We start from the raw sequence: 72,089 nt of genomic DNA, 5'->3' as shown, positions 1-72,089 counted from the left end.
GGGCCCTGCAAAGATATCAGAAGTGGCAAAGATGGCCTAACTTGAGTTCCGATTTCAATTCCCTGGAAGCTTTCAAATAGTTTTCATGCTGAAACTGTCATATTTCATGCAATGGCCAAAATTCTCAAAAAAAAAAAAAGTAATAAGATAAAAATCTCACTGTCCATCCTTAGTTGGATCTTAAATTTTTTTTTTTTAGTTAGTGATAGTGAAGTTAATAAAAATATTTTATAATACAGTAGGAAAACATTCTTTATAATTTCTTTATAAATGCTAGTGGGAGTTTTATAAAGAATCTTCACATTCCTCTGCAATTAAGGAGAGACTTGGAAAGGATTGCTTCTCTTTAGTTGTATACGTATTTAAATCATTTAAAGATTTTTGAAACCCCCTCAAAGGGAGTATGTTTTTGACTATGATCATTGGATAAATCTGTAAAGGATTTATTTCTTTTAGGGAGCAAACAAATGTCCCCTCCCAAAAAATGATTGTAAATAAAAGCCTAAAAGGCCCTTCATCCATATCCTAAAATAATAAATTTCCTTTTCTTCATTCTATAAAACCACCCACAAAAATCCTATTAAATATGGGGAAAAAGGTGACAATGACAGAAGCAAAACAATCAGAGACTAACAGACCAATAAAGCTATTGAGTATAATTACTGTGATGTTGTTCCTAGTAATAGAATCAGATAACATATGCGTTACATGGAAACATGGACTCAATAAAAGAATACAATTCCCCAATCAGATAATACTTACACAGATGCAGAAATAATGGAATCTTCCATATATATCTCTCAATGCCAGTCCTTTAAAAATGATTAATCCACTAAACTCACAATGCAATATCAAGCTGAGCCCCTGTAGTAGAGTCCCAACATCTTGGTGTTGCAAAGGACTTCCTATCTGGTGTTATACAGGCAGACCTCCTGCCTTAGCATTGTCGCACCCTAGACTTGGGCCATCCAGGCTCTGTTCGCGTCCTGCAGGGTCTGGCAGTTCACCCCAACAAAGCTGCTCCAGTACTTCAAGTTTTTAGAAATATCTTTCTCACACTGAGTTAAATCTGCCTCCTGGTAACATCTCTTCATTGATCTTACCCCGTATCTTTTGAACAAGAGAGCTATGTCAAATAAAATGCTTTGAACGCATTTGAGCCAGCCATTTTGCTATATACTAGCAATATAGCAGTGAACAAAACAAATGCCAACTTGTTCCTCAGTCTATGCCTCTTTCCCCAAGACTATCATCTAATATTGGAAGACAGTATTCATGTCCCCAAGTTTTCTCTGCTGTGTGACCACCTCAGTTTTCCTAACTCTTTCTTCCATGGTACGACTTTCAGGACTTTCTTTAATCTGACTGCATTCTTTTAAAGACATTTTAGTTTACCAATTATAGTCTTAAAGTAAGCCACTCCAGTTGGACACAATTCCTGAAATTCAGTTTGGTCCGCATGAAGAATTGTGGGATTGTAACTTCTCTGCACTTGAACCAGGAATGCAACTTGAAATTTCACTCACTGTATGGTCTCATAAAGTTGCTGGGGATGATGCTGATATGGTTACTATGTTCAGGAAGCTACAAGGACCCTATTTGGAAACTATGAGTATTTTCTTTTTCTTTCTTTTTTTTTTTTTTTTTTGTAGTGACAAAGTCTCACTTTATAGTCCTCGGTAGAGTGCCATGGCATCACACAGCTCACGGCAACCTCCAACTCCTGGGCTTAGGCAATTCTCCTGCCTCAGCCTCGGGAGTAGCTGGGACTACAGGTGCCCACCACAACATCCAGCTATTTTTTCGTTGCAATTTGGCCAGGGCCAGGTTTGAACCTGCCACCTTTGGTATATGGAGCTGGCGTCCTACCCACTGAGCCACAGGCACTGCCCAAAACTATGAGTATTTTCTTGTCTTCCTCTGTAAGTCTACGAGTCACCTTAACATTCGTATTTTTTTTCCTATTTCCATGTTTTTTTAATTAAATCATAGCTGTGTACATTAATGCAATCATAGGGTACAATGTGCTGGTTTTATACACAATTTGAAATATTTTCATCAAACTGGTTAACATAGCCTTCACAGCATTTTCTTAGTTATTGTGTTAAGACCGTATTTTTTTTATTTTTATCTTTGTTAAATTATAGATTTTTATCTATAATTTAGATTATATATCTAAAAAAACTTATAGATTTTGCAATTTGTCCTAGAGTATTAGCCTGTCAGAATATTTTTGATTCCGTAGACTATAGTCCACTCTGCTGATTATTCTCCCCAACATTCAGCACCTGTCTAAATGAACATGTCTTCTAACTCTTCCAAGTCAACATTTTTTAACACTAAAAATAGTAAGACCAAGGGCAAAGTCCTGTGGGAAACCAGCTATTGACTTAAGTTACTGACTTAAATTAGTTTTCATTAATCAATCAACATCTTTGAAAGGGAATTATTTAAATAGCTGCAAATCTGAGATGGAGACAGTAGCTCTAACATACTGAGTGGTTTTCCTGTGTGGGAGGTCATGATAAGCATGGCCACTTCTATGCAATAGGTATTATGATGTGTATACGTTATGTCAGGAATATACTTCATGTAAGGAAATACATTTAATATAAAGAAATTGAGGCTCAGAGAGGTTAGGCAATTTTCCCAATGTCCAAGAAAGTAAATCAGACATATCTTCCAAATACCAACATGTCACTCAACCCAGACAGGGGAAACAATGTGAAACCTTTGAAATGTCTTCATGAGCTACAGACATGTTGTGTTTCCAATCTTCAGTCTAGTGAGTCTATAACAAAAGGACATGAGAACACAAAAAATGATCTGTTCTTCTGAATCCATGTTGGTTCCCAGAGATCTCTTCTTTCTCTTCCAGAGTTTTTGAGAAACTGCACTTGGACAACCTAAACTATCATTTTTTTTCTGGAGAAACAGTAGCGTTATTCCCCATATGTAGTTTCTCATGTCCTTCTTTCCCTCCCCTTACTGAAATGGAATGCTATCTAGCCTTTGCTCTTGGACACTGCTTCCATTCTGTACACTTTATCAAAGGTTACTAACCATAATTTCAAGATTACAACTGCAAACACTTGGCATATTAAGATGTAATTCCTCTATACTTAGATGCTTGAATCTCTCAAAGTGTCTATTAAGCACTAGCTATTAAAATTATATCGTCTTTCTTCAAACTACATGCCCAGGTGAGTATTTGTGTCCTTCCAAAACTCATATGTTGAAATCTAACTGCCAATGTCTTTGTATTAAGAGGTGGGGCCTTTGGGAAGTGACTAGGTCATGAGGGTAGGTTCCTGGTGAATGGGATTCATTTCTTTATAAAAGAAGCCTGTTCTCCCAGCACCATTCATTGAATAGGAATTCTTTTCCCCAGTGTATGTTCTTGCTTGGTTTATCAAAGATTAGGTGGCTGTAAGACGTTAGTTTCATCTCCTGGTTTTCTATTCGGTTCCAGATGTCTATGTCTCTATTTTTGTACCAGTGCCATGCTGTTTTGATTTCTATGGACTTGTGGTACACCCTAAAATCAGGTAGGCTAATGGCCCCAGATTTATTTTTATTACTAAGAGTTGCCTTAGCTGTACAGTGTTTTTTCTGGTTCTGTACAAAATAAAGAATTGTTTTTTCCAAGTCCTGAAGGTATGATGTTGATATTTTAATGGGAATGGCACTGAATCTGTAGATTGCTTTGGGAAATATAGATATGTAAAAGACTGAAATTGGACCTGCACTTTTTTCCACTCACAAAAATTGATTCAAGATGGATACGAAATCTAAATCTAAGGCACAAAACAATAAAAATCCTCAAGAAAAGTATGGGGAAAACACATGACGATATCGACCTGAAGAAAGACATTATGAAGAAGACTTCCATGGCAATTGCAGCAACAAAAATAAACAAATGGGACTTAATTAAACTGAATAGCTTTTGTACAGCTAAGTAGACAACAACTAAAGCAAATAGACAACCTACACAATGGGAAACAATATTTGCTTATTATGAATTGGACAAAAGCTTGATAATTAGGATCTACAGAGAACTCAAATTAATCAACATAAAAAGACCCAACAATCCCATGTATCACTGAGCAAGAGAAATGAATAGAACATTCTCTAAAGAAGATAGATGAATGCCTAACAAGCATATGAAAAAATGCTCAAAACTCCAGATGCTGGTGTGGATGTGGAGAGAAGAGAACATTTCTACATTGCTGGTGGGACTGCAAACCAATACAACCTTTTTGAAAGGAAGTATGGAGAACCCTCAACAAATTCAAACCAGACCTCCCATTTGATACTGCAATCCCATTACTGGGGAATCTACCCAGAAGAAAAAAAAGTCCTTCTACCATAAGGACACTTGCACTAGACTGTTTATCGCAGCTCAATTTACAAACTCCAAAATGTGGAAATAGCCAAATGACACCTAAAAAGGTCAAAGGATCAACCTAGGAATGGATTAACAAACTGTGGTATATGTATACTATGGAATACTATTCAGCCAGTAAAAAGACGGAGAATTTACATCTTTTGTATTAAACTGGATGGAAGTGGAACACATTATTTGAAGTAAAACATCACAAGAATGGAGAAGCAAGAATCCTATGTACTCAATTGGTATGAGGATAATTGATGACCTAGTACACGGTGGAGGGTAGGGGAAGAGCAGTGCAGGGAGAGGGAAGAAGGCACAGGGGTGGGCTTCACAGGGTGTGACATACCTCTTGAGGACAGGACACAATTATAAGGGAATTTAGCTAACAAATGCAATCAGTTTAACCAGGTTCTTTGTATCCACATGAGTCCCCAACAATAAAAATAAAATAAAATAGGCTTGGCACCTGTGGCTCAAGCAGCTAAGGCACCAGCCACATACACTTGAGCTGGCGGGTTCAAATCCAGCCTGGGCCCACCAGACAATGATGGCTGCAACCAAAAAAATAGCCAGGCATTGTGGCGGGCGCCTGTAGTCCCAGCTGCTTGGGAGGCGGAGGCAGGAGAATTGCTTGAGCCTAGGAGTTGGAGGTTGCTGTGAGCTGTGATGCCACAGCACTCTATCCAGGGCAACAGCTTGAGGCTCTATCTCAAATAAATAAATAAATAAAATAGGCAGAGCCTGTTGCTCAGAGGGTAGGGCACCAGCCATATATACCAAAGCTGGAGGGTTCAGACCCGGCTGGGCCTACTGAAACAATAATGACAACTGCAACAAAAAATAGCTGGGCATTGTGGCAGGAGCCTATAGTCCCAGCTACTTGGGAAGCTGAGGCAAGAGAATCACTTAAGCCCAAGAGTTTGAGGTTCCTATGAGCTGTGACACCATGGCACTCTACCCAGGGCCACAGCTTGAGACTCTATATCAAAAAAATAAATAAATAAATAAAATAAAATATAAAAGAGGCCTGGGGAAACATGTTTGACCCTTTTGCCCTTCCACCATGTGAGGACAACACCTATCAGAAAAATATCCTCACTCGACATTGAATCTACTGGCAGCTTGAACTGGGACTTCTCAGCCTCCAGAACTGTAAGCAACAAAATCCTGCTGTTTATAAATTACTCCGTCTAAGGGACTTTCTTAGCTGTACATACGAGCTTATATTTACTGCAAACAAACAAAATAAGGAGGAATTTAAGTTGTAAACGTTAAAGCAGCTTACATTCTGCCCTACTGGCAGCATAATAGATAGGAACAAATGGCTGTCTTGCTGCCTGCCGTAGCCTAAAGGTGCTTTTGCAGATCTATAAGGCATAGTGTTATAGAAACCCCAACACACTATATTCTTTTTTTATTTTAAAGTATTAAAAGAGTAAATATTTGTGGTACGTGGATACCTTGTATACCACTTAATCCAGGCCTTTTAGGGTGCCCATCACCAGAACAGTGTTCCTTATACCTGACAGGTAGGTTTTCTTCCTTACGCCCTCCCATGCTTCCTGTTTCTTGGTTTCCAATATCCTTTACATGGCCTTGTGCACACGTAGGCCCATTGTTTAGCTCCCAATTGTTAGAGTGTACATGTGTTGTTTTTCCATTCTTGAGATACTTCTCTTAGGATAATGGTCTTCAGTTCCATGCAAGTTGCTGCAAAAGACATTATTTCAGTCCTTTTTATAGTTGAGTAGTACTCCATGGTATATCTATACGACATTTCTTTATCCACTCATGAATTTTATGGGCATTTAGGCTGATTCAAGATCCTTGTGATTATGAACTGTGCGGCAATATAGTTTTGAGTACAGATGACTTTTTGATAAAATGTCTTATTTTCCTTTGAATAAGTAGAAGCAAGATTGCTGGATTGCATGATAAGTACATTTGTCTGAGGAATCTCCTATTTTTCATAAAGGTTGTCCTAATTTGCAGTCCCCCCAACAGTGTATAAGTGTTCCTTTCTGGGCCAGGCACAGTGGCTTATGCCTGTAATCCTAGCACTCTGGGAGACTAAGGAGGGTATATCTCCTGAATTTAGGAATTCAGAACCAGCCTGAAAAATACCGAGACCCTATCTCTACTAAAAACAGAAAAACTAGTTGGGTGTGGTGGTGCATGCCCCCACACCCTGAGTCTCACCTACTCAGGAAGCTGAGGCAAGAGGATCACTCAAGCCCAAGAGTTTGAGGTTACTGCAACCTATGACACCATGGCACTCTACCCAGTATAACAGAGTAAGACACTATCTAAAAAACAAACAAACAAACAAAAAAGAGGTGGTTTTTCTCTGTGCATCTAACCAGCATCTAGCCAGCATCAACCACTTTTTAATAATGCCCATTCTGATAGGGGTATGGTAGTATCGCATTGTGGTTTTAATTACCATTTCCCTGCTGATTAGTGATGGTGAACATTTTTTCAGATGTTTATTTGCCATTCATTTATCTTCTTTTGAAAAACTTCCGTTTATATGTTTTTCCACCTTTTAATGTTCTTTTTTTTCTTGCTGGTTTGTTTGGGTTTTTTGTGAATTCCGGATATTTGTCCTTTGCCATATTTACAAGGGCTGTCCAGAAGGTATCTAGCCATGTACTATGAAAAATAGAGACATTGCTGGATAGATGATTCTCAGATATCCCTGGTGTATTTTGCAAATATTTTCCCCCATTCTGTAGGCTGTCAGTTCACTCTACTTATCCATTTCCCTTGCTGTGCAGAAATTTTTTAATTTAACTAAGTCCTATTTATTTATTTATTTGCCTATATTTGCCTTTGGGACCATAGTCATGAATTCTTTGCCTAGGCTGATGTCTAGAAGAGTTTTTTCCTACATTTTCTTCTGGGTTTTTTTTTTTTTTTTTTTTTTTTTTTTTGCAGTTTTTGGCCAGGGCTGGGTTCGAACCCACCACCTCTAGCATGTGGGGCTGGCACCCTACTCCGCTGAGCCACAGGTGCCGCACTCTTCTAGAATTTTTATAGTTTCATCTCTTACATTTAAGTATTTTATCCATCTTGAATTAATTTTTGTGAGTGGTCAGAGACAGGGCTCCTGTTTCATTCTTCTGCACATGGTTCTCCAGTTTTTCTAGCACCCTTTATTGAATGGGGCTTCCTTTCCCCAGTGTATGTTGTTGTTTGTTTTGTCAAAGATCAGGTAGTTGTAGTAGATGGTTTTATTTCAGTACTCTATTCTATTCCCTTGCTCAATCTCTCTACTTTTATATCAGTCCAAGCTGTGTTGCTCACTAGAGACTTATAGTAAATTTGAAGTCAGATAAAGTGATTGCCTCCAGATTTGTTCCTTTTGCTTTAGATTGGTTAACAAACTATATTCTTACCCTTTTTTTGTTTACTTTCTTCTAAGATTATATTCCTAAGAACCTTTTTGTGATGAGCATGTATCAAAAGATTGGGGCTGATTCCCTTAAACTCTCCCCCAGAGAGTCCAGAGAGCTAAGATTTTGCTGTGACATGTTCAGAAAAAATACTTTCATTTAAATTTTTAATTACTATTTGATGCTTTCATAAATGCCATAAAGTCCATTTCTAAAGAAGAGTCTTGAATACCATCCATTAAATTCTCCTGAGATTATACATGAGAGAATTGACACCTAAAAAGGTCAGAGGACTTGCCCAAGGGTACATTGCTAGTAAGTGGGGGTTGGGGAGGAACCTGTTCTACGTTAAAGAAATAAAAATCCATAAAATGAATATCCTTCTCTATTTTTATCAAAATGCAAAATTGTGAATTTTAGGAGGTAGTTCCAATGTAATGCTAATTTCTCCCAAATGTCCCTTGTCCTTTGTATCAGTGCTGAGATACTTCAGCACTGATGTTAGACATTGTGTGTGTTTATTCATGCTTTAAAGGTTATATTTCTGCTCTACATCTTTCCAAGTCTTTATTTGCAAATTTTTTTTTCATCACAGATATGTATTGGTCTAGGTGGCATTTTGAAACCAAATTGTTTAGTGTTCTCACCCTTCGAGATTGCTCCTTCTTAAAGCAATAATAGGGAAACCGTCCACACTGATGAAAGTACCTGTCCTCCCTCATCAGCCATGGCAGAGGAGACACACATCTCTCACATTCTGTGTGTGAAATACCTGCTGGTATTAAAAACAATTTTTGTATGGCTGTTTGCATCATTTACTTCCGCCTCTCATCTTCCATTCCTTAATCACATTATCTACAACAGATAGAAATTTCAACCCTGCCCCCTTGACCACTTCACACCCCCACAATTCAATAGAAAATCCTTCATACTTGAGAATAAAATTACTATTGCTCCTCAAAAGTATGAGGAGAAAGGAAGAGTTTTCACTGTTACAGTTATTTTTATTCTCACAAATGAGTTCAATTCAACATCACTTTACAAATTCACAGATGTACCATTAACTCCGTGTTATGGTTAAAGTAAGGAATGCTGTCCAGGCACGGTGGCTCACCCTTGTAATCTCAGTATTCTGGGAGGTTGAGGTGGGTAGATTGCCTGAGCTCGTGAGTTCAAGACCAGCCTGATCCAGAGCAAGACCTCATCTCTAAAAATAGCCCAGCATCGTTGTGGGTGCCTGTAGTCCCAGCTACTTGGAAGGCTGAGGCAAGAGAATTGCTTAAGCCCAAGATTTTGAGGTTGCTATGAGCTGTGACGCCACGGCACTCTATCGAGGGCAACAAACTGGGACTCTGTCTCAAATAAAAATTTAAAATTGCTGTTTCCTTTTCAGTGCTTGCCTCAACCTGTATAAATATGAAGAGTCAATTCAGAGATAATTCTACCCACGTTTAATTTTTAAAACACTCTTGTGCAAACATTAGTCCCTCCTATTTTGTTTCCTCATACCAAATCACTGAAACCCATGTGATATCGAAACCCTATAAATCTGAGAGCAGGTGTTTGAATTGTAATTTCACACGTTCAACAGTAATTTTTCTAAACTGATGTTTAAAAGGCATAACAACGTTTCCCAAAAGATATAATCATGGTAACGCTTCAGGACAGAAACATGGTTAAAAAAAAAAAAAAAAAGGAGTCAAATGCCACAATAAAAAGCAAAGCTGTCTTGTCTTATTAACCAACTTGGTGGACAATAATGCTTCTGATACATAAGAGGTGGAGCAGTACCGGAGTAAGTTGAAGATAGCTGTGTTTCCTTCTCTCTCTCTTTCTCTCTTGCTTTTCCTATTTCATATCCCCTAATCCAGGGGGAAATACCCCTGAAAATTTTGATAATCCAAAAGTATCTTCCCCTTAATTTCAGAAGGAAGGAAATAAGACAGCATCATGGAAAACTGCTAAGTAGATAGTCAGAAGACTTAAATTGGTGTTTCTACTACCACTTTCTACTCAGGAGCTTATGCAAGTCCCTAGCTGATAGAAGCCTCCACTTTCTTGCCACTTAGCTCAATGTTTTGAGAGAATAATGAAAAATTAAATTGTTTACAAGCACTAGTGTCACATCTATTCTTCCACAGGTGTCATTTTAGTAAAGTTTCACAATTATTTCCATTTCATAACTCAATACTCTGAGTTTCAGGCCACTAAGTAGCTTGCCCAGCCACCTAGACTGAGAAGAGCCAGGCCTCAAAATTAACACCATAATTCTAAGTGTTGGCTTTTTCCACTTGATTGTTTTTGTGTTTTGAATAGATAGAAAAGGAAATCCAAGGAGATTGTGAAATGAAAAAGGAAAGGGTGGTCCTCAGGCGTCTACAAAGGGAGCTAGCTCATGATGCTTTAACCCACAGGTGCCAAGGTGAGAAACAAGGAAGAAAGTCGAAGAAATTTAGATCTTCATTAGATTTTTAAAAGAAAGGAGAAAGAAGATATGAGAGTGCTAATAGCTGACCTTGACTTAATGTAACGATATTTTTTCGGTAGTATTAAAAAATAAAATAAAAAGTCATAAACTTACTCTGAAAACCGCCAGCAGAGGGCTTCAAGCTGGGTGTATTTGCTTTTGATTGTTGGCTCTTACACTTATTGAACAATATTCCTTCGATCTGAGGCAGAAAAAGAGAAGAGTCCTAATAACTCTCTCCTTTGCTGTGATAAACTAAAATGAATATAAACGTAAAGGGAAAATGCAACTATAATGATCTAGGATGTCTCAAGAGCGGTCCCACCTAGCCAGCGCGTGCGAGTCCTGAATGAGAAATACGGGCATAAGGCGAAACAAAATGATAATGAAAATGCAATTTTCACCATCGAATTCTCTCCAAAATCCAGAGTTTGTTTTATTTTTGCGTTTGCATTTATTGACTTCTTGCGGAAATCTGTCTGTGTCACGTGATTGGGTGTTACCAGGAAATGCAATAGAAAGTAAGAGCGAGAGAGGCCTGCTCAAGTTTATTTGTACATTTGGGGGTGGGGAGCGTTTGGACTTTTTGGATGCTAAAACAAAAGCTTCTAAATTTAGTAGATTAAACTAAGAAATGAACTTTTTTATCCTCTTCATAATAGCAGGTTTAGAAGAACCGAAAGAAATCTGCAAAAAAGAAATCGAGAGACCACGCAGGTTTTGCTTTTACAAAATCCCGACAGAGGGCGCTGTTGTCCGTTCAATGACTCAAGAAACATTCAAGAAAGGTTTACCTTGCAATTTCTAGAATTTTTCGAGTAATATGCTCGTTAAAAAATTAACTAGGGTTTTTAAATTATCCTATGCATTTTGGACTATTATGTATGTATCTGTATGTATATAAGTGTATATATTTTTAGGTTTATGCTTCACTCTTAATAAAACCAGATTTATTCAATTTCATTTAAGAATTTATAATACTATATGTTAACTAAATATTTCAAGACGCTGCTACTTTTAGAAATACATACCATTAGCATAAAATAAAATTGCTTATTAAAAATGAAATTATGCATATATAAGGCTACAAGAGTCATACTAACACAATAGAATTTTAAAAAACAGTCATATACATAGAATTATACCTCTCAGGTTTTTTGTTTTGTTAAAACTTAGAGTTTATTTGTTTTAGATTAATCGATGATTACCAAAAAGAGATTTAAAGTGTTAAAAGTACAGGTATTTAGAGAAAAAAGAATCAGATTTGTCCAAATGCACTTTATTTAGGTTGACATGATCTTTAGGTAATAAAGATAATAGAGTTATTGATCTGAAGGGCAGGAGATAATTATTCCCATTAATAAATTTGTGTCTGGAGAATCTGGATTTCCGAGTCTGTAATATTTATCTTTCAAAGTATTGATCTTGGACTGATTTTAGTTCTAGAAGGGTGGGGGGTATGAAACCCGTTTTAAGTCCCACACACGATAAGGTCAGGAAGAATGCCTCCCACCTCCTAACCTTCTCTGGGGGGCAAACAGGAAAATCTTTGCTCATGCTTCTGGTGAAAATCTATACAGATTCTGTATGACCTGGAGTTAATATTTAAAGGAGAGGAAAGAAAAAAAATGAAGGGAGGAAAGGGAAGGGAGGAAGAGAGGAAAGGGAAGAAGGAAGGAAGGAAGGAAGGGTGGGAGGTTGGGTGGGTGGGTGGTAGGGAGGAAAAAAAGGGAGTAGAAGGGAGAGACTGAAGGAGGATGGGGAAGGAGGAAGGGAAAGGCAAAACAAAAAAAAAAGGACTAGAAAAGATGAAAGGGTTTATTTCTGAAATTCCTTCTAAAGCACCTTCTTTGTGTTCATTTGATTTATCATTAAAAAGAAATAAGTTGAAAATCTGCAGAATTGTGCATTCCGCACTTCTTGAACTGTCTCCTTGGTTTTTGTAGAATTTGGTATCCGCCGCGGTTGTCCGGAGCCCTCTGCCCGAAAAGCGTCGGACCCTGTTCTCACACAGCCCCTCAAAGCCGTTATGGATTTAAAGACAATCGCCTTTTACAGACGCACTCTTATCTGGTTTCGTAACTTTCACCCCCGAATTGTCCAGGTACCTCCTCATTCCCTCCTGCCATTTATTTTCAGCCCCAGGGGCAAAGATTCTCTTCTGGGCTTCTCTTCTGGCTGTGAGGAGCCCTGTGCATCCTGAAAGGAGTAGAAAAACAGAGGATGGGGAAAGGGGAACAAGTGAGCAACCAGTGATGAAACTCAGAAACCCTGTGCCTTAAAGGGCACCCATTTTCAAGGTTTCGTTAACTTTGTTTTGGTTATGTTTTCCTTTTAAAGAAAACTATAAAAATCACCTTATTAGGGGAAATATACTTTAGAAAAACACGCACACCCTAAAATATTTTTCACTGTCTCTTTAAAGAACATGCTGCTTAAAGTCCTTCTCTAAGATTCAGGTGACCATCTCTAGACTCTTTACGATTATAAAAGACAACAGATGCGGATATAAAACACCCTGTGCCTCTGCAACGAAAGCTCAAAATTAACATTGTGTGAATCTGTATGTTGCTTGCAACGTCTGAAAAAAACTTGCTAAAATGGACACTCAAGCCAAGAAGAATGGTGCATGGAATCCATTGAAAATGCACATAAACAACCTCTAAAACAACAACTAGCACAGACTGGGGTGTGTTTAAGTTTCCAAATGTGTTGGGCAAAACGACTGGAAAATATTAGAAATGGTCACCTTGGTGGCTAGCTTTATTGTTCTACAGCGACAGAAGTAAAGTTAAAAAAAAAAAAAAAGTTGTGTAGCCACCGACACAGAGAGATCACCCTTAAAATCCCCACATCCAGTTTTCAAAATACCCTCCTCCTGAACACACATGAATAGGAAGCTTTTGCGTTTAAAAATGTCTTAGTAATGCCCCCCCCCTTAAAATCTACATAGAAAATAGAAGACTGTTGCTGCCTGGTTTCTCATTACGAATGGTAAAGACTTTAGTTTGTGGCTATAATGATTTATCATTTCCAACATAGAGGTTTTTTAAATGTATGTATTTATATTAATCACTGAACAACTCTCTTCTAAATGCACATTGAGAGTCTGTAGACTCTCTGTGATCCAGGGGTGCTTATATAAGTATATGTGGGTGTCTGGGTGTAAATACGTGTTTATGATTTTTATAATATATATGTCTGTGGGTTACATCTAACTCATGCATGTGCAGTAATGTTTTTTCTCTCTGCTGAAGCTTGCTTGTCCAGCCTATTGTTTGAGACAACAGATATAAGTTGCGATGGGAGAGGAGCGTCGGATTTGGTGTGTATCCCCCATTTCCAATTATAGATGGATCATTACAGACAGCGGAGTCCTGAGAAGCCAGACATCTGCTCCTCACATGAATGCACTCACCTCCTAGAGACCAGGCTGCCATCATGCTCTGGAAGCTCGTGGAGAATGTCAAGTACGAAGATATCTATGAGGTGAGCAGACACCCCCAGATGCATCTTAGAGCTTTGCAGATAGAGAATTTGAGCTTCTTGACACCCCAACTGATATATATTTTTAAGCTATTTACTCATACATTTCCTGTCGGTTTTCACAGCTTTCTTTAACTTTTAGAAAAGCTGGCTTAGGGAAACTTCGCTATTTCTGAAAAGGGACTTTAAGGTTCAAATCTGGCGACCTTTAGGAAATTTTTTTCTTTTATTTTTCTCTCTTGCTCGCCCCCCCCCCACCCCCCAGATCTGATGGGGATGTGGTGCTCTTGAATGTAGGGCAGACTGTCAGAGAAAACATTCTGACAAAGGCAGAGGCTCGCCTCGTTTTCCGTGTGGAAGAGAATTGGGTTTTCAAATCTCATTCGTAAAAGAACTCGAGTTTTGAATTTTTATTTTCAATGAAATTTCCGAAATCGATAACAAAGGGATCCAAGTAGAGGACAGAAAATTAGAGGGAGAGGGGTAGATGGACAGATAACGTGGATGAACAGGGCAGAATCCAGAAGTCAGAGCAAATTTTTTATTTTGTCTTCTTATGTTTTGCTTCTTTGAGGGTGAGTGCGTGCAGAGAGAGATGGAAGCCCCTCATCTTCGGGCTCTGTTAACGAACGTTCTGCCCGTGTTCGGCACGCGCGGCTCCCTAGCGCTGAGGCTGGTAGCTCCGCTCCTCAGGGCGCGAGAAGTTGCGCCCGGTCGGCGGCCGCCTGCCGCCTCGGAGGAGCCGGGACCGCGCTCGCCAGAGCCCCTTCGGTCTCGGGCTAGGGCCGACAGCGGCCGCGCGGCTCCAGGGCTCCCGGGCTTGGCGGGCGGCCGGCCGGGGGGCGCGGGCGCAGAGGCTGGACAGGGTGGAAACAGCCGGCTGGACGCCGAGGAACCGCGCTCTGCAGCGGAATGGCCTGAGCGAGCCTCAGTTTAGTGCAAGGGGACGGGAGAAAGCGCGGGCTCTGAGAAGACGTCGAGGGAGGGGAGAAAGGCAAAAAAGCTTCAAAATAGGAGAAAAGGAGTTGAGAAAAGGGGGGAGTCGGAGCGGGGCGAAGGAGAAAGCAAAGATTTGAAAAGTTGGAGCGAAGAGAGGGAACGAGAAGCGCGCTCCCCAGGCGGGGCTGGAGCTGCGCTGGTGGCGGAAACACCGAGGCTCCTCGTAGAGCCGAGACCGCCGCGCGACCTCGCCGCTCCCGGGTGACTCCCGAAAGCCCTGCCGGGAAGCGCCTACCGCGTAGTAAGAAGGAGCGATTCACCAAAGCCGCCTGCAAGCTCCTCTAAGACGCTCGCCCAGTCCTGCAACAGGGGCTCCGACCAGCGTCCCGCAGACAGAGCTCGGTGCCCAGCTCTGGGCAGCCTAGAACCCTAATTTTGGGGGGTACGTGTATGGCTGTGGGAAAAGGGAGGAAGAGAGACAGACAGAGCAAGGGAGGAAGAGAATAAAAAGAGGAAGAGAGGGAGATTCGGGTTTTTTGGCTGAAGGATGCTTGGGGCTTTCCTTTGCTCTCCGGGGTTCTGTAAAGACTGTAACGAGGAGCCGCGCCCTCACGCCTGGTGGGGCGGTTTGCTTCGTTCTGCCTCCTTTTCTTTCCTTAAAAGGCGGGATAATGGTAAAGTCAAACGCACTAGGACTGTCCTAAACAATATGAGTCCCCAAAGTGGGCACGACATTTCCGGGAACGGGGCTATGGTGGAATAGCTCGAGGTAGAGGGATTTGAGTGGGTTCTAGAAAACAATCAGGGTAATACTTGTCTTACAGTAAACTGGTTAAATAAATGAGAAAGGAGGGAGAGAGGAAGAGGGAGAGGTGAAGTGGAAGGGGAAAGAGAAAAGAGGACAATGGAGAGAAAAAGATGAGATTGGAGAGAGAGAATATTAAAGGCATTCCCATCTGCCTAAAATTCCTGCTAAAAAAGAAAGGAACAACAACAGGATAACCCGTATTACAGTGGAAGGAGCCTATTTAAGTCTGGACTAAGGTTGAACTTTAACAGAAATGGCAGTCAGGCCAGTTGAACGGGTTCCTGAAACATCCAAAAAGGTTTTCTGTTGCCCCTGGCTTTGCCTGGAAAGGATACGTTTAGTGTACTTGAAGATTGATTGCATACGTTTTAAACAGAGGTAAAAATCACAGACTATGTCAGCACTAAAGGCTGCACAAGAGATGAAAAGCCCCCGTCTTGCCTCTGTCCTTTAATAAATGACCATAATCTTCCACATTCAGTAAAAGTTTGCAAATGTTATTGTAAACAACTGGGCCCACAGGTTTACTTTTCTCTCCCCTCCAAATGATGAAGCAACACCTTTTTATTTTGTTTTTTAATCTGCACACAAAGCACCTAAGGCAATCAGTTCTTCCCATTAGGAAAGTCTCTCTTCAGGTACCAGAACACCTACATTCTATACGAGGCCCCAGAGCTGCTCTCCCTCACTGCCTTGTCCAAAGGAGTAGTGGCTGCTTTACGCGTGTCCCCGGCTCAGTTAATTGAAGTTCTGCCTCTTTCCTGCTAAAGTTTTTCCCCAGTCTGCCTTTGCCAGCCCCCTCGTCTGATTACATCTAGTAATTCTCCACTGAATGAACGTCATTTACAATAGTAGGGGAGCTCTGCGCTGGCTGCTGCTTCACGCTCCATTTGTCCTCCATTCTCCCTTTAAAGTACTCGTGTAATATTAATAGTCATGAATATCAATTATTATGAGGCGGTGTAGGCAAGCGGAGGGAGGAAGGGGCGCCCGAGCAGTCTGAGCCCAGCTTCGGGTGGAAGAGGACTGCATCTGGAGCCCCGAAGAACGGCAGAAGAAAAGAGGCCAAAAAGACAGCAAGAGACAGATGAACAGTTCTGTCTGTGTGTGACAGGCATCACCAATCTTGTTGGGGAGGGTATTTTTTTTTTTTTGATGGCTTGTCCTGGAAGCACCTCAAGCTCAGCTCCTGTGTCCAGCTCCCTTCTCTGCTGGACTCCTTGATTTTTTAAAAAAACATTGTCTGATTTTGAGCAGTAACCAGGCTTTTTTTTCCAGATGTTAGTCCACACCTATTCATCCATGGTGAGTTTGGATTCACGTGTTACCAGAATTGCATGCTCCCTCCTCTCACTGTCTCTCTGTCTCTGCGTCTCTGTGTGTATATGTGTGTGTGCGCGCGTGTCTCACACTCCGTCTCTCTCTGTCTTCCTTTGAGCGCCTTTGGCTTGGTAATTTAGCACCATAATTGGACGAGGCTGCAGCTGCTTCTCTCTGCATTGTGTGTTCTCCGTCTGAGCTCCACGAGTCAGCTGGGAGGAGGGAGGCCAAAGAGAAAAACTTTTTATTTGCCATTGCAGTTTGGAAATTTAGGTGACTATTATTCTGTAAAAAGAACCGTAGGGACTTTACCATGGCATTTCCACAAAGGAGAGGGAGAAACTTAACACACATACCCTCCCCCTTCTTTCATTTAGTTTACAATTGAGATAGGACCAAGAATAAGTTGCCTGGGCTTTTCCCCCATCCCAACTTGAGGTCCTTCATTTTTACACTCTGGAGGATAGTAGCATTAGGTAGAGAAAAACATTGGAAATAACTCCTGTGAACCACAATTGGATTTAACATGGACGTAGGATATGATTTCAAATGAAATCCATTTCAATCCAATGCTATTTAAGTTATTTAATTTCTCCTGGGGAGGGAGGGGTGACTGGGAACTCAGATCTGGCAGATTCTTGGGAACTCCCTGAATTATCAGGTTGTGTGGGAAGCTCCGGATCAGCCAGCTGCACGGTGAAGGCAAAAGTTGGTTTTTACTTGGAGAAGCAGTACAGCAAATACCATGAAGTTTTATTTGTTGTTCTTTGAACCTCTAGAAGAGTTAGAAAAAATAGTTAAAAACACCCAGAGGAGCAAACACCATATGTAAGGCTCTTACATTTTTAATTAAGTCATTTAGAATCTCCCTCCACTCACAGTTCCTTCTCCCTGCCCTTTGCGTCTGCTTTCCACTCCCAAAAGGCGGCTCAAATGTTAGTTAAGTGGGTAATCCCTTCACCCCTTTTCTCGACAAAGCCTCGAGTATGAAATTGCTGAAATCATGTGGCCCTCTGAGTCAACTTAGGGGTCTAAGTTTCAGTCCCCTAATTCCCCTGTCCTGGGAAGAGCATACTGAAGCCCGGCTTCTCCATTTGTCGCTTGTATTTTTTTTCTTCTTCTCTGTCACTCTCTCTTTCTCTCTCTCTCTGGCTCCATCTCTCCCTCCCTCTCTCTCTTTTCGTCTCTCCGCTCCCAGGACCGGCATGATGGCGTCCCGAGCCACAGCTCCCGGCTCTCGCAGCTGGGCTCGGTGTCCCAAGGACCCTACTCGAGCGCTCCGCCGCTGTCCCACACTCCGTCGTCGGACTTCCAGCCGCCCTACTTCCCGCCCCCCTACCAACCGCTCCCCTACCACCAGAGCCAGGACCCCTACTCCCACGTCAACGACCCTTACTCCCTGAACCCACTGCACCAGCCCCAGCAGCACCCCTGGGGACAACGACAGCGGCAAGAAGTGGGTTCGGAAGCCGGCTCTCTCCTGCCCCAGCCTCGGGCCGCCTTGCCCCAGCTCTCGGGCCTTGACCCCCGGAGGGACTATCACTCGGTCCGCCGGCCGGACGTGCTGCTGCACTCGGCGCACCACGGCCTGGACGCCGGCATGGGTGACAGCCTCTCGCTGCACGGCCTCGGCCATCCCGGCATGGAAGACGTCCAGGTAACCACAAACGAAATAACAAGACGGACCATAACGAATGCGGGGCTGGGGGGAGGGGCAGCTCTGTGTCTTTGGCGGGAGGTAGTTCTAATTTTTAGAACAGGATTAGTTGGACAGAACATATTTATAACTGTTGATGTGTATGTGTCTGTGTAGCTCTAAGTGGCGATTTATAGAGGTCTAATTGTGAAAAGTCAGGGCCACTATAAATTAAATGTTGAAGGAGGAACAAGTGCATGTGTTTTGATAGTTTGAGATAATTTGAAATGAGGCTAATACTTTTGTCTTGCCCCAGCTACCAACTCCCGCATATTCTCTGGTGCTTCGTGGAACAGGCTTAGTACCATCCCTTCACCAAGGTGCGCACCCCAAGGTGGGCCTGTCCCACTGTCTTGGCTGGGGAAGACTGTCTGCCTAGAAACTAGGCGGGGGTCTCTGTATATACTTCAGAAATGTCTGCTGGATTTGTAAAGATTTTGTTAAGCATGACAACGCACATTGGAAGACAGCCCTGCCCTGCCTTCCACTAGCCAGGTCTTGCTTTGAATGTCCCATGAGCTGCAGAGACCTTTTGCAAGATAGAGTTCTAGGCCTCATCCAAAAGATAGAGTATCTGTTGGGAAGAAACCCCAAAGCCACAATTTGATTTGGTAGTTCATGGACATTCTTTTCATTTTTGGGTCCATTAAATGACTGAAACAATGTTCTGAACCTCTCTCTCCAGCCCTCCCTCTCTATTAACACCCTTCTTTCCTGGCTGCTACCATCCCAGTAGAAGAGGTGTCACGTGTTTATTTTTAAAACAAAAGGCTCAAAACACTCCCCCTATCCACCCACTATCCCATCTGCAGCCTACACAATAGAGCCTGATTTGGTTGAGAATAGTTGGTTAAACTAAACAAAGAAACATCAAAGAAATGATTCCTAAAAACTGTCGGAGTGATCCTGAGCAGGTTTCCTTTTTCACCCTAATTTAAGTAGTCTCTAGAAAAAATAAATATGGTTGAAAGCCATTTAATTGACACTTTGGCCTCATTGGTGTAGTTGTATATATTATGCATCTTTTTAGACATACCTCTGAAGCAAAGGAAAAAAATAAAATGATAAAGAGAAAAGGATACATGAGTCATTTTTTTTTACTTTGCTGAAGAAAAATATATTTTAAAACAGTTAAAATGTGGTGACCGTATCAGATGCTGCCTGTGTGAGGTCTATGATGGTTTATTGTTTTAAAAGAAATTCAGTTATTTATTATTTCCAAAAAAAAGATGAAATCACCTGCTTTGTGGTTGAAATTACCCATAGTGATAAGAGTGATGATTTTGTTGATTTAACGGAGCTTAACTGTTCCTGTCTGGAGGACACTGCTCATTTTGGAATATCAGAAAGGAAATATTTAATAGTTTTTTAATGCATTGGGGGTAATATGTGTCTTGGGGGAGAAAAAGTTTTTAAATTAACCTTTCTGAGTATGGTTCAAAGTGCTGGATAATGAAAGTGGGATCAAATCATCACCATTGCTGTTGGTGATGCTAATGCCTTGTCACTACCATCCTTCAGGCCAAGTGGCTCAGGTGACAGAACTCGGAAATCCTTCCCCCCCTCCAAAAAAAAGGGAGAGCAGATTTCTTTGGTTTTAGATGTTTTCTTAAAGACTGAATTGTGAGGGGTGTTGAGTGGAGAAATTCACAAAGGATGAGAAAAATACAGCTGGGTCAGTGTACATCTGGGGGAATACTCTAGTCAAAGCATCAACCCTGGCCGAGGTGTTGCTGATGATAATATAGACTGCAGAGATAGCCAAAAAGAGAAGGAACTGGCCGGAGCCCTCACACCCTCCCTGCTCCCGGACACTCCTCTCTCTTCTTGCTCTAGCTTTATCCCAGCTTGTCACCTGAGGAGGTGGGAGGCCCATGGGGGACCTCCTCTGGGTGATCCTCAGTGAAGGGGTCTCAAGGAATATACCCTGCATCTGTCCTGGAGAGAAACTGGGGCAGAAACAGCCTCCCACCATCTCTAAGACATTGATAGACCTCCTGAGGACAGGGTGAAGTTGAAGTTACTCAGGGCAGGTAACAAAGACAGAGGGAGATGTCCCCAAGACCAGAGCCCAAAATCCAGCAGCTGCTCCATTTGGAAGAATTTACTTCCGAGTTAGGCATCTGGAGCTGGGGGTTAAAGTTACACAAGCCAGTTGGGGTTCAATGTTCCCAGACCGTATGGAATGGGTTGACCAGACCTTGAAGTCTCTTGCTCAATCTCAAGGGCCGGATGTGTGTTCCAAATGTCCCCCCAACCATGGACCAGACAGACCCTGAGGGCACTGCCTGGCCTTTGGATCTAGGAGGTTGCTGAGATGTTGTGTGACTCAGACGCACTTGCAAAGCCACCGCCCAGACCCCGAGAGGAGAGAAGGAGGAGAGCTAATTAACCAAATGCTTCTAATATTTTTTTAAATGAAACGATAAAACCCTGTCAATCTCTATTTCAATTTACTCACAGGGGCTATTAAACTAGCAAATCGCTGTTTGGGTTCTGGGTATGCTACATTTCACCCATTTTGTGTTGGGGGGGGACTACAAGTGTTAAAAACTAAGAAAAACAGTGACAGAGAGGGAGATGACAACCTAGTTTGGGATTTGTTTAGTGTCAGGTGCAGAGGTACAGCTCTTTTCTTTTTCCTTCCTTGCTCTCTAACCTTCGTCACCTCTACCACCCGTGAGTATACATATATAAGGATGTTAAATCAAGCCCCCCCAAACACACACCCACATTCAAACACACCCGAGTGTCTTAAAGCAACCCCTGGTATCACTTTTAACTAAAGAAGTCTAGTAATTACGAGTCTGAGTTGTTTTTCTGCGCTTCCGCATGCAGTCCTAATTAAATCTTTACGATCCTCCCTGTGACGATTAAGCGCCAGCATGCTGCGTGAATATCCTGTACAAAAACCCAGCAGGCGGCCGTAATTAGATAGAAAATCAGACAAGATTCTTCTCATTAACTACCACAACTACCCCACGTCGCTGATGAGGCGTTTATACATACTCACGTACCAACATGAGGGTGCGGTGTGGGGGCTTATGCGTCCAGGCCAGTGTGAGGGTCTGCCTGCCCACAGACATAGGTGAATATTTCTGTCCTGCGTAGACACACTGCTACTGTAGACATACGAGTGTAGACAGACGCGGATCCTGTGGATGCGCAAGAGCCAGTGCATTTGGGCGTGGGGGGTCCCCTGAGAAGTTATGAACAAGTTACATGAAGTATTTTTTACTATTTCTTAAGAAGAGCAAGGCCTGCTGCAACAAGGAAAACAATTCCTATGGAGAGTAACAATTTTCTTCACCTTTCAAATGAAGACAGAAAAGTGACTTTTAAAAATGAAACAAAATAACATGCCCCCGTCTGATGAGATCATTTCATTTCTAAAGTGCTGCTAGTTTAGGGTAGACAGCTCATGTGATGAACTCACACCCTGTCTGGAGATGCACCAAGCGTGAGTGGGAGGTGCTATGAAAATACCCCCTCACTCTTGAGTTCTTTCCTTTTTACTTCTCTATAGAGTGGGTGACAAATTGATCCAAATTTGTGTTTCTAAGGGTCAAGAAAAATCACTGTACTTTTCAGAAGGACCTGACATTTCTTTTCAGGGAGGATAGGGAGGGAGGAATCCACTCTTTTGGACACCCCGGAATGCACAGCCAGAACTCTGTTCATGTGCATCCGGACAGTAAAGAAACTCGCTTCAACAGCTATTTCCCCTTAGAAGTGCTGCCAACGCTCAAGGTTGAAACTTTCTCTGGGATGAAACTTTGGCATAGAAAATGAACATTACATGCAGACAGATTACCTAGGTGCTGGCTGGGAGGATCCAAGCCTCATTCGTGTGTGTGTGTGTGTGTGTGTGTGTGTCTGTAGTTACCATCTTCTTAACAGGTGTGTCCCTCGCTGAGAGGCAGCATCACCCGAATTGGGAGGAAGGGTGAATAGGGCAGGTTCCTCGGTGGGATTGCCATTGTGCAGCAAGAAGCTCAGAGCTCACAGGACATGTATGGACTGCAGTGGGTGTGCGATCCTGCTTGCAAACATGTTCCTATGTGTTGCTGTTTGCATTCCATTCCAAATTGCTCAGACTTTAATTAAAAGCCCGTAATGTAAACTATTATGTATTTGTAAAATGGCTCTGGGGTTAAGATGCACTGGGATAGAAAGGAAAACAGAAATTGCTCTAATATTGGTGAAAATCTTTTGCCTGTTGCCAAATTTTTACAATTCATAGAGAAAACAATATAAAGATTTATCTGACTGTGTAATACCTATGTTTTGCACAGTAACTAAGCCAGTATCACATCCCAAATGTCTCTCGCAGTTTCCTTTTTCCTCTTCTTCCCTTGGAAGAATTTATAATTGGGGTGAATTTCATTTCTATGTCTATTTGGAGGTAATAATGATAACAATAAAACCTCCCTTTGTGAATTAATATAAATGGAAATAACAGAAACTCCAGTTTGGAATGACATGATTTATGTGTGCAATTCTTTAATATCCAGTCAATTTGAATAGTGATATTTTTATATTCACAGTCAGTTGAAGATGCCAATAACAGCGGCATGAATCTATTGGACCAGTCTGTCATTAAAAAAGGTATGGCTTATTCCCCCCAAAAGTAAGCAAAGTTTTCTTGTGCATTAATGTCTTTATAATGAGTTTTTACTGTGGGGGATTCGTTATTTTATAAGACAGGAATGTTTGTTCACAGTCATAGGACAATGGTTGTCAGACTATGGTAAAAGGGCATGTCGGGGAAGAAGGTAATGGGACAAGCCAGAGAGAAAACTGCAGACAGAAATTTGGATGAGAGAGAGTCAGGGACAGAGACTATTCAGCTGTGTTTCTCAGGAGATATTTGGTAGCCATATCTAGACACATCTTAAATAATTGAGCTATCATCATGTTGGAACCGGCTGGGAAACACTGTCTTCAAAAATGTGCTATAATTATTTCATTGATAACTGGAGTTTGCTGATCTAAACCCTATGTCACTGCGACTCTTGTTTTTGTACTTGATTTTTTGGTGGTAATTTTATTCCCAGTTCCCTGTGTTTTATGAGTTGTTTCTTTTATTATTTTTTTTAATTGTGCCAAATGTGTTGCTAAATATGCGTATCCTGAGAACTGAGACAGCCTATGCACATTTCTAAATCTCCCTACATATGCATTCATGATTTAGTGTGACTGTGGAATCACCCCATACTGTTAAAGGGCATGTGATATTAACAAATGTTTGCAGTCTCTTGTACAGCTGTAAGCAAAATAATTAACTAATTAAACTAATTAAATGTAATTACAATAACTCATTTCGGGCGTATTGCAGCTGCTTAATTTTTTTCTCCTCTTCTCTGACAGTCACTGAGAGAATGCCTAGAGATTAGTGTGGCTGCTGAAAGGCCTGAATGTCACTCACATGCCACAAATTTAGGAGCTTAAATGTGTAAACAGTGCAATCTTTAATTATCACAGGGCCTGGTATTTGCAGATACAATTTTAGCTACTGTAACCCTTTCTTATTGATGCTGAAGAAAGCTTGTCCTTATGTTTGGTGTCAATAATCCCCAGCTTCAGTCATTTATGATTCACTTGAGCCACTTGACATTCACAGAAACAATTAAAAGAAAAGATGCTTCGGAAATAATCCATCCAGAGTCAAATTGGAATAGTAGGAGGCATGTGAAGCAAGCATTCTAAACTGGGCGAGGGATTCTAAATTTTCTTCTTTTACAAAGGTATGAAGAGTAGCTTTGAGAGGTGGATGGGGTAAGCGGCACTTGAAATGATGCCATTTGGCTTTGAAATGAATATCCTGAAGAATAGTAAGGTTTGGGGCAAAACTATTTATTTTAAGTGTTGCTGCAAACATCTCTCCCTTACTTCTTCAGATAATTATCATTTTGGTTTTGCAATGCCAGCTTTGGGGTTTGCTAGGATACCGGGGCTGGGCGGTTAGACTTGCCACTGTGCTGACTGACAGCACACTTTCACCATTTTCTCTTGGGTCTTCTCTTTTGGTTAATTGCAGGTTGATTGGAGTGAGAGGAGGAGGAGCTTCTCCATTGTTTTTTTTTTTTTTTTTTTTTTTTTTTTAGTTTCCACTCTCTTCTCATGGAAAGCTAGAACCACTTAGCTCAGGGTTCTGTATCCTAGCAACATCATGTGGGCTGGCAGTGGGACATGCCCAACAGATGACCAATCAGAAATGTTATTAATAGTTAGACCAATAAAAATATTTGGAACTTAGCTTGCATAGCAAAATGGAGCTGAAAATATTCTTAGATGTGAGATGCTTTGGTTTCAGACCTTGTGTATGTTTTTCAGTGAAATGTGAAGGAAAAAAATATATATCTAGGAATAAGAAAAGGAGAATATTGACTAAAGTAGCTACTTCTGTTTTAGGAAACATTGGAGTAACTTTATGTCCCCAAATGCTTTTGTAAAAATCATACAGCTTAAAACATCTAAGTAGCACCCTACTTATTCACTTTAATTGATTCAGGGGGTGTGGTATGAATATGAAGTGTTAGGTCAATTCCATTATTTAATATTTGAGCTATTTCTTTATTACATGAATAAAAGATCATAATATGATATTTTTATCTTTAGAGAGCCATAGGCAAAATAGAAATAAGTGGCTGATTTATTTTTCTAACTCACTATGAACCACTTAAAGTTATTGGCTCATTAGCCCTTTCCCTGCACTCTAGTCTGCCATCTTGCCCACCTGGTCCCTTATAAGGGATGTTTACAAGAAATTAATTTTGTCAAAGAGGTGAGAAAGTTTTCTAAACTAAATATCCTAAATTTCAACAACTGGCAGGAGACTCAGTCATTTAAAATATTTCCTAATGAGCTTTTAGACAGATTTTTTTAAAATTCTAATTTTTAGTAAAAGATTGGGAACTGGTTAGCATTTGGTGGTCTCTGCCCCTGTGTTTGTGGAGCTAGATGACTTGGACATAAGGAATATATGTCTGTATCTCCATGCCATATCTCCAATTATGGCAAAGCCCCCTCCTAAAACTTAACCCATCTAATTTTTCACCCATGTTGCTATCACCCCATAGATTATGGGCTCCCTTTCTTGTTATGTTTGCTATCTGGGCTTAGCTGACATTTCTGAAGTAATTTAGTTAAGAGGAAATGAGTTGTTCCCAGTAGAGAGAGCAAACGAGTGGAGTGAAGGTAGCCAGCGTGATAAATGGCTCTTTCATTTGAAGATCTCCAGAGCTCGTTTACGGCTAATTTTCTGTATTGGCCCCCTTTGAGCTATTAATGCAATCGGCAGGGACCGTGGCCCCTCTCCTCTTAGCTGCCCCATTAGAGCTCCCATTAAGCTGCCTAGTCTCAACTCCATGGCAGGAGTGTGTGTGTGTGGTGGGGGGGGGGGAGTGTAATGAAAGGTGCTTTTTAAACTCTCCTGATCTAAACCAGCAGAGGGTGGTTAATACGATTTGAAAGGGGCTGGTCAATGAGCAATCAATAAAGTAATAATGAGAAGGATTCGGTACATTAACAGTCTAAAAATCCAATGAGACATTAAAAAATCATTCTTAACTCTCGGTTCTATTAAGATTAGGAATTTGGGTGAGGTGTGAGGTGGCGGGCGGAGAGGGTATGCTCAGATAATGTAAATGATCACTGCCACCTTCAATTACCTTACTAAAATAAGGCTCACCTAGGCTTTAAGAAAAAGTTTTTGGTGCATTCAGAGGACAATATGCAAACTGTTTAACACCTTAGAGTTATGGTGTTATAGAGTATATACTAGGATTTCTTGGAAGGGCTAGTGTGGCTGGAGTCCAAGGTTCAAACGTTATGACTGCGGGGCGTTTTCACTGGTCTTAGGGATATCCTCTTTGGTTAGTTACAGTTCAACCTCCGTTCTCTCTCACGTTTTTTTCCCGTTAGTTCTGGCCCCTTCCCCATATAAACACTTTTATTAGTGTGGATTTTCTTTCAGGGGAAATAAAGAAATTGCCAAATTTCAATTACAATCAGCTCTGTCCGGATCATTCCTTCTGACCTAGGAGGTAAAAAGCACTGAGTCTAGTCTGTCAGAGCTTCTGAAAGGTATGAGTTTCCCTCTCAAAGGAAAGGGTTAGCATTTCCAGAGCTGACCTGAATTCCAATAGCTGAGATACATTTCAGCCACCCAATGAGTTATCAAAGTTCACAGAATTTAAAGGTAGAAAGGCTAGACACCTTTCTTCAGTCTCCCAAGTGCAGAAACTGAGACAGAGAAGGGATAAATGACTTTCTCAAGATCTCACACACCAGGTAAGTGATAAGGCCCAACTCACTTACCAGCTTCTGAGACTCTGTCCCTAAAGGATGCTAATTGTAGTATTTTATAGTCCAGCTTTCTTTGTGGGGATTCTTTTATATTTTCCCAATGATTTCAGTGCTTACATGTATATAGGTGCTACATATGTGGAATACAAATGTGAGTAAAGGGTACTCTGCTTGTGAGCCATAGTATTTCACTTTCAGGGACTCTCTATATCAATACACAACCCCATGGTGTTTCTCTGTGTAGTTTACATATCAGGAATGCCTTTCAGAGGGACTTATCCCTTGAATCTACAAGTTCTTTTCTTCCTGTCTCTTTACCAGCAGATCCAGTGAAACACAAAGATCTCAAAACTATTATTTCACACTTAAGTTTAAAAAGCAGAGATTAAGGGCTAGCCTATTAACCCTTTAGCTCTATGTTTAGTCCACTAATGAATAATATTTTTTCTAATCATTTTCCTTCCTCTCTCTTAAGTAAAACTCCAGTCACTGTGATGAAATATTGATCTATTCTTAAACTTTTTTTTTTCCTTCTCCCAAATGTAATGCAGGGAAAAAGGGAAGGGAATGACTTTCATAGGTGTTTACATCCATAAATTGGTTATGCCACACAACTGAAAACTGAAGAAGAAAAAATCCTACTTATAATGTATGTACAGAAAATTGTAAACGTATAAAGAACTGAAAGCTTCATGCTGAGTTTTGCTATGCCCCATTTCCTTACCATTTCCTGCTGCTGCTTTAAACCTATCTCAGTCATCTCTGGGTTCCATGAGCAGGAACAGTGTGCTCATAATTACTAACAAATCAACTGGGCCCTGTTGCTTTCTGGGCTTATCAGTAAACTAGAGGAAGGCAGAAGGGAAAAGACAAAGGAAATAAAATATGAGGTTTATCAGCTGAGCTAAGCAGGTATGAGAGTGGAAGGGGAAGGCAAATGGTATCAGAGCTATGGACCTAAAGGAAAGCTGAGACAAGAAATGTCCAGGATCTAGTCTAGGGGACCAATACTAAGCTGGGATAGGAGAGAAATTTAGAACCTGAGAATAAGATAATAGAAGGTAGGAACACAATTGTGATACATAAATTTTGGGAAAAATAAAACAGAACAACTTGCATCCACAGCAGTATGCTGAGAAAAGCTGACTAGAAGGTGGTATTTAGGTGATAATGTCTATGCAGGAAGGTACAGCTCATGGGAGGGAGCATTATAAACTTCCCATGGGAAACAGCTCTTGTCTGATTAATCAGGCAATTATCAATAGTGAAATTAGAAGGCAGGTTATAATATGTCTCTAAAGGCCTGGCTTTTCAAGAGATTTGGTGTCTGTGACTGGGAGAAGCAGGTAAAATTCCAATCTTCAGGAGATATTCAGTTATCTATTGTAGTAAGCAGGAACTGAACTTACTACTCTCAGCTTACTAGGGTTTTGTGGTGGTGATTGTTAAAATATTCTTTCCAAACAGTATTAAAGGACAACAATTTTGCTGAGTATCAAAGATGAGATTTCTATCTAATTTATTTCTATAGAACATATCATGTTAAAACTACAAAGGGCCACCTATATTTTGGGAAAAAGTTTTTCCAAGTTTTTCTAATACATGTCTGGTTCATAAATTATTCATTTACAGTGCCTTCAATGTGAGTCTAAAATAGGAAATCAGGACTGTTGTGAAGAATAAGATAGGTTAAAGTAGATGTGAATATTGCATAAGAGAATTAAACGAGTGTGTGTTCCCACCCCAATCATGAATACACAAACTTTTCATTGGCTTACTTTCAAATGGGAAGCAAATTCACTGATAAGAATATGAGGGGAACCAGAAAGAAGACTCCTCCCTGTAACACCCCAACCCAATGACAGTGCAGAAAATCCACCCTGTTGCCTAGCATCATTCAACCACATCCCCATGGATGGAACAAAGTCTTGGGCTCTGTGGACACACGTAGAGATCCTAAAATGCCTACCAAGAAGTGGCAAAAGGAAGTGCTTTAGTCCTCCATCCAGTCCTCAGAAAAGCTCTTCTCCACAAGATGTTTGTAAAAAGCCAAATGCAATTCATCATAAATAAAACATTTGGGACCTACCAAATTTTGGGACCTCCTGGCTTTTAGGAGTCTCTTAGGAATTTTGCAGACTGGAATCTGTGGTAGAGAATAAACTGTTACAGAAATACTAAGTGTGTTTAGTCTGTCCCATACAGGGGAGGTTATGCATTTTATTTGAGGTTCTAGGGCCCAGATAGTGGAAAGGGCATATACGTAGTATTTCCCTTATCAACATTATAACGTGAGATAGTCTATGAAATAGGTAGGGGTAGAAAACTTTTTTCAGATCAGATGTATATTTTAATAAATTCCCTGGACTGGGGTGCTATGAATATTTGGGGGCTTCATATCTCAATGGAAGAAGCAAATTTATAAGACAAGTCAGGAGTCAAGTCACCTATCCAGGGGTCTCTAGAGCCTGAGGAAGAAGAGAGACTTAAGCAGTGTACAAGTCTAAAGGGCAAGATTGTGAGGGAATTGGAAGGTTACATATTCCTCCTTCTCAGCCTTCTGGTTCCATTGAGCCCAGCCTCTTTCTGATGTGCAGATGACTCTGAAACACAATTAAATAGAAATACAGGCTGGAGAGACTGAATGCGCCAGGGTAGCAGTGGCAACCAGCTGTCAGCTCTTATTAACTTCTGCATAAAACATACCTTGAGTGCGCTTTGTTATCAATTACTTGGCGAAATGAAACAATTGGGGCAAGGCAAGACCGATGCTCATATGAATTAGAGTGATTGGTTGATTGATCAGGGCACCTGTTGTAAATCATAACTGCTCCAAACGATCACCAGCAGGTGCTTTAATTTGTAAACAAAATTCATGTCACTGCAGAATTGTTTTCACTGGAGATGAGCATTTGGGTTCATGTCTAAATGAATCTGTTGTTGTTATGTCGGAAAGAATGGGGCTCACTTTTATGAAATGAGCAGCAGCTCTTTTAGAACAGCTATTTTGGGCCCAACTCCTCATCTCACTAGTAGTATGTGTCAGTTCTTAGGCAGAGCATCTGTCTGATGGAGCTTCTCCACCTGATCCTCTCTGGTGATAACCATACATATATTTGGGTCTAACTGCAGAGGAGGCAGAGTTTCCAACTGGTGTTCCTATTTTATCTGAGGAGTCAGATTCAATGAGGTTTAGTGATGTGTCTAAGGTCACAGAGCTCCCATGTGATGGAATAGGATTTGCCTAGGTCCGCCGCACAATCCAAGCTCTGGTCTGCACGTCTTCTTTATTTTTGTAGTGAGCAGGGCTCTGGCAAGCGACACTTCTATGTAGACATACATGGAATAAGTTTCCACAGTGATGATGATTCTGTTCACAGCGCTCTGAACGCACAGAAGCCCGAATGGAACAAACACTTCCTCTCTCAGCTTTCCACTGGCGTCTGTCCTGTGGTCTCACGCAGTGACTCATTCTATCAGCTGATCAACAGGATCGAAACCTGGTCACCTTCATGGCAGTTTTTTCTCTCTTTCTAGTTCCGGTTCCTCCTAAATCTGTGACTTCTTTAATGATGAATAAAGATGGCTTCCTGGGAGGCATGTCCGTCAACACCGGCGAGGTGTTCTGCTCGGTCCCCGGCCGTCTGTCTCTGCTCAGTTCAACTTCAAAGTACAAAGTAACTGTGGGAGAAGTTCAGAGACGGCTCTCGCCCCCTGAATGCCTCAATGCGTCTCTCCTCGGCGGCGTCCTTAGAAGGTAACCGGTCTCCCACCCACCCACCCCTCACACAATAGTTTTTATTGGGCCAGAAAGGGAGCGGGTAGAAGGCCGGCGCTGAACTCCACTGCAAGTCCGACGCGGTTGCCTAGCAACCGGGCGGCCTGAGCATAGCTCCCGCGCCGCCGTGTGTGCGGAAATCCAAGGCTGCCACGTGCTCGGGGTCGCGCGCGCAACCGCCCTCGGACCTGTGCCTCGTGGGCGCGCCGCGCACGCGCAACCGCGCTCTCCCGCAGGTCTGTGGCCCTGGGAACCTTTCTCTTTCTTGGATCAGCTTCTGGCGCCTTTTTCCTTCCTACTCCCAGAACACCTCGAGGGCAGTTTTTAGGCTAAGAGTATGACTCAGACCGACACAGACAGGCAGACACACACACACCCCTAATACAGAAGTTTCAGGAAGCAGTTCCCTTCATACCTTCAATTTCCTCCGAAATTTTTTTCTCTATTTTATTGTATATTTTACAATGCAGTTGGCAACCAGCAAAGTTGGTCTTTCATCCATTAATGCACTGTGCCCCACTACTGGAAAAACTCTTCTAGATTTGTGATGTCCTTACTTAAATAACACCACCAGCTATAATGACAGTAATACCAATTTACAAATATTAATAGTTATTCCTTGGGCCATGCATGTGCTTCCCAATATTCCAACCATAGACTGACTCCTTCTCATGGAAATGTGGGAAGAAAGTGACTTTTATCTGAAGTCGTAACTTTCCCCCCAAAGCACCTAAACCCTTTTAGCGGTGTTGTGAGATGAAGGTAACTTTGCATGACATGACATGTTTCAAGTGAACCCATTTTGGAGGTTGACAGTGTAAAAGTGGTACAGCAGGAGAAGTTACAGTAGCTGGGATTTTTGTTGTCTTTTTGCCCAGACCTTAGCACATACAGGAAGAGCCTTGGGAGAAATTAAGGGTATGACCAGGGAACTTTCTCATTTTGAATCCTCTTGCTCTGTCCTGCTTTAATTCAATTTTCAAGTGAGTCCTTTGGTCCTCAGAGTGTGAAAGTCTTCAGTTTACCCCTTAAGCATTGAGCAAACTTGTAGAAAACTTGCATGAGATGAATTGAGATAATCAATGTAAAGAACTTATCACATAACTAAATTTCCTAAAGTGTGAGTTTTACTCACACTTACCGTCATTAGTTTCATATTTCAGTCTTCTCCACTTTTAACATAGTTTTGTTGCACAGCAGTTCTTGACCTCTTTCCTTGGCATTATTTCCACAAGTAGCTTTGACACTCTGAGCCACCTGGCACTTTTCTTTTTTTTTGACAAGGTTGTGTTTGCCCAGTTTCTGCTCACCTCACTGGCTCCAAGACAAGGAAGGAATATGTGTGTGAGCACTTGTGCAACTTCTACCTTTTCTGGACCCACAACCTACATTCAAACTATTCCCATCTGGTATCACTGCTATTTGTCCACGAGATTAAAAAAAGAAAACTACCCAATGTAAAAAAAAAAATTCTATGTGTTGCAGAAATTAAGCAAACCTCAGCATACTATCAGCAAATGACCAAAAGGAAGGGGGGAAATGTGCTAACCTCAAGTTAAAACCTCTTCAAGCTCCACTGGGCTTTAGATTGCTAAGTCTAAACTTTGTTTCAGGAACACTTTGAGGTTAATCAGAATGTTAATTCTTGCAATTTCAGAGCCAAATCGAAAAATGGGGGGAGATCTTTGCGAGAAAGGCTAGAAAAAATCGGTTTGAATTTACCCGCGGGCAGGCGCAAAGCAGCAAATGTCACGTTACTCACCTCCCTGGTGGAAGGTAAGCAAGACGTGTGGCCATTGCACGAAGTGGCTGAGCTTAACTGTCGGCTGGAGGCTGACATTTTACATGTTTCATGATTAACTGGAAATCATTGCGATTGTTGTGCCCTTATGTTTGGATGTCAAGCGGCTGCTTGAGAGAGGTTCAAAGGTCTTTTTACTTAGAGCCAGCAGTTGTGGAGAGGCCAAGCGAAGTATATGAGAGTCCCTATACTCTGTCCAGCCTCCTAATCCAAGCAGAGGTCGCCTCTGCTATCAGTTGGGGGACACTCTCTGTATGAACTCTTGCAAGAGTAATTCTGTAAGCCATAATCCATTCTATGCCCTCTCCTTCCCAGATTTTTACCTCTGAATTGTCAGTATTAGAAAAATGACAATTAGATCACATTCATGATCCCTATAGTTATTTTTATCACTCCCGTGGCCCAACCTCCTGAGGATTACAAAAGACTTACTCTTATTCAAATATTGATAGCTTAATGAGGCCAATGATGCTTAAGAGAAAACTGGGGAGGAGAGGTGATAATCTTGGTTGTAGATTCACCTCTTGTGATACTCTTGGTTGTGAATTAAAGGGCTATAACTGTGATAAGTACCTTCTATTTGTTCATCAGTTTGGCTTTGGGGGAAGATATTTATGATGTGTAATAAGCAAGATTGCACAGTCTAGAACAAGAGGGTCTGTAGTTGAATTTGTGGCAAAGGATAGGATATACAGCCAAATGGTCTTAATGGAGGAGGAAGATGTAGAATTTTCTCTATAGTCTGGTTTATAGGTCTTGTTTCTTCTTCCATTTTTGTGGATGTGATATTGGATCTTTAGAGGAGGGAATCTTAGGATATTTTGGCTGCAACCATAAGTCATCACAGTTATAGGCCTTGTAATTTTCCAGTTTTAAAGCAGAGTTGCTTGGTCCAAACACCCTCTAGAGGCAACAGGTACTGAATTTTCAGACCATACTTCTTATAGGTTGACTGTCAGCCTGGGGGTTTCACATTTCGCCCTTCAGGGAATTACTAATATCACAATCCTCATTTTGAAAAGCGGTCAAGGTACTCTTGACCCAAGACAAGAATTTTAGTGGAGAAGGAAAGAAGGTGGAAAACCCAGTGAAATTCCAATATTTGGTTGGCACTTTTCAGTTTTATGAAAACTTATAAGCATATGCCTAAAGCCTTTTGTTATAATGATAATCACGATTAAAAGAAAGTTATAATCCTTAAAACAATGTAACTAAAGGATAATTCAACATACATCTTTTTCATGTGGGGAATTCCCTTGAACTGTAGGGCTGTGCTGTTAAGGGCAATAATGTTTTATTTGAAAGGGGCTTAAACATAAGCTATGGAATACCTTAGACACTCCAGTTTTCAATAGTTTCCCTGTCATCTTTGTGCAGTGAAAAGACCTTAAGTAGAAGGAGGATGACAGAAACCTCTGAAAGTGAGAAACCCCAAATCTGACTATCAGGAAAAATTACAAGGAAAACAATTATTTCATTGCTGGATAGAAATACTCTTCACATGTATATTTTACATATATTGTTTAATATATGTGGACATATGCACACATGAATTTGTTTGTATATGAGTTAATAGTAAGACTTTCCCCTAGTACAACTATAGGAAGATGGTGATGACTGTTAAATTTTATTTGAAGCAGGTGTAACAGATGCTTTAAAAAAAAAAAAGGTGGCAATCTGGCTTGAATATCTAGGTTCAACTGCAAGGTGGCTCTTGAATATATGGGCCCACATGTTCTTTAAGACAAACTAAGTGGGACATGGGAGATCCTGTAACTATTCAGGGGATGGTCTAGCTAGGACTTGCCTCAGGGAGAGGCTAGAAAGAGAGGTAGGCAAAAAGTTGATCCCATCCACTTTATAGCTTGACAGTCATTTTTACTTTGGGCATCCATCTCACCTTTTCTTTTGACTCCAACAGCTGGCCTCCTCTGGGAATACTAGTGGAATTGCCCCGGAGCAGGTCCTGCTCTGGGATGTTTGGGAACTGGATGCTGATCATTACCTCCACTGCTGTCTTTTCAGGAGAAGCTGTTCACTTAGCTCGGGACTTTGGGTACATTTGTGAAACAGAGTTTCCCGCCAAAGCTGTTTCTGAGTATTTGAACCGGCAGCACACGGACCCAAGTGACCTGCACTCCCGAAAGAATATGCTGCTGGCCACCAAGTGAGTGTCCTGAACTCTTTGCCTTGTGCCTGGACTGACTTACTCCTTTCTGGGCCAGCCCCAGCTTTTGAGGCGATGGAGCAGAGGGGTGGAAAAGGAACTTAATAGGTTGTCTGCAAGTAGCATCTGTAGCCTACAGCAAGTGGGCTAGGTAACACCCCAACTCTCCAGGGGTGAGCAGAGTTAATGGTCTATAGACTTAACTCAGCTTTCCTCTGTCTTTCCAAGTCTGGGAAGTGGCTCTGTTAATCTGAATCCAAAAGTCTTACCACTCCCTTCCACAACCTTGAGGATGGCAGGCAGACCTTTTCCTGGTTCTGGCTCTTCTCTGAATCCCTAGGAGCATATTTCTACTGGATTACACATCTAGCTCCCTGTCATAGCTACACAGTCATGTGTGCTCGCTCAGGGTGTCTATATGTCACCCACGTGTACCCATCTCTACCCACAGCTCTAATTACTCCGTTTCCAATGTTGCTGTTTGTCATCTTCCACAGACTTGTAAAATTTACTACAACTCCAGAGGGGAAAATAATAAATCTCTGGCTAAATTTAGGTCTAGAGCTCATTTGAACTTTTACAGTGGGTTTTCTATTTATTTGATTTACTCCTGTCTTTGGCTTCGGTGTCATATTGTTGGTGTTTTATGGCCAACTCAGGCCTGCAGTGGGCGGCACTGCGTGCACCCGCACGTTTCTCTTGAAGACGTGGCCCAAACAGCGACGCTCATTTATTTAGTGCTCCAGGACGCGGTTTGTCCCGTTGACAGCGTAATTTAAAGAAATATATGGAAGGCTGAAAAATCATTTGCTCAAATTTGTCCAGATGTTTTTGAGACGTGATTGGAATTTGATTGCCCCTTTCCGCAGGGTCAAAAAATATTAATGTCCCAGAACTTTAATTGCTTACAGACCCTGGTTTGGGCTTTGAAGATTTAACATGTTTGACTCTAAGCATTTGTTCTCCCCAGTTCAGAATTTCCTTTTTGGCACTTTGGTAATGAGTACAAACTTAAGGAAAGACTTTAACCATCTCTCCCAATGATCAAAACCTGGCACCTACTCTCTTGTTAGAGGGTTTTCATCTGTTGTACCAACTAGCAATATAATAGATCTTTGTGCCCTGGTGTCTGGTGAATGGGGATGTGTTGTGCTTTTTAAAAGAGGAAGGGTACTTTAGGGGGAAAATAAAACCAAGCTGTATAAATCAGATAACAGGATTCCACAAACAACTCATATAAGGGATGCTTATAACTGTCCCCTTCCCCAGTATTGTGGCTTCTCTTGGTCCAGCACTTCTTAATCTGGGGTATCAGAATCAGTAATAGACCTATCTAGAAATCTTCTGAATTGGGACCAGTGGAGGTGGGGGCCTAGGAGAATGTATCTGAACCCCACGGGGGAGTCCAAGGTAACTCTTAAGCAGCTTAAGAACTGCTGTATTTTGGTTCTGACCAAAACCAAATTTCTTTTGAGCTATTTGTGAGGAAATTTGTGAGGATGTAAGCATATATTTCAATGGATAAATGTGAGGATAGAAAAAGGGAGCCTACTAGTGCTCTCTATCCACCTAGCCTTAAAAATAACAATCCTTCAGCTACTGTGAGCGGGTTGTATTTCCTATCTGGTTTAGCCACTACCCCCAAAGTGGCAACACCCCAGGGTCCTTTGAATCCAGTCACCTGCCCTGCTTACCTGTTGGCAAGTGTTGCCAAGCATCTTTCAGCTACCCCATCCTATTGGGGGTCTGGGACTAGAGAGCTGTAGGTTTTCCTTTCTCAAAACCCTACACACCCACAGGCTGAGTGGAGGCAGGCAGACTGGAGAAAATCTGCCAATTTGTGAAAAGCTGTGGCCTTCGGGACATTGTGCCTCGGCCCACCAACTGGGCCAAGCCTTTTGACCTTCAGGGCTAAAACGTTCTCCTGCAGTTCCTATATTAAAAAATTCTCAAATAAGCTCAATCCATAGTTAGGCAGGCAGGATTTCTGGGGCTGGGAGATTCCTCTAAATTGTAGGTGCCTTGAGGAAATAAAAAGCCTTCAACAAATAAAAATCTATCCTCTCTAGTGTTTTAATAGTCTACCTTTAGGTTTTATTTAAACTATGTGGGAATCCTTTTATATTGAGAACAATCCTGTTATAAAAAGGATTGTAGCTTAGGCTTGCAAGAGAGAGAGGGGAGGGAAAAAAAGGAGGAAAATTATCTCCCTCCCCAAATACTGAAGGTAAAAAGGCTTTTGCTTTGAACGAAATCAGCATTCTCTCCTAGAATAAACAGTTTCTTGCCCTGGGCCATGGAAGGATCTTGCAATCTGCTTTGTGCCAGGGACAGGTTTGTGGCCTAGGGGCCTAAATCTTTCAGGGCTTTTTGTGCCTGATCAACAAGAGGTTGGAGAGGCAGAAGAGAGGGAGAGGGGAAATAGCTCAAAAGAAATGCGAGGTAAGAGATCAAAATTTTTGGATATTCAAAATCAAACGCTAAAGCCTAGAGAATTTCCAAAAAAAAAAAAAAAGAGTCTGCGCAGTCATGGAATGAAGGGCAAAAGCCTGAAAGGGGTAAAAAGGTAAGGCTTTGGGCTGGAAGGGGGTTATTATCTCCCCACCCCCGCTTTCTTTCAGTCCCAGCTGCTCGAGAAGGGAGAGCGCTGGGAAAGGAAACAGAGCGGAATCGCCCACATTAGCCTCGCTCTTCGCTGACCAGGCGCCTCTGGGCTTGTGTGTGAACGTCTCCTTTCTAATGCCAATGACAACGAAACTGAGAGACTTTCTGTTCCTCCCCCATTCTTTTAGGCAACTTTGTAAAGAATTTACAGATCTGCTGGCGCAGGACCGGACGCCTATCGGGAACAGCCGGCCCAGCCCCATTCTGGAGCCGGGGATCCAGAGCTGCCTCACGCACTTCAGCCTCATCACACACGGCTTCGGCGCCCCGGCCATTTGCGCCGCGCTCACAGCCCTCCAGAACTATCTCACCGAGGCGCTCAAAGGCATGGACAAGATGTTCTTGAACAACACCACCACTAACAGGCACACGTCTGGGGAAGGCCCAGGTAGTAAAACTGGAGACAAGGAGGAGAAACACAGGAAATGAAAAAAAAAAAAAATTAAAAAAAGGAAAAATGTTTTAAATACAAAAGAAAAACAGACAAAAATTTAATTTTAGCTTTAAAATACGGATTGGCTTTGGAAGAATTATATTAGTTAGAATACACATACAATCAAAATTTTAAAAAAGAGCTAAATAACTTAAAAAAAAAAACCTGAGGCGTACAACGGAGCAACAATATCGGTTTTCGGTGTCTATTTCAAGATACACTTGGAGACAACCGTCCGGATTTTCCACTTCGGTTCTTTCAAGCTTAGTAATACTGATAATAAAAGAAAACCATGATTTCCCCTTCCCCTTTGGAAAATAAACGTAAGACTAAACGTGAGAAAACGCTAACTTATTGGAAGAGAATCGGAGAAACGTTGGTGTCAGTGCTTTGAGAGCTGGTTGACTGAGACTCACAAACTTTTTAATTTTTAAATATTTTTGTTTAGGAAACTCTCTCGCAGTCCCATCCCTCCACTTCACCTCACCCCTGTCCCAGCCATCCTTTTCTACGGCGCCCTCCCTCACACTGACAAGGGAATCTTCTGGGATGAAAATGAGTGTGGTCAGCTCTTTTGCGTTCTTTCAGTCCCCCTGGTACCCCCGCCCAGCCCTGCGTCTTAACTCTCTCGGATCCAGCTCCTCTGCCCCTGCATAATTAGGGAGGGCGGGGCGGGAGGCCTGCCGGGATGCAGGTGGAGGCTGCAGCTTTTGGTGTGGGCCCGTCAAGCACCCTCTCCCGGCTGAGCAAATCCGGACCAATAGGTTGACTCAGACTCATCAGTTCCTTTCAAAAATGATACCAGTTCCCAGCCTTGACAGCATCTGCATACCGAGAATCTTGCATTTATTATAATATTTGTGTCATCTACCAATTTTAAGAACTATAGTAAAAAAAAAACAATATGAATACGTTGATTAGTATGTAATTCCTTCGGAGGGGTATGTACCATTTCATTCTCTTCTGTTTTCCAAAGCTTTGCCCACATGGTTTATGAGCTTCTTCAAAGAGGACTTGGGCTTCCTACACAATCTATAAGGTACAGAGAAAAAAAAAATCCTATCCCTTTTTAATCAAAGCCTGTGTGTCAGAATTTTGCAGGTGCACTTCTTTAAAGAAGCTCAAAGGGAATAATTTAGAAAGTGGCCAATGTGATAACAGCGTCTGTGAATCTACAGGCTAACATACCTCAATACCGGAGTTCCGGTGCGGGTGGGGGTCTGCAAATGAATTTTAACGGAAAATTGTAAGGGTTGTTGGATCCCTATTTTCTAATAGTATTGCCCTGCATTTAAAATGGGTTGGATGTTCCTGACCTCTTTGGCAGTTGATGTTTTAACCGGGAAAGAAGGGAAAAAAAGCAACTTTGCGAGTGGACGTTGGGAGGAGGGTGGCGCAAGCTCCCGTGTTTCTGCAATTGCTTTCTTACAAGATGCTTTATGAATGAGGCATTTTTTCCTCCCAGACGTGCACTTGTTTCCGCATATAATGGTAAAATAATGCAAAGTGAAAGGAGATGTATTTCAGCTGTGAGTTTAACCGTCTGGATACACTAGGACTATTCTCAGTGGATAAAGTTTCATGCATTTAGTTTTTCTCACTTAGGGCAGCCTAGCTTCTTTCTCGGGCTCTGTGTGTATGCTAGCATTACCATGAAATAAGACCTGGATCCCAATGTCCACATCTTCCCCTAAACAGTGAGAAATAGCTCTATTTGGGTGAGATAGGTCTCTAAATTTAGTGTAGATACACGCACCTATTAAAACAAAGTAGGGAGGGCCTTTTCAACATCCCTTGAAGATAAAAATCCAGATGTTGTTCTGCAGGGTTTAGTTATAGGACCTACTCAGATTTCTCCGACTCTCAATTTTGCTCCCTTCCTTCTTGGCCTTGGGACAAGGGGTATAGGGCTGGAGTCTTAGGAACCTGCTGCTGAGCGTTTTGCCTATTTTTATGCGGGCTTGGGGAGTTAGGGAACTGGTTCCAGTGAGAACCAGCTAGGGCCTAGGCGACAGTTAAGGTCACATAGCAGCCCATCTGCTACTCCTAGACTTTGTGGGGTCTCTGGATCTTTCTGGCTCAACTTCTACCCCACCCCACCCTTTGAGAGGAGTGGAAAGGCCCCCAGGAACTAGACATTACGAAGAGTGTAGACCCTATTTCTCCTCGGTTCAAAAGCCCTTGCCTGTGTCCGAGGGCCTGGCCGCATGTATTAGATATATTCTAATTGACAAGGCCGAGAGAGACCACACTGAAAACCATCGTCTCCTTTCCTTGCAGGGCAACGCGCCCCACGCGTGTGACGTGCGAGAGACGCGATGGATGCGCCTTGCTCTTACTGTGCAGGTCCTGAGAGCGTGTGAGCCACACGCGCCCAGTCGTTTTGAGGACATAGAATCAGCCGCTGCAGGGGCTGCCGGCCTTGGGCCCTTCCCGCTCTCGGTCTCACCCTAAGGGCTAAGGCGACAGAGAAAGCCCCTTTCTCCAGTAGGTAATGGGACGGTGCCCCGCGGGCTGCAGTCGGGGAGGGGTCACAGCTCTGCCAGAGGCCACCCAGGATTCTGCTCCGTGAGGGAGAGGAGCTTAGAAATGGCCGAGGAATCCGAACTTCCGGCCTCCTCCACCCTTCCCAGGACAGGAACTCGCCCCATCTTCGCGCTCATAAAGGGGGAAAAGGGGACGGGAATCGTTTTACGGAGGCTCCCTTCACTGTCCTTTGCCCTCATTCGTTCGCTCCCTGTGTCCCAGCCAGATAGAACCCTTTCCTCGCCTCCCTGCTTCCCTTGCTGCGAGGAGTGAGCCCACTGCCCCGTTCCCCACTTCTCACTTCATGTCGGACCCCCACCCCTTGCTTTCGTTAGTCAGGCCCACTATGTTTATCTGATAATTGAGTTATTAAAAGATTTGGTTTCCTTGGGCCTATAAATCAATAAACAGTAGGATTAACGCAATAGTTTGCCTTTTAAGTCAAGGGAAACGTTTGAGGCAAGTCCCTTTGAGCTTTGTTTTCAAACCAAACAGGTGAGTTACAGATCTCCCCCTACCCATGCACTCTTTATGGAAATGTTATCCAGGCCTTATGCCCACTCCTAAGTGCTCAGTTCCAAACCAAAATAGCTAAAGATAGAAAGTGGTAATCAGGATGTGGCAGTGCTGCCTTCACATTCTCCACTTTGCCAGTTCCTTTAAAGGTTTTAAAGATCTTCAGACCATTCTCTGTCCAACCCTTTCTCCTCCTACATGCATTGTGGGTCTCAGGGGAGCAAGAAATGTGCTGTTCTTGGTGAGGATTCCATCATCGAAAGGACCTTTAACTTCTCCCCCAAACTGGAAAGGTAACTTTCCCTTCTCCTATTCTCCACCCCCAATTGTCTTGCTTTTCTTGCCTTCTGGCTTAGCCATCTCCATCCTCACATAAAGAACTGAAGAAGCTTTCAAAGACCTGGCTGTTCTATTTTCTTTGGCCAAGGAACCCACTTTCTCTAAAGCAATTATTTCACATCCTATGAAAACTGTGATCAAATGGAAATCCCCAAACTTATCTACACACTGTTCCTCTGGTGCAATGCGTTCCTAGTTAAGAGTGTTTATAGAGAATTTGTCATCACATCTGATATCTTGGATATGTAATACATTATGTGGAAAGGAAATAACCTTAAACCATCTGATGTTGCCTCAAAAGCCCAACAGCATTTCCCCTCCTTTGCCTATGTATGTTAAATTATTGGTGAAAAAAATCAAAATTTATTTTGTCTTCTTTTAAAAAATGGAACACTATCCTTTAAAGGCCCAAATCAACTCTTCTTTTGAGTTGGTTTCTATTCACTAACATTGTTTTTGCCACACAGTTAAGAAATATCAATTTATTGACTCTTCACCAGAAGAGCTCTGGAGGGTATTCATGTTAAGTTTGTATATATTTATTTATGCTTAATTTAAAGGGAATGTGTAAATACGGCGAGCAAGTAGTTTGGGATTATTTATCTGTGAATCTATACCTCTGTGAATGGGTGGTTAAAAAAAAAAACCGCTTGACCCTAGGTAGAATCCTATCTGAATTTTTCTGTTCTTTATAAACAAGCTGTTATGGTAATGGGTAGAAATTGGTTTATTGTCCAGTGTTGATCTGATTTACATAAATAAAAGGATTGTTGTGTTTTTGTTGCGTTTTCATCTTCAGTTTCTTAAATATGGATATTGTTTAATTCTATAGATGGAAAAAATGCATAGCAACAAGGTTTTTTTTCTTTGTCCTGCCCTTATCAAAGTACCCACAGTGTTTTTCACTACAACAGAATAACAATAAATTTCGCTTCTCAGAAAAATGAACACTTTTGTTTTCACTAGGAGGTGTTTTTGATTTTTTAAATTCCAAATTGACACTCTTCACTCCTATTTCTCACCAGATTTGCAATAAAAGCTCATGTTAACTGCATCTTTTGGTTTATTCTGCCCTTTAAAGAATGTAGAATACAGTGTAAGTCCCAGGTAGCTAAAGGACTCTGGGTACAAATCATCAAAGAAGACACTTCCCTCCCACTGCTAGTAGAGTGGTGGTCTGGTGTGGTGTACTTAGGAGATGGTGCAGGAAAGAAATCTGCAGGGCTGGTTGTGGGCCCCTACATCCCATGATTTGGGAACTGAAGGAGTTAACTCATTTCAGAATTGAACCCCGGACCACCCCAACCTCATTAGCAGAGCAAGCTCCACTGACCAAGAAGCAGCAGGAGGTTCAGCTGTTTTAGGAGGATGGCTCTTATCTTAAACGGAGAGGCTGCCTCCAAAAGCCAGAGCTTTTCTCACTTGGTTTAGTAGGCTACAGTTCACCCTATGGGCTGCAGTGATCAAACATATCTCAATATATATATTATTCTAAGGCTTGGGTATTTGCCCTGAGGCCAAGAAAGTAAAGTCTTCCAAAATGTTATACAGTATGGATGAGTCATTGCTTCTTTGGGGCCCTCCAGGTCTTTATCTGGCAAATGTGGACCTCCTAAGGTCCTTTCCTATTATCAACATTGCCTAGTTAAATTATAAAAGGCACCAACATGTGTGTATACACTCAAGGAAAACTGGAAATGTTAAGTCTTGACAATCTCAGATTATATGAGCACTTAGCATATAGTTAGTGCTCAATTAATATACCTCTTATGCCAATTTTCTGTTTTTAAGGTGAATCTTTTTCAGTTGGACTTACATATAAGGACAAGCAAGAGGAATAATGAAGTCTGTTTTATGTGAGATTTCCCCTTTCTGTCTTATTAAAGGGAAGTATCATGCTAGAACTATAAACAATGGAATCAAATAAATGCAAAAAATAAGGGAAATAGAAGCAAAAGGAAACCAAGGGAAGTGTAATTATGATGGTATTCAACCCATTTATCTAGAAAGAAAATGGATGTCCTAATTCAATTGTTATATTGAGTTTTCCCTTCATTTACTTTGCAGACGGTGTAGAATTGAGTGCCACTGGGATTATACAAAGAGGGTGGTGGGTAATTTCCATATCCTATGGGAAATTTTCCTACAGAATGTTAAGGCCAGCCTTGGCTAAGCTGACCTGCAATCTGTTATCCTACAGGTAAGCTAAAGAACACCCCACCCCTCCTCACCTTTTGGCAAGGAGAGGGTCTGAGACAATCACCTTTATCAGGGAAAGGTCTTTAGGAGCCCAAACTGTGAAAAAAGAATTGCAGGAAAGACCTGGAAGCAAGACCGCAAAGGGAAACACAGGGGGTTAGAAACTTAGATACAGACTTGCCTAACAAAATAGCCTTGGGCTGCTTGTCACAGCTCCCTAGCCTTTTGATAGTCTTATGAGACTGTTGACTAAGGGAAGAGCAGTAGCTAGAACCGCTAGGACTTTAACCAGAACAGCGCGGGGACCCCAGGAGATCTTGTAGGAGCTGTCACTGCTGCTCTGCCCGCCAGAAGACCGTCAGTTCAGGTGTGAGGCTTACGGTGCCCCAGAACCATCAGCTGGCCTGCCCTTATTAGCAGGTTAAGGGCTTGATTAAAAATAGTGCTAGAAGGAAGATCCTTTTACGAAGCAACTTTCTTTTTCTTCATTTGCAAGTAACAGTTCCGTAGCGATCTCTCCAAGGACCCCAGACGCCAGAACTAGTAGCCCCTAGAGTCCTCGGCCTGGAGGGACTTGCCCTTTCCTGAGGGCGCTTACAGCTCCCCAGCGCAAGCTGCCTTCCACGCTTGGACTTCCAGGGTGGAGGGCGGTTGTCATGTTGAAGCCTCAGAAATTAAATGTGCAGCTCACAAGTCCATTAATTTCAGCTTCCCATTAATGTATTTATAAGTGAGCCAGAGCTGGCTCTTAAATACAGTCCTATAAAATTGAACTCTTTCCCATAAATCTTCCAAGTTGTTTATTTACGTGTATTCCCTGGCCCTCCAACAATCCTGGAGTAAACTTGGGGCAAAGACTAGGACAGACCCGCCCCGCAACGGGGTGAGCTCCCTCCTCTTCCTCCTCCAGGCTGGAATCGTGGTCCTAGTCATTGCGGGAAGGCGGAGGGGGTGGGACAGAAAAGGGAGAGCGAAAAGTCATTTTTCTTTCTTGACTTTGTTTCCTTGTTTCTATCTCAAACTTCCAATCTCTGTATTTCCCATCACAAGCTCCACGTTGATTTACTTCGTCATAAACAGCATTCTTGGGACTGTAGTTCCTCTCATGGCTTAGGGTGGATGTCTTTTCTCACTAACCTGGCAGCCACACTCTTAAATATCAGGCCTCATAAAGAACCCCAGGGGTTTCCTCACCACGAGGTCAGTAAACGGCTACCTGGGCCCACTTTCCTGGCTTGGGTCCATCCGTGCCCCTCCTCCCAGGTCCCATGTTGGTGCCCTCTCCCTGCTCTTTCGCTGGGTTTCCAGATCAAAATCCGCCATAGCAATTTGGAAAGTAGATAGGGGTGTAAAGACACAGCTTCCGTGGGCGCCGCCTCACTCGGCATCCAGCCCATGCACACGGCGCCAGATGCCCGCTTCTAGCCACGTTCTCCGGGTTGCCGAAGAGTGCGTCAACAGGGCGCACGCGCGAAAGCCCACGCAGGCGCACGCACGCACGCACGTGCGGTAGCGTCCCGGAGCGTCACCCCCGCCACCGCGGCTTCCCAGGGCGCGGCCGCTCTGTGAGGGTTTCTTTTCCACACTCTCCGGATCAAAGCGCCGCGTTTGCGAATGGCAGCGGCGTGGGAAGCATTTTTTTTTTTTTTTTAGTAAACTGTGTGTGCTCTTGTGGAAGGAGCAGTTGCAGTATTGTTACCCAAGTTCAACACTTCTACGCTGGTCACAAGCTAGCAAGGTCAGGCAGTGATTTTTTCGCCCAGTAGTTCGAAACATTTGTTCCTGCCCTGCGCGTAGTTTTTCTCTTCTATCCGAATGGCTGCAGCCTTCAGGAGCTGATTCAGGCGAGAGGCGTCCAGGCCCAACTAGGGGTCACACCTGCTGGCAGGAGAGGCCGCTGCATAAAAATGCTCTTTAAATTTTTAAAAAATCAGCATAATGGTCAATGGACTTAACAAAGCGTGACTTGCCCAGGCTGCACGGAGGGTAGCTCTGGCAATCATGTGTAACTGGACCAGTTAACGTCCGGGACGTGCTTGTTCGCAAAGATACTAGCAAGCGTTTCAAGGATGTGGCTGTCAGATGTCATTAGCCAACGCTTGCTTACCCAGCCATTTGCTTAACTGTGAGGAAGGCATGGCCACAGCATATATGCGTAGAATTGGGGGGAAGGGGGGAAGGTCAGAGCTTTCCCCCTGTAACCGCCAAATGTTCCGAGCTGTACCGTCATTTACCCAATGTTTGGGGAAAAGAAGCTGGCACATGAGCAGCGGACACAGAGACGGGGAGCTTCTATAGAACTGGTTATGCGAGTCTTATCTGGGACGGAAACTTCCCAAATCTGACGGGTTTACAACATAGGCTGGGGTGGAAGATTGAGTGAAGTCAATGAGTCCTAGTTCTCGCCATGAGAACCATAGGGTCTCGAACGCTAGAATACAGCTCAATTAGACGACTGGCAGCTCAGCTTGGAAGCGCCTTACTGCTCTGACGGGCTGGTGGCAGTTACTGTGGGCAAGAGAGTGAGACCTGTAATAGGAATTTCTGAGGAAATAGGATTTTTAGGCAATTTCTGTACGACGGTAGATTTTATTTCTGAACTGTCTGCCTCTTGTTCTAGCTTTGGAAAGGCACAGGTAGGTGTACAAACTGGGAAAATCCAGCTGGGCACGGTGGCTCACTCCTGTAATCCTAGCCCTTTGAAGGCTGAGGCCGGTGGATTGCTTCAGCTGGGGTATTTGAGACCCGCCTGAGCAAGAGGAGACCCCCCCCCCCGTCCCTACTAAAAAAATAGAAAAATTAGCCAGATGTTGCGGTAGGTGCCTGTAGTCCTAGCCACTGGGGAAGCTGAGGCAAGAGGATGCTTGAGCTCAAGTTTGAGGTTGCTGTGAGCTGTGATGGCCACTGCACCCTACTCAGGGCAACAGAGTAAGAGTCTGTCTGAAAAAATAAAAGGAAAATCCCAGTAAATGCAAAGAAGACAAGTAAAACCAGAACAAACCTTAGCTCCCTTAGCTAACCTTCTTCAAACAAAAAACACATGCCAAAAATGCCGGTTCCAACTTTTGGGATCACAGCATCAGTCTTGGACCAGGATGGATTTTGTCTAAATTTTACCCTCCTTGACAAATGATTTACTAAGTGACTACATGACAGACCATTTTGGGAGACTGTAGTTAGGGCTGTTTACTCACACATGCACAAAATATCATTATATGGGAATTCACTAACATCTGGACTAAACAAAAACAGTTACAACAAAGCAATGTTTACCAGTAGGAATTTTCTTTGCCATGAGAGTCTCAACTGTTAAGAAGGAAAGATTTTGTTTTTTTTAATGTCTTGGATTTTAAGCCTCTTCCTTTCAAGATAGAACTTTTTTGGCTAGGGATTCCTAAAGATAGGGAACTGTCAACATTTGAGACAAAGCAAGCCTTTTTATAGGTTTTTTCACACACTTTGCCTATGTTATTTTTAGAGAGGTATAGGTAAAAGTCTTACCAACAAAATGAGCCCATTAAGTAATTTTCATTCACTTCTTAAGGTTCAATCTAAATATTCTGTTGTTCTTCAAAGATAAGTACCATTCAGGACAATGGGAGCAAGCAAATAATCCAAAGAAGGATTGAACTGATCCCGGTCCCTGTGACCTTTTACCCTTCCTTTAATGCTCAGTTTTGAACATCTGTGTGTGGTGGCCAATGTCTGAAAGTAATAAAGATAATTAGGGCATTTTATTTTTTTTTTTAGGGGAGGGAAGGTTGGGTGCTCGTTCTGAGAGGTTAAATTTTAGTCTATAGTGCCGCTTTGCAGAATGAAACTAGGGGAATAACATCTATTAAGCCTTGCTGCTTAGCAGGTTCTGAGAAATGGGGTGTAATAATTAGGTAAACTGAAGCTATAGGTAATTCATATTGTTCCTTTATTCCCCATATTTGTTAGTTTGTGGTCAAGTTTGTTTGTTTCTTACAATTCTACCATTTGTCTCATTTATACTGGGAAAAGAAGATTATATATACCTCTCTCCAGCCTTGTTCTGGGTTTATTTCCAGCTGCAAGGACTATTAAATTAGCTTCCTGAATGCATTCTTACTTTCACACCAATTTTGTGAAGGTGCTTCTGTTTCTTGGGCCGAAAAACAAGCTACAATCAAACCAAACCCAAACTTAACAAATGCAAACACTCACTACATGTTAATCAATTTGTTGAAAAGTGTTTCCCCTTCAGTGTGTAAAGCTGCAAAGTCCAGTAATCTCAAGTCCATTTGAAAGGGACAAAGACCTGAAAGAATAAGATATTCCAGAGTTAACCAATTAGAGAAATTTATCTCCAAAACAAATATCAAGAGTGAAATAACAAATTTTCTCAGCACAAACTATTCTTACAACATTCTGCTGTGGGTTTTTGATGAACCAAAATTTGTTTCTTGGAAAGGATATACCTCTGATTTTGAATGTGCAAACTGTTATATATGCATGCATGATACTCCGTAATAATTTAAAACTCTTGGGTTAAGATTGAAAAGTGACGAAATATCTTAATATCTAACTTTCTATATCTCTCTATATATCACCTGGAATCACAATTGCAGTTAAAATTTTTCCTAATGGAGGTCATTTGGAAAAGCCATTTTATTTTTATGTTCTAAAATTTGTAGAAGGGGGTGTGTCTAATAACCAGAGCATGAAACCTTAAAATGAGGGTAGAATTTTCCTGTTTTCCTGTCAATCGGATACCGGATGGCTTCCCTGCATGTCATCACTCCAATGTGGGCACAGAAACATGAGTTTTCAGTTGAATCATTCTAGATTTAATCAGAAATGTGCTCAAGCACACACAGAAGACCATTTTCACTCTTCCTTTCTCCTTGATGTTAAACATGTGTTGGGAATTTTGGAACTCTGACTTCTCCAGATCATATTTGTGACTTTGTTCTTACTCATGCAGTTTAGAAACCTACAAGGTGATAAGTAGGTTATTTTTCCTCTCTCCCACCTTTTTTTTTTTTTTTGCTGTTAATAACTCTGTCTTTCCTTTCCTCTTCCCCACTGACTCCCCCTTCCCCAGCATTCTGTCAAGCAATAGGCTGTAAAATAGTTATCCAGACCAGCAGCCAGGCAAGTGCCGTTTGAGAGTAATTTCTGCCCCAAGCATTTAGCCCAGGGCAAAGCAAGCGTGCTCTCTAACTGATCAACCTGGATATTTCATTATTCATTAATTTACTGTTTAACCAAATCCCACTCATTATCAGAGGCAACGCTTGGCAGAGCCCAGCGAACAGTAGCAGTTGGTGTCAGGCGTGGAGAATTGGCCCATTTGATCTTGGGCTGTTTTATTATTCAACACCACTGACTGAGAAAAAGGTCCATGAATAATAAAGAGCCAAAGCGTGTTTGAACTGAGAAGCATGACACAGCCTTACAAAACAGCAGTTAGAAAATTAAAGGCAAGGTGGCCCAGACTTTGCATTTTTTATCTTGGCTGTGGGCACAGACATTTATATCCCTACATTGTTTTCAGTGATTTTTTTTTTTTTTAAGTCCTTAAGACAGAGGCATTTGTTTCAGTTGCACCCTTTCAAAACAGGCCATTGAAGAACTTAGGAACAAACTTACACAGCAAGAAACAAACATGCCTCCAGATGGGAACTTGAAAATGTAATTTCTAACCTCATAATCAGTTAGGTCCTTTGTGGGCCTTCTCAGCTTTGGGGAAGATTTGTGTGATTTTAATTCTCCTTTGTAACTGCCATCATCCATACTCTGTATTGCTCTAGTAGTATAATTCATGATGCCAATCAAATGCATGTATATTCCTTTCTATCCGGTAGATTCCTTGACAAGTCTTTGGAAGTCATGGATAAGCACTTGTCCATGCAGGGCATATAGCAAGGGGTTTATAGACCCTGTAGGCAGTATTTAAAATCTCATTAATATGAGAGAAGGGCCTATATATAGGATGGAGAAAATAGTTTTACGCACCTCAAGAGTACCTTTTCTGTGTTTACATAGGCATTAGTGTCCATGCCCATCTTAGGCACTGGTTAGGTCCATAACCATACAGTTGAATACACTTGTTAGATCCATTGGTGGTAAGCCTGACATTCATTCTATTCAAGTATCTTTTTATTCCATTGATTATATAGTCCTTGAATAAGAGTTATGGGACCTAAAACAGTGATGATAATAGTGTCTTTTGTATGTTCCCTCCTACTGCCTAGCAACCTCCCTATTTTATTCATACATAGCCTTACGTAGGCAGATAAATAAAGCACATGACCTATAACTCTTTCATTTAGATGAGCAGTATGTGTAGGAAAAAGTTTCCAGAGAGAGAAAGTCCATACAGCACCTATATTCATCAAAAGTTATATATGTTATCTATCGGGATTTTTCATAACTTGTCCTGGTAGAACTGGCTCAATGATAAGATACTGAGAGTAACACATAAAAGTCCCCATCCAAAGTTGGTGATGGTGAAATCAAGCTCCCAAGTTATTTTTTCTTCAAGTTGTTTTTAATGTTATAATCTATAAAGAAAGGTTAAAAGCACAAGGGGAATGTTTAACATTTTCTTACCTCAGGATACTCTCTTGCATGCCTTGTATACATTTGGAAACTGCTGTTAATATGTTGAATTGAAAGTAGGATAAAACTTTTGCACAGAAGAGGTTTTTTTTTTTTTTAACATCATTAGTCTGCCCACTTCATATTACAGATGCTCAGAGAATGGCTTGTCTAACCTCATGCATGTAACTGCTTGGCAGAACTGCACTTGAAACATTGGTTAGTGCTCTTTCCTCTACAGTAGATATTAGAGCTTGGGTTTTATTTTAGATATTAGTGTCATTTTTTCCCAAGTATATGTTTCCATGATTTTGAAAGAAGAGAGCTTAAACATTTGATCCCATAGGACTGAAATATAGTATTTTAAAAACAGATACTTTACAGTAGATACTTTTGGAATCATAATTTTTGGCATTGTTTGCAGGAAGACGGCAAAAGTTGTTGCTTCAACTTGATTGAGATTGGAAATTCAGGATAATAAGATAAAAAACCTCATTGCTTACCTTTCCAATATGGTAGACAAGGTTGTTCACTATTATAAATCAAAGTGAATATAACATAACTGTGAACATGACTGAAATTTATAACAAAGATAATGCTTTGACTTCTTAAACCTTGTAAGTCATAAGACCCTACACCTTTCACACATGGGAAGACCTCCCAAATGAAGAAAATTAGAGACTATCAGGCAATCCATCCACTTGGGTACCACGAAGTCTCTGTTCTCTGTTTTCTTCCAGTTTTCCTCCAGGTTCTGACACTGAAGGCTTCTTTAAAGTGAGGTGTGCTCTAGGACTTTTAAGATGCTCACACATCCTTTAAGTCTTCAGAATTTAGAACTTCAAAGGTTCAGGAAGAGCTATGCGTGAGAGTAGTAGATCTTCTTGGTCCCTGAAGAGAAGACACTGTTGGAAATTTGGAAGGAGAAAAATTTTAGCATTTTTTGCATTTGGTGAATCATAGAGATTAAAAGGCCCAATATACATACCACCTAATCTGAGAAAACTTTCTTCCCTAACTCCTTCACCTCCTGCTATAATTATTCATTTTTAACTTCTTTGTCCACAGGTCTTGACACTAGCTGTAGAATAACCTAGGAAAAGTTTAAAAAAATACTGATGTCCACATCCCATCTTTAGATTTATTTGATCTGAGACACCAGTATTGCTTCTCAGAGCATTTTATTTCATAATGTGGCATTTAACCCGTTGTTCCATAATTCTATAAAAGTCTGTTTTTCTGTCCACTTTATATTATAAACTTTGAGTGTGAAGACCATGTCCTAATCAACTTTCATAAAACATGGCATATAGTAGTTGCTTGCTTATTTAACAGGTTCTTCCTTGTTTCAACATATTCTTACTGAGCAGTCACTAAATTTTAAAATCTGAGGATACATTAGTCAGCAAGACAGATTTGGTCTTTCACTTTGTGAAATTTACAATATTTTGCCCATGAGGGCAAATATGTTGTCCCTACATTTGAAGATTTATCTAGGTTGATAACTCACCAAAAGGTATCTGGGTACAAAAAATAACAGTTGAGTGCCTCCTGTGTGCTAGCCACTGCTGGGACCTGGCTACATCAGAGCAGGTGAACCAGGTTGTAAGTGTTTCTCTTTGGACATACTATTTTATCTGCCTTTAGGACTGGCCCATCCTATGTTTCCTAAACCTTGTACATTTGTGAGATTTTTATTTATTATAATTAATTTTTTACTTTTTTTGAGATGGATTCTCAAGGTGTTGCCCTGGGTAGAGTGCCATGGTGTCATCATAGCTCAAAAGCAACCTCCAACTCTTGGGTTCAAGAGTTCCTCTTTGCTGCCAGGCATGGTAGCTCATACCTGTAATCTTAGCACCCTGGCAGGTGGATTTCTTAAGCTCACAAGTTCAAGACCAGCCTAAGCAAAAGTAAGACCCATGTCTACTAAAAATAGAAAAACAGAGGGAAGAGGATCACTTGAGCCCAAGGAGTTGGAGGCTGCTGTGAGCTATGATGCCACAGCACTCTTTTTCTTTGCTCCAGTCTCCGAAGTAGCTGGCACTACAGGCTCCTGCCACCATGTTTGACCAGTTTTTCTTTCTTTCTTTTTTTTTTTTTTTTTGCAGTTTTGGTTGGGGCCGGGCTTGAACCCACCACCCCCGGTATACGGGGCCGGTGCTCTACTCCTTGACCCACAGGTGCTGCCCCAAGTTTTTCTGTGTTTAGTACAGATAGGGTCTTGGTCTTGCTCAGGCTGGTTTCCAGCTCCTGGGCTTAAATAGTCCATGCACCTTGGCTTCCCAGGCATGAGCAACTACACTCGGCCGGCCTGAGATTTTCATTTAAATTCCATTTACTGACACAACTAATCACAAAGATTTCCACAAATTGCTGAAATATCTTACGGTTTCAATTACTAACTCTGCATTCTAGATGGTAAATAAAATGAATCTGGCTATTTTAGTATGGAATGCCTCATCCACATTTTCTACCAAATCAAAAATAAGTATTCATTATATACAGAAATAATCATAACATATTTGCATGTTACTTTAATGACAAGTCTGAGATGTACGAGGGTATGTATGAGGTATAAAAACAATTCTCTTGATTTTGCAGGTGAGGAAAGCTAGGCACAAGTTGAGACCCAAGCTCACCTTGCAATATAATGGTAGCAGAGCTGGTAAGTTCAATGTTCCTTCTATCATGCCATATTGCCTAAGAACACATCCATACATCTCACACAAATACCAGGTTTTGTGAAAGTACTTGAGAAGCAAAAATAAATCTAGCATATTAATGTGTTATATTATAAAATATATTTTAGCAGCTTGTTAATTTATATTAGCTAGGGAAAATGTGCTTGCATTTGTAAGTTTGAAGTATAGAATACTTAAAAAAAGCATGCCCCTTTACCTCTTACAAGTATATAAAAATAAGTGGACCTGCAATGATTAAAGATTCCTTTTAGAGTTCCTTAGAGTCCTTCCTTTGATTAATACATAATAATGCTTTGTAATCATATTCTCAATTATTTGTGTGGAAATGGGTGTTCCTCAAATACTTGAGGATACTGAAAACAGTGTATTCTCTGTAACAGTTTATAACTCTCCCTGTAATCTTTATTTACACTGGTGATTTGTTCAGTGAGTCTTTTCTCCATTGATCTGGTAAAGGCAAAATTCTGCTTAGCCAGACCTTGGGTAGATCAGAAATTCTTATTTAAGTGAGTCTGAATTAACAAGGTTTTACTTTATTTGCAACTTAATAGGTTTTGCACCATATATTTGCCTTTACATACATGTATAACCTTAATAACATATATTTTATACATTTAAAAGTATTCTGCAGAGCTACTGACTTATCAATGAACCTAAGACGTTTTAAATTATTTTATAGCTTCTTAGCATAGATTTGCCTTAGTCCATCTGTAGCTGTGGAGGAAAAATTCTGTTTCCTTAAGTCCTTTTATGAGGGTGCCAAAAGGTATAAAAATATGAAGCCATTTAATAGCTAGGCTCTTTGAAACTACCAAGCACACACAGTGTGCATGCTAAGTTTAATCACAGTGATGGATTTACATGTAATGTCTCAATTCCAGTCTCCCTCATTAGTGCAGTCAGTCTTGAAGTTCTCCCCAGTGAGAAGGGTGAAGGTGACTTCAACACCCGTGAGAGAGGATGGTGGATATTGACAGCATCTGAGAAAGACAGTGGGAGAAACCTCTACCATATGAGGCTATAATCCTAGCTGTGGTCAATGTGTTGAAAGCTTTATATTTCCTGACCACAGGATCTTTCTATAAAATGAACAGCGAGGAGGGATATTCCCAGGATTAGCCAGCTGGCTATTTCTATATGCTTATTAAAATTTCTGGAAGAAACGATGTGGCCTTTAAACCCTCTTAAAATAAGATGACTATATCCATTTGAAAAATCGTAAGCTTTTCCCTCCCCCAACTATTTCTTGTAAGAGAGAAGAATAAAATATTTTCAGTCTTAAATTTTGACATTTGCAGTAAAGGAATGGGTGGTAAAAACAGCAGTGGTAACAGAAGCAAGGAGAGAATCCAGATGTCACCTTGGTAGGAAATCTTTTTCTCCTCAAAGGACCCGCAGGTCAGGCTTTTTCATTTTGGACAAAGCAGTTTTATTCTATCCCATGTGGAGTGTGGAGACACTCTCCTCTTTTGGAGGCTGCATTTAGAACCTGCTGCTGCCTCTTTGTATTCAAAACCCACACCCCATTCCCCTAGCTTGCTGAGTGAATCTCTGCACAATAGTGGCATTAAAGAAAGCGGAGCACAGGCATTGCATTTGGGCTCTTTGTTTAGGGCAAAAAAAAAAAAAGAAAACAAAAAAACAAAACAAAACAAGCAACTTAACACTTAACATTCTTCAAAAGACGCTGGGTCGTTTACTTAATCACAGTGTTAAGACATTTGAGATGTAAGCACTCCAATTTGTACAAATAATCAACACATTGACTCCCACAAAGGCATAAATATATTCATGATCTATGTATATATGACTTAATAAAAAAAAAAACATACATAAGAGAAAAAAAAAGACACTGGGTCATCAGAATACTGTAGAAGTAGCATTAGAGTTGGGTCCTTTTTATAAGAAATCCTCAGAGTGTTTAGTCAGAACTGCCAGACCCAACAACATTCTGTTTTATATTCTTCTTATTTTTTGTTCTTTTTTTGAGAGAGATGTAACAAATGAAGTGAAAGCACATTCTCTCTTTCTTCACCTTCCTCTCCCCACCTCTGCCCCCTCTCAATTATATATATTATATGTAATATATATACATGAGTATATCTATCATCGCCATCTCTTTTCTCTTCTTCTTTAAATAGATCACGGAGCCAACCAAATCTTCATTTTCAGATGTGGGGCTCCCAGGATATATATATAGAGAGAGGATAGCTAATATACTTTCAGTATCTTGAAATTTTATCATTTTATCAAGACCTTGTCTTTTCCTTCTAACTGATATTTTCAGAACTGGTGCTTAACATGCAAATTTGATTTGGTTCTTATGAACTTCTTGAAGGAAGTTCATTTGAATTTGTTGAAAAGTATAATGAAAACAATAGTTTATATTTGTCTAGCTTTTTTATGATTTATAGTGGGCTTTCACATATTTCGTTTTATTTAATTCCCACAACAATTTCTCTGGAATATTGTGGACTGTCAGTCCAGCAAAGTTGAGGAAATTTAAGAGGCTTGTTTATTTATTTATTTTATAACTTTATTTGATGTGTCTGACAATCACCAGTTAGTTCTCATCCATGTTGACTGTAAATTTTTGAAAATGGTAACACGTACATAGGTAACCAAAGTATAGAGCTTGTTTGGTGAATCTTCATTTCATTACATTTTCTGGACAACTGCACAGGGACACAGCGAAGGACTTTCCTTATGCCTTTGGCCCACATGGCTTTGTTGAGCCTGGTATCACCGCTCACCTCTGGAGACTCCATCTCTTTCGTGGCAAGTTTCCGGGATCTTTTTCAGTGCCCAGGAGGCACGCTTCTTGAAGCCCACTCCATAGATGCATTTGTGAATGTTGCTGGTGTATTCTCAAGTCACCACCTTGTTGATGGCAGACTGGCCCTTCTTCTTGCCACCCTTCTTTGTGGGAGCCATTCTGTCAGGCCCAAGTCAGAAAAAAAGCAAGAGACTTGTTTAATGACAAAATTTAAAAAGAAAGTTTAAGCTGACTCTTTGGAAGTCTTCTAATTGTCAGTGGACATCCTGCCACACCAGAGAGTCCTCTAAATTATAACGGGAAACACTTACCAATTTGACTACAATAATTTATGTGGATAATGAAAGAATGAATTAGCTTATTGCTAAAGGGAGGTGTACAGTGTGTGTTTGTTTCCAGTCTTCTGGTACATGTACCTGGGAGGGTGTATGCTGGATATTCAAGTCAAGCATGGTAGTACAGAAGGAGAGGGTACTGAGTTTTTGGAAGGATCTTCTGCTTTCTGGCACTTAATCATCAGGATCTAGAAACAGAAAGATGAAGAATATGTTAAATGACTGCCCAAGGAAGGAGTGAATGAGGACAATGTAAGGATGGGAAAGAAAGCAAAGGAGAAGAACATAATGAAGCAATGAAAGAAAGAATAGATTAATAACTGAGGAAGTAAATGAAAAAGCTACTAATACAGTGCACACAACCAGTGCTGTCAAGCAGCCAGCCTGCAACCCAGCCAAAAACTCCCAAAAATTAGAGTTTAAACTTGGCGTTTTGCCATATTGTCAGTAAGCTGACACTTAACGCGTGACTTCCCCAGCTCCCATGTGTTAATATGTATTACTTGAAGTTAAAAAAAATAAGGTAGTGAAGTTGAAAAGTGTATTGACGACTTTTAACTAAAATCGTATTCTGCATTTACAAAGCTGTTTTATAATACAGTAAAACTCTGTTATGGTAAGCGAAGTTTATCTTTGTCTTAATTTGCTTTTAATTAGTGTATTTCAATATTAATATTAAGTCAATACCAAGTTTATGGTATGGTATAGTATAGGGCATAGAATTAGGTCTATTTATAGTAGAAACTTTCAAGCAAACTAAAATCATACTTATTCAGAATCTACCAATTCCCGTGGGTGAATAACGGGGAGATTACTGTCTGACTGTTCTTTCTGACTAAAGGCCTGATATTTGGGACCCGAAAATATTGTGTTTAAATTGAGTCAGCCAGGTGTCTAGTAAGATTTTGAAACAAGAAAAGGCCTCCTTATCCCTAAATATCTTTTCTACCTTATATATATTTTTTAATTTCAATGTATTTATGAGGTAAAAGTGGTATTTGTTATATGGGTGCATTATATAATCCCAAGTTCAAGGCTTTAAGTGTACCTGTCACCAAAATGGTATACTTTGTACCCAATAGGTATATTTTTAGTCCTCATCCTGCTCCTATCCTCCTTCTTAGTTTTCGATGTCTTTTTACACCACTTTATAACCATATATCTCCCTCATTTAGCTCCAATTGTAAATGAGAATATGTTATATTTGATTTTCCATTCCTGAAACACTTCACTTATGATAATGGCCTCTAGTTCCATGGAAGCTGGGGGAGTCACACCTTAATTGTCAGCTTACTGACAAGATGGCAAAATACCAAGTTTAAACTCTGATTTTTAGGGAGTTTTTGGCTGGGTTGCAGGCTGGTTGCTTGAGATCACTTGTGGTGTGTACTGTGTTAGTAGCTTTTTCATTTACTTCCTCAAGTTGCTGCACATGCCATTATTTCATTCCTTTTTATGGCTGAGTAGTACTCTGTGGTATAAATATACCATATTTCTTTATCTACCCTTGAATTGATAGGCACTTATCTACATGATTTTTTTTTCTTTTAAGACAAGGTCTCACTCTATTACTGAGGCTACAGTACAGTAGCATCTTCAGACTCCTGGGCTCAAGTGATCCTCCTGCCTCAGCCTCCCTAGTAGTTGGGACTACAGATATGCACCATCATGCCTGGCTAATTGCTAAATTTTACACTTTTTTTTTTTTTTTTTTGTAGAGACAGTGTTTTTCTGTGTTGCTCAGGTGGGTATTGAGCTTCTGACTTAAAGTAATCCTCCTGTCACAGTTTCCTGAAGTGCTAGGATTATAGGTAGGAACCACCAAACCTGGCCTCTATCTGATTTTTGATGCCAAACATTTTCTTGACATGAGGCAAAATTTTTCAATTTTATTTTATAAATTAAAGATTTTTAAGTGCAAATATACAACAAATAGTACATTAGTATGAATGATTTTAGCAAAATATAAAGGATGATTTCAGCTCATTTTCTATTTGGTTAAAGGGGAGATATTCATAATAAGATATTCTTTGTGCCTTGTATATTAGTGTGGAGTTACTACTAAAGTTAAAATGAATGGGAAAAAAGTCACTGGAAACTCTAAAGAGATATTTTACTAATATTACAAATTGTATTTGGTTATATAAAGCAATTGCATATGGAAAAACTAGCATATTCATACAGATACCTGTTTAACTATTTCAGGCCCACTTAAATACATCATATACATATACCTCTTAATGATTTCTTTGGGTTTTCCCATGGCAAAGGTCCTAGATCTAAATTACAGTCTTGAAAGACAAGCCCTGTTTTTAAAACTAGTGGGTTTAGAAGTGGGCTACAGGGAAAAAAAGTCAAATGCACAGAATTTGTGGGGCTATCTTGAAATTCATTACTGTCAAGACTTCCACCATAATATAGGACACACAGGATAGTGCAATGGCAGTGGGAAATTTGACGATTGAGAAGAGGAGGCATAGGGTTTTTCTACCTTTATGCAAGCATTCTGATCTCTGCCTTGTTCCCTGACAAATAAAATTGTACAGCTGCTCAAGCCTCCACCAAAGAGTGATTTCTGCTGTGTCTGAGTTAGCTTTGTACCAGCACCAATCAGAACTCTCCCATTAGCAGGAACTGTCACAAATGTGGGACAACAACAAACACGGTAAGAGAGATTCTCCCTTCAGCAATGGCAGTTCCTCGGGGTCTCTATGAACATAGCCTCCTATCAGGTTGGCTTACAGACTCTGCCATGGTGTTTACAGATTGTCTTGGAAATGAGATGTCACGTGAGGGGGATCCCGGGGTGCAGCTCCTGAAATGAATTCAATATAAAAAATTAAAGTGATGTGGGATCTTAGTACGAGTCAGAAACCTATGCAGAATTGTAGATGAAAGAAGTTAGTTCTGTAAATTATGTTATCACAGATGAAGAACATTTATATCAATCATTAGGGCTAGAGGATGAATTTATATAGGGGTAATTGATGAGCCACGTTCAAAAAGCTAATGTAAATCATAGATGAGTAGAGAATAATACTCCTGGTGTTTGGGCCTGCAGCTGTCCTCTGGGTCACAGTAGCTAACAGTCAAGAAATTATTTTTAACTGTGTGTGTAAGAAAATGCCAAATTCCTTTTCTTCTAGACAACCCTGAACATCCTAAGTCATTACAGGTGCTAGAGCTATATATAGATTTTAAAGCACTACTTACAGTTTCCAGAAGAGAAGACATGTGTGGTCTGTTTTACTGCAAGCACAGTAAAAATTAGTAGGCCCTATTTATTCATTATTAATCTGGTGGCAGAGATGTATCTTAATTCCTGATGGATTTTATATGTTGCTGTTATTATTTGTTGGGAAATTTTTCCTCTTTTTCCTATTAAATCTTCATCCCAGGAGTTGTGTTTATTTGGCACTAAGTTAAAAGGAGAGGATGTTGTTAAAAGAAGGGACCACTTTACTGTTCCTATTAACACAGCATCTCAGTACCTACTGCTGCTAAAATCCAATTGAGTCAGTCTCTGAAGTCTGTCATCAAAGGGTAATTCAGAAACTATTAGAATTTGCAGATATAATTTCTTAATCTAAAAATATGTATCAGGGTAAAATGGTTGAAATTTTGTACAGCACATTTTCTTTCTCTAGGTTTTGGTATTATAATGTTTACCATATCATATTTTAATTTTATTATGTTTCTAAAGTAGACTACTTTAGGTATTCTGTCCTAATACCTAGGTAAAAATAGAGTTAAAAAAGGAAAAACTTCTACTAATAAAGAGTTCTGACTACACTGAGAGGTAAAAATACGAGCATTTAAAATTGAAGCAGATGACAGGCAGTGTCTGAAGTGGTTAGAGTATATTTGGCCATGCTTTAAAGCTCAAGTGTGGAGCATAAACATAAATTAAATGAAATACAAAGAGGTACTAAATAGTACATTCTCTTTCTGAAGAGTGATAATTCCTAACCTAAGATTACTCCTTCCCCTGGAGAATTCAAAGAAGTAATAAGATTAAGTCCATCTGAAGTATTTGTACAGTCCTTATTTTATAGGCATAATTCAATGAACACTCTTTGGGATGGCCCCTCTTTCTCTTAAACCTGGAACCCAAATAGTTGTTTCCTTCTCATATGTGCAAATGTGCTCTAGAACGTTGTGTCTCACCTGTCTGACCCTAAAGCCCCTGTTTCTTTTAGGAGTTCAGAAAGGCTGTATCTGTTGACCCATTTTTGTCTCAATTAAAGTTTCAGATGTCCTAGAAACACTGTAATTAGAACTAAAGCCATTTTTGAGGGTTGTAGAGAGTCAGGTCAGCACTGCGATGGTCTGGCTTTCTCCTCTTGCTGCAGGCATTCTGTAGGTGAAGAGCCGTGGTCACTCAGTGTGCACAGGGCAGCTCTGGATAATGGACCATTTTATGACCATCCAGGGTAATGGACTATTTTTTACTTAAGTTTTGGTGCATCCTACATTCATTTGGCTTTCAGCCCTTTTACAAGGCTTCAATGGTAGTGCAAAGAAGTGCAGCTTGTCTTAACTAGTAGCTTTTCTTTTTTTATTCAGCCATCTTCATTTTGGTTTTGCTCTTAGTTCATCTGAAATCATCTCCCAAAATTGGGCTTCTCTGAAGTTTGATGTAAGGGCTACCAAACTCTTGGATACTCTGATAACTTCTATGGCCCTGTGTTTGCCCCTTTCTCCTATTCTGATGTTCAAACTTTTAAGTACGTTAAAACCTTATTGAATATAAGGCTGTATTTTTGTTGCCCACTGGGTAAGTCTTATATAAGAATTCAATTTTTATTTCAATTTTATTCATTAATTCAATTTATTTCAATTTGCCTGTTACAGGTCAAGAACTATGCATGAAGGTGAGGATATGATAAAAGGGGGATGGGTTTGTTCTATCCCATAAGAAAATTAGAGAAAAATTCAAAGAAATGAAAACTAGATACTATTATAGTCCAATATGTAGATTTTTAGAGAGTACTATAGACTCAATCTTATGATTATGATGTCAAAATTTCCTCAAATGAGGAAAGAAAAGATAGGACCATAAAATTTGTATTTTAAAGACTTTACAGATGTATCTCTGAAAGAATAATATGTAATTACTATGTATAATCAAACTCTTGAGAAAAATAAAACAAAGCACTCTATTGAATCTACAAGCTATGAAAATAATGAAATAACATATTATAAATCATTTTTATCAGTGTGAGAACTCTAGATCTGTGGTCAAGATACTTGGGTTTCAGAGCTGGCACTACCTCTAAGTATCCACTAACTTTGTAGAAGTAATTAAATATGAGATGGCCGATTTTGAATCAAAAGTTTAATTTGTTATATCTCAAATAAGAAATAGTACAATTAATCAAAGCATGTGTCTAAAAATCTATTGACACAGATTTGCCATCTTAATGGTAGCTTGATTAGCAGCAAAGAAGCCTTGGGGAGGATATGGCAATGAAATCACAAAAGTTGTTTTCCACAGCTTGTTGGGAATTGAACATTTTTCCTTGCAAGAAGTGGCCCAAAACAAGGAAGAAAGGTCTGGTGAATACAGTGGATGACAGGCAGTTTCCAAGTCCAGCTTCTGTCGCTTGAGGAGTGTTGTTTATGGGACATTTACTTAGTTTTCCTAACCTCCTTGGGCTTTAGTTTCTTTACCTGAAACATGAGAAAGCTAGGGTGGATAGTTGGACTTTCTAGATTCTTTCATCTGTGTAACTCCATGCCTCATGAAGGCGTTTTAAGACATAACCATCTAGCCTTATTTATTAAAAAAAAAAAAAAACTTTCCTGTAAGGATATGTATCCAGGTGACAGCTGGGGGCTCTGGTCAGTTAGTGAAAATATTATTGAGTTTGTTCAGACGATCTACAGATATGCTAATTGGCAGCTGCTCCATTCTTCTCAGGGAGCAATTCCAAGTGAAATATTTGGAATTGGGTTTGAAATATTTTTTTCTTATTCCTGCCTGGGGGATTTATGTAGTAAAAGAATAAAAAAATTTACCCTAATTTAGAAGATTCTCTGGTCTAATCTACCTCTTCTAGGACTTTATGAGTAAGAGGGAAGGTTATGGAACTGTTTCATTTTCTATGAGACTGTCGGAGCTTAGAATAATAATGGAATGTGGAATTGCTCTTTATAAAAGTGTACGAAATTATCAGCAGAATGAAAGGGAAATGTGGTAGGTGAAATGAGAGATATAAAAATAACCTTTCTGTACAAATTAGTTTTCTTCCTTTAAATAGCATGAATAAGGTTGATCCTCCCTGATATCCACTCCACGTGTTTATCTGGTATTATAATTCTTTGCGAATAACTTTATACTATACTATTATTGTGATAAACTCTCCTCTGGAGCTTTCCCAAGTGATGTAACACCATGGTGCAGGTAACCGTGCACATTCTTTGAAACTCCAGACCATAGATGAGGAACTCTATGAAACATGACATTCACAGGGCTAATAAAAATCATGAATTTTAAAAGTTTTGACTAAGTTTGCAAGAAAAATGGGGATAAGATAAGTCAAGTATCCCTGGACAAGCCAACCACAATGCCTCTGAGGAACTGGCATTCATGTAACTCTAAGAATGTAAATTGAATAATAATTTTTGTAGACTTTAAAGCCACAGCAGATGCCTGAGGTCAATATTAAATGTAGAAAAGAATATACTGTGCTTAAAATTCTGTTACAGAAATTCGAAGACTTTGTCAGATGTCCAAGGCTTTCTCTATGCAGAAAAAACATAATCTGTTGAGCACATGCATGATCCATTATACATGCAGACATTCTGGGAGTGTATGGGTGGTAGTAGAGGGGGTAATTATAGACCACTGCTCAGAGAAAAGTCAAGAGGAAAGACAGAATTGCATTTTAATGTCAAAAATATTTCAAAGACAAGTTGAGACATTTTTAGAAAGGAAAGAATCTGAGCAGGGAGGAAGATGTAAAGCTGTCTGCAAAGAGATTTGCTCCGAGCAGAGAGCCCTCCAGATCATTCTCTGGAGAATGGTCTTAGAGTTAGAATTATTGAAGATCTGGAGCTTAAATTTTGTTCCCTGTTCGGTCTCCATGTGGAAATGCCTCTTCTCTTTCTGTGTTTACTTTCTCTGTTTTTAAAGAAATATATTAGTTATTCCTTATCAGATTTTCTTTATAATGTTCACCAAAATTATTTGTATTCAACTATCCCCATGTAAGATCTATTTAAGTCAATTTATGTGTAATCAAATCTATTCAGAAATAAAGTCTATGTTTCTAAATGCAGGTGTCAATACCAGACCATATGAGAATTGTTCTTAAGATAGCTAGATGCTTTTTCTTCTTCTTCTTTTTTTAGAGACAGAGTCTCACCTTGTTGCCCTTAGTAGAGGGCTGTGGCATCACAGCTCACAGCAACCCCCAACTCCTGGGCATAGGCCATTCTCTTGCCTCAGCCTCCTGAGCAGCTGGGACTACAGATGCCTGCCTCAACACCTGGCTATTTTTTGTTGTAGTTTGGCCAGGGCTGGGCTCGAACCCACCACCCCTGTTATATGGGGCCAGTACCCTACTCACTGAGCTACAGGCACTGCCCGCTAGATGCTTCTAACAATTCAAGCATCCTTGTAGAAAAAACACTTTACTTTTACATGGATTAAAGCTGTGATATAAATTAATAGTTTGGCAATAATTTTCCATGACTCAAATAAAAAGAAAGATGAGCAGCATGGCATGTAGTTAAAAAAGTACAGCAACTTTGGAGTCAGACAGGCCTGTCTGACTTTATCACTTAAGAATTGTTTTATTTGGGGAGTGTTGCTTAAAATCTAAGCTTCAGTTTTCTCATCTGCAAAATGTTTTTATAATATTTATTTTATAAAATGTTCCAAATGGATAAAGGAGTATGGAGTGTACGTCACTTAGCACAAAGCATGGCAAATTACAGAATTCCAATTAGTATTAGTTTAGAAAATCCTCCCTGCTCTAATTCCCCCTTCCTTCAATAAAAAAATGCACTCACATTAAAGGAAATTTATTCCAGGATAGCAGTTGTCAACCTGTGGGTTGCAACCCACAGGAACTGTATTAAAGGGCTGGGCACCAGGAAGGTTGAGAACCACTGTTCTTTGGAGTTATGTCCCTAAGCACTTGTTGAATCATATAGTTTATTAGCAGTGCAGCTGTATTGAGCACTGAACTGTGGTATTCCCATTTAGGCGGGCAGGACTCCTAACATCTCCCACCTTTTTGTTTGTTTCTTTTTTTTTGAGACAGAGTCTCAATTAGTTGCCTTTGATAGAGTGCCATGGTGTCATAGCTCATAGCAATTTCTAACTCAAGAGATTCTCTTGTCTCAGCCTCCCAAGTAGCTGGGATTATAGGTGCCCGCCACAATACCTGACTACTTTTTTGTTATTGTTGTCATTGTTGGCCCTGGCCAGCTTTGAACCCACTAGCCGCAGTGCAGGTGACCAGCGCCCTAACCACTGAGCTATGGGCAGCTATACCTCACCTTTTTGTTTCTTATTAACACCTGACTCTTTATTTTTTTTTATTTTATTTTTATTAAATCATAGCTGTGTACATTAGTATGCTCATGGGGCACCATACACTTGGTTCATAGACCGTTTGACACATTTTCATCACACTAGTTAACATAGCTTTCCTGGCATTTTCTTAGTTATTTTGCTAAGACCTTTACATTCCACATTTACTAAGTAAATGCTTTTTTTTTTTTTTCCTGGCATTTTCTTTCTTTTTTTTTTTTATTGTTGGGGATTCATTTGAGGGTACAATATGCCAGGTTACATTGATTGCAATTGTTAGGCGAAGTTCCTCTTGCAATCATGTCTTGAACACCTGACTCTTTCAATCCTCTTGCCTTAAGACTGTAGTTCTCTGTTCCAAGGAGTAGTGAACTAATTTCACTCCATTTGTTTGTGGCTTATAAATAACCATGAACTATTCTTTCCAGATGGCCTTCAGTTAGTGATTCAGAAAGGTAACTTGAAGCCCTCTAAACCATACCCTTTCTCTGTCTTTTTGTCCTTTTTCTGTTCTTATACTTCCATCTTATCATCCTATTCTCTACTGTCAAAATAGCTTAAAGATTTGATTAGTCTCTCTTTTTTTTTTTTTTTTTTCTGTGGTTTTTGGCCGGGGCTGGGTTTGAACCCGCCACCTCCGGCATATGGGACCGGCACCCTACTCACTGAGCCACAAGCGCCGCCCTGATTAGTCTCTTACATACTTTCAATACTTATAAACACATATACCAACTCTAATATCTATGGAATTACATTTGTACCAATCTTTTTCATAGTTATGTATTTAAACATGGGCCCCGGGGTTAGGATTTGATTTGGTTAATAGGTGGGAGGGACATCACCTCTCTGAAGCTGGGATAGTCTTCCAAACTGGTGCCATTCATGATGAGACTTACTCTGCTTAACAGATTGTCCCTAGAATAGCTGAAGATTGGGCTGGGCGCAGTGGCTCACCCCTTTAATCCTACCACTCTGAGAGGCTGAGGCAGGTGGATTGCTTGAACTCAGGATTTCGAGAGCAGCCTGAGCAAGAGTGAATATCTCCACTAAGCACAGAAAAACTTACTGAGTGTGGTGGCATGTACCTATAGCTACTTGGAGCCTGAGGCAAGAGGATCTCTTGAGCCCAAAAGATTTAGGTTGCTGTGAGCTATGTTCACACCATGGCACTCTACCTAGGGTGACAGTGTGAGATTCTGTCTCACAAAAGAAATAGCTGAAGACTGGAGACCTTTAAATCTGTCTTATGTAACTCTATTATAAAGCAGAAGTTTGAATTTGAAGCCAATACTATGTTTAGAATATAAGTATGATGGCTTTTTGCTATGTATTTTAAAGGTGTAGTGTCATTGTGTGAGCCTGGCCAAGTCAGGCCTGGAAGACTTAGCCACTTGTGATGCCTAACAGGCCAGCTCTTTGGGACAGCCCAAGGCCATGACATGCTCCCAGGGTTGATTTGTCACACTATGTAATCTGCTGAAAGAAATTTTCTTAGCCTATGTCTTGCTAATATAGGAGGTTGAGACAAGACCTTGATGCAGGTTGCTTATTTTGGTAAGGGTGTCCAAGGAACAAGAGTGAAGGCCTGGAAAAAACGAAATCAAGAAGAAGGAAAATCCAGTAAAAAGGTATGTTATAGAACCAATCAGGAAAGAGAGTGCAGAATCTGGACTAGCACAAAGGAAAGGAGGGTGTATCCTCCAGCTCCCAACCTTACTGGAGGTGGGATCCCAACTGGAATTGGTTGTGGGGCATTTGTTTATTGCCTTATATACTTACAGGTGTGCTCACACATCCATATGACTGCAGGCTCCTGTGACATCTAGTGTGGAGACAGAGTGGAGAAAGCAAATGGAACTCAGTCAAGCTGGAAGGAACTCTTCCCAGCAGGCTTTGGACCATCTAGAGCAGGGGTCCTCAAACTGCGGCCCACGGGCCACATGAGGCGGTGTGATTGTATTTGTTCCTGTTTTGTTTTTTTCACTTCAAAATAAGATATGTGCAGTGTGCATAGGAATTTGTCATAGTGTTTTAATTTTTTTAAAACTGTAGTCCGGCCCTCCAACGGTCTGAGGGACAGTGAATTGGCCCCCTGTTTAAAAAGTTTGAGGACGCCTGATCTAGAGAAAACAAAATATTATGAAAGGCATAAGTATTTAATACAGAAATGTTCCTTCCCTTCCAACCAGTCAAAAAAATACTCAATTCTTTTGGGGCCCTATGTGGTAGAGTGAAAAAAACCAGAAATTTGGATTCTATGATTAAAGTTTAGGGGCTTCAACTACTTGAGCATGTTGTTTTGGCTGGGCACCCCTGAAAGTGGAGCCTGTGACAAAGATTTGGCTGACGGGAGTTTATTTAGGCATTTCCATCCCAGGGAGCCAGAGTTCAGGAGAAAGGGTTGATAATAGGAATAGAATTCAAGGATGCAATACTATGCATTATTGATTAGGTCCCCCAGGGGTGACTGGGGCATGATCCTGCCTGAATTTTTGTGGAGCCTTATGAAATGTGTCTTTTTCATCATCTCCCCGGCATAAGGAAGTTAAGTACATCTCCTTAGGTCACAGGGATAAGAGGTGGCAGAGGACAGGTTTTTAATCCAGATCTGTCAAGAACTTTGGTTGAAGTAACAGGTTATGAGGCTTCTATTGCACATTTTTCTTATGGTAATTTAATGTCTAATTAAAATCTACCAGTGTAGATGCTAGAAGTAAGGTAAGAGCAAAATTATAACATATTCTTAGTTATTAGACATAATTTTATCTCCAGTAGACTCTTGTAAAGATTGTCATATTATATCATTTAATTCTATGTCTATCATTAGACTGTCACCAGAATTTGTGACAATAACAAATAGATTTGCCTGCCACTGGTAATTTCCAGATTAGTAAACATCAAATGTGACAGTCAAGGTCCCTTAACTGCATTGTTTTCATTTGTTTGTTTACTTATATGGAAAATAATGAGGGTATCTGATACTTACGGAGGTCTGTGTTACTCTAATGATTTAAGGATGTATGGAATCTTATACACCTTCGACAATTTTTCTGTGATGAGAATGAATGGAGCTGTCAAAATTATATTTTTATTAATTTCAAATAATATCTTGATTAATCATAATATTGATGATATTTTTTGAAATTGTCTAAGAGTGTTTGTGGCTGCATTATTTATGTTGTAGACAAGCCTAATCTATGGAGGGTGTTTTTTGATGTTATGGGGAAGTTGTTTATCTGTCTCTATAACTGCTTATGACTTGCCTAACCAAAATTACAAAGGAACAATGTTTATCTTTAATGTTGTAACTTTCTTTCTGGACCAGTTTTCCCTTCCCCCACACTCTCAGATGGCAAGTATATTTATTATATCAAGAAAGAAAGGTAGCTTGATACAGACTTAAATCATTGTTTCGGTATTTATCACCCTTTATTCCTCCTTTGCTCACTTCTTATGCTGTGACAGCCCTGAATTATCTGTAGTAGCCTAAACCCAGCATGGCTCTGATCTTTGCTCTAGTCATGTGTATTACTTGTAAGGCCCTCCTTCCACTTTGCCAGGTTGTCTCCTGCTCATATTTGAAGCTCAAGTCAGGGGTAACAACTTCAAAAAGTCACTTGTGACACTCCTCTTTTCTAGAGGTTAGGGGACCCTCCTTTCTGGTCTTATAATGTTCCATTATACTTATCACATTGTTTCATAGCTGTGGTTTTCATCACATGGCGACCATCTTGAGGATAACAACCGTGTTTTATTCACATCTGTCAACTTAGCACCTGCTAAAGAGTAGGCACTTTGTATATGTCTGCTAAATTGAATTTGAACTGAATTTAATAATTTGGGGGCAGAAGTTTTTCCTCCAGCTCCTAAAATAACATAATAAAAAGGTTGATGCTTCCACTTGCCCTGGTGGAATTTCAATATTTCCATATTATGACATCTTGCATCCAGGGTTTATAAGCTGGTGAAAAGTTAAGCTTCATCTAGATGGTTTCATTTGATTAAAATAATTTTCATAGTAGTGGGGAGGGGTGAATGAGGTTGGCATGGAGTAGAAAATGTGTTTCTGAATTTTAACTGACACAAGAAACCAATAGCATATCCTTTGGTTTAAGTGACATTGTGTGCCAATTCTGAGTCCTTGCATAGCTAACTAGAAGCTTCAGAACATTTAAAAAATATGTATGTTGTATAGATGGTGGGATGTCCAGAAAGTTGTAACCTTGAACTGCTGTACTCACTGCTCCTTTCCCTGCTCCTTGCAATTCCTTCATATGCACGTATATGGGACAATTACCATATATATGTAATCGTTTATATTTGAACATTTGAATCTAGTGGTTAGGCAACCTACATAATTCTAAATTTTAAAGACTGCATAAATACATGCTCATGGATATTAAGGGAATTTTCAATTCCCATTTCATACATAATCATGTCATGCATAAAAGCACAGTGTTGGGGGAAAATCACAAATCAAAGTCATTTATATCTAATGCCATTAGTGAAAAAACTTTAATATTAAAATGGTAAACATCATTTATTGCTATCACTATGACAGCTTGGTAGAATGAACTAAAAAAATGGGACAGTTAAAATACCTATTTTGTTGCATTTTAATTATTTGGAATTTTATATGTTGAAAGAACTATTCAAATAAGTACGCAAATCCGCATATGGTTCACTGTGTATTTGTACTGCTACTGCTTCAGAAATATTTTTTTTCATTTGGTTCTTCACTCTTATCTGTACTAGTCCACATTCAAAACTTGCTCAGTGACTTCATATAATTTTTTTTTTTCAGAAGGCTTCCATGATTTATATTGGCTCACTCTAATAATTTCTTTATTTTCTTTTACTTAGAATTTATTTATCCAATTTATCCTTCATGTTTTCCTATGTAGATAATAGTTTGTCACAATTTTAATATCTTAGGGTTTTTTTGGTAAAGGTACCCAAATGTAAGTTTATGTACGTATGTTAGTATGTTAGAGGTTTCAAAAAGAACACACAGTGAGATATTTCATGCAGTATGCGTATTAGTCAGGGTTCAACCAGAAAATGTGTACGATGGATGTGTGTATAGGATGGATGTGTGTATGTGTGTGTGTTAAAAATGAAGAACTGGCTTGCATGATTGTGAGGGATGGCAAAACAAGTTCAAAATCTATAATCAGGCAGTCGGGAAGGGGGAATTTTGAGTAGGATGAAACTCCATGGTCATTATCTAAAGCTGTTGTTCATAGGTGGAATTTCTCTTAATTCTCTTTGTCTCCCTCTTTCTCTCTCTGAAGCCTTAGTCCTACTCTTAAGGCCCCCAGCTTATTAAATGCATCCAACCAGATTATCCAAGATACTTTCTTTTTATTAAGCTCAACTAATTAGCCCCCCCACCCCCCCGTACATCTGCAAAATCCTTTTATAACAACAGAACAGAGTTTATTTGAATAGGACTGTGGCCTGGTGAACTTGACACGTCATACATGTCTTCACACTACACGTACAGTCTGCTGGGGGGAGATCAGGGAGGAGATAAGGTGTGCATTAATAAACCACCTGAGTAAAGGGAAAATCCAAAACTATGCAGTGCTATTGGAATTCAAGTGATTTGAAAGGTCATTAATGTGGGCGGCGCCTGTGGCTCAGTGAGTAGGGCGCCGGCCCCATATGCCGAGGGTGGCGGGTTCAAACCCAGCCCCAGCCAAACTGCAACAAAAATAAAATAGCCGGGTGTTGTGGCGGGCGCCTGTAGTCCCAGCTGCTCGGGAGGCTGAGGCAAGAGAATCGCGTAAGCCCAAGAGTTAGAGGTTGCTGTGAGGGCGGTACAGCGAGACTCTGTCTCTACAAAAAAAAAAAAAAAAGAAAGGTCATTAATGTGCTAAGGTTAATCTGAGAAGGATTCAAGTGATGTCTTCAGCTAGATTTGAATATGATAGTTGAATCTGGAAAAGAGGGCATGGAGAATATTCCAATCAAGACGGAGGTGTAAGCATAGGCAGATGCGTAAAGGACAAGGGCAAGGGCAGGTTTGAGATTTAGGCTGGTTGGCTGGAGTTATAAACTCAAATTTCTTTATAGGCCAGGCAGGTACTGTAAATTAATGAAGTGGGAAGATAGGTAAGGCAATTAATAGTAGCGAGAACAAGGCTGATCTGGAGCATTTGTGCACATCTTAAAGTTACCGAATTAGAACAAGTGGACAAAAAGAACTATTTGAGCCAAACAAGCATACTGGTGGCATCAACAAGAGACACCTACATAGAGAATGCTTCTCACCAGCTGTGTGACCTTGGCTAAATTATTTAATTTCTCAGTGCCCTAGTTTTCTCATTTTTAAACTAGTAATGATAGTAGTACCAATAGAGTAAAAACAAAAGTACATGAAACTGCTTTAAAAGGGTATGGAACATGTAATTTTTCATTATTAGTTATATATATATCCATAAAGATCATGTGCAATTTAAAATAATCTCATACCCCTCTCAGCTTCCCAAAGTGCTAGGATTATAGGTGTGAGCCACCACGCCTGGACTTAACCACAAACACAATATATTGTGGTCAATAATGCGGCAATAAACATGGGAGTGCAGATGACGTTTCAAGACCCTGCTCTCATGTCCTTTGGATATATACCCAGAGGTGGGATTGCTATATTATAAGAAAGTTCTACTTTTAATCCTTTAATCCATTCCAGAGAATGTCCATACTTTTTTCTTCATAAATATTCTTAATGTATTGATCATTATAGACTCCTAGACCAGACACTAAGTATAGACACTGTGTCATTCACAATGACTATTTTCATCATCACATTTACTTGAAAATTGGCTGACTTCTTTATTTGGTAGAATCTTTTAAACCCATGGTTTTAAAATACATGGATTTAAAATTTTCAGGATTTAGCAAAGTTATTCATCAAATATTGTCTAAATTGAAAGTGCTTGGATTTTAGAAATGGCGTGAGACACTTTTGGAAAGAAGCAGCAGTAAAGTAGTCATGAAACACAGAAGAAAAAGTGGGTTGACAGAATTTTTGCCTGAACCATTTTAACTTTATAAATATATACAGATAAAGTATGAACAGTGAAACATTTTTTAGAGTATTAGTATATTCGTAGAGTAAATAAAAGAATATAAATATGCTTATTTATAGGCACCCCAGAGATCTATAAACTGGGACAAAACTCATCCTCTTTGAGCCTTAGAATTTCTTCTTTAAAATAGGACTAATACTTTTTTAACAGCTTATTCTGGGTCCTTTCTTGAGATACATTTTGACTCTAAAATCTTGGATTTTCTGATACTTTAATGTTTTCTTCATCAAATAGACAATTGAAGATCATTTATTCATTTATTTGTGTGTGTGTTCTGGTGTCTTCCTGTTAAGATCTTTTTATCCTAAAGTGAGATTGTACAGCCAAAGCATAACCCTCCAAGGAATATGTGGAAATACTGACAGATTTAGCAGCAGGGATAAATTCTAGGGGTTCATCTTGGAGTTCAGATGAAGACATTGGAAACCCTGGGGCAACTCTGAAAGAGATTATATTATTAAAGGAATTTGGATAGAATATAAAATACTGCAAAGCAGCATCTTCTGTGCAGAGGAACTGTTATTGAGGATGTGGTGAACAGTATTCAGCACTGAGTGTTTTACTGGGGGGTGCTTCTTGAGGTCTCTGAGAGGGACTTTGAAGGGAGCCAGTGTGGAAGTATGAACCAGGTAGCAGAGGTGTGCAATGTTCCTTTATTATGTATCCTCTTGCATTGTTGGGAGATGCTTAATCTAAGTTTTATATTCCAACTAGGAATAACGGCTTTTGTTTGAGGTACTGTCATGGTACTCGGCACTGAGAATGCACTCCGTGTCCAGTAGCTGTTTGTATAGTGATATGAGTGACTACTGGGAATCAACAACAGGTCC

General features: G+C 40.5%; 1 protein-coding gene across 3 annotated transcripts; it reads left to right on the top strand.

Annotated features, from left to right (window-relative positions):
- Positions 1-13,565: 13,565 nt before the first annotated feature.
- Positions 13,566-41,817, top strand: TFAP2B (transcription factor AP-2 beta). Of its 3 annotated transcripts, XM_053603569.1 has the most exons (8): positions 13,566-13,744; positions 18,007-18,465; positions 23,052-23,112; positions 30,352-30,571; positions 32,250-32,368; positions 34,419-34,560; positions 37,353-37,612; positions 39,938-41,817. In XM_053603569.1, exons 1-8 carry the CDS (start codon positions 13,664-13,666, stop codon positions 39,958-39,960), a joined length of 1,365 nt encoding a protein of 454 aa, XP_053459544.1. In that variant the 5' UTR covers positions 13,566-13,663; the 3' UTR covers positions 39,961-41,817. The 3 variants fall into 3 exon arrangements, with proteins under 3 accessions (XP_053459544.1, XP_053459543.1, XP_053459545.1); XM_053603568.1 differs by having other exon boundaries at positions 37,353-41,817; XM_053603570.1 differs by lacking the exon at positions 13,566-13,744 and adding an exon at positions 16,138-16,793 and having other exon boundaries at positions 37,353-41,817.
- Positions 41,818-72,089: the final 30,272 nt, after the last annotated feature.

The sequence above is a fragment of the Nycticebus coucang genome, chromosome 9 (assembly GCF_027406575.1).
Source record: "Nycticebus coucang isolate mNycCou1 chromosome 9, mNycCou1.pri, whole genome shotgun sequence".
NCBI lineage: Eukaryota > Metazoa > Chordata > Mammalia > Primates > Lorisidae > Nycticebus > Nycticebus coucang.
The sequence above is the reverse complement of the archived record's forward strand: the minus strand, read 5'-3'. Positions and strand labels throughout refer to the sequence as shown.

Excerpts from the sequence above, each read along its gene's own strand:
- TFAP2B (XM_053603568.1), top strand. The coding sequence starts at position 13,664 with ATGCACTCACCTCCTAGAGACCAGGCTGCCATCATGCTCTGGAAGCTC. Across the intron at positions 18,466-23,051 it reads CCGGCATGGAAGACGTCCAG|TCAGTTGAAGATGCCAATAA; the intron begins GTAACCACAAAC and ends TTATATTCACAG. Across the intron at positions 32,369-34,418 it reads ACTCACCTCCCTGGTGGAAG|GAGAAGCTGTTCACTTAGCT; the intron begins GTAAGCAAGACG and ends CTGTCTTTTCAG.